The 52873-nt window shown below is 42.1% G+C and overlaps 2 protein-coding genes across 3 annotated transcripts; one reads left to right on the top strand and one right to left on the bottom strand.

Annotated features, from left to right (window-relative positions):
- Window positions 1–425: 425 nt before the first annotated feature.
- Window positions 426–37480, bottom strand: LOC134740942 (transcription-associated protein 1). 2 transcript variants are annotated; one of them, XM_063673599.1, is made up of 47 exons: window positions 37116–37480; window positions 36306–36611; window positions 34924–35118; window positions 33392–33558; window positions 32297–32532; window positions 31768–31972; window positions 31189–31380; window positions 30565–30835; window positions 29779–29997; window positions 27576–29375; window positions 27148–27346; window positions 26659–26894; window positions 25790–26030; window positions 24983–25184; window positions 24145–24478; window positions 23699–23860; window positions 23089–23340; window positions 22557–22756; window positions 22318–22388; window positions 22035–22240; window positions 21713–21883; window positions 21049–21240; window positions 20284–20430; window positions 19617–19865; window positions 19168–19416; window positions 18728–18841; window positions 16799–16980; window positions 16320–16558; window positions 15375–15606; window positions 14003–14189; window positions 13767–13897; window positions 13430–13580; window positions 12903–13046; window positions 11715–11985; window positions 10849–11060; window positions 10036–10251; window positions 8196–8684; window positions 7855–8019; window positions 7380–7511; window positions 6694–6861; window positions 6273–6459; window positions 5461–5686; window positions 4739–5179; window positions 4194–4302; window positions 3578–3812; window positions 1135–1274; window positions 426–962 (listed from the first exon to the last, which is right to left on the bottom strand). In XM_063673599.1, the coding sequence occupies exons 1-47, from the start codon at window positions 37260–37262 to the stop codon at window positions 663–665; spliced, it is 11520 nt and encodes a 3839-aa protein (XP_063529669.1). In that variant the 5' UTR covers window positions 37263–37480; the 3' UTR covers window positions 426–662. The 2 variants fall into 2 exon arrangements, with proteins under 2 accessions (XP_063529669.1, XP_063529670.1); XM_063673600.1 differs by having other exon boundaries at window positions 5461–5647.
- Window positions 37481–38631: 1151 nt separating this feature from the next.
- On the top strand, window positions 38632–45601 carry LOC134740550 (plexin-B). Its single transcript, XM_063673066.1, has one exon. The coding sequence runs from the start codon at window positions 38774–38776 to the stop codon at window positions 44462–44464; it is 5691 nt and encodes a 1896-aa protein (XP_063529136.1). The 5' UTR covers window positions 38632–38773; the 3' UTR covers window positions 44465–45601.
- Window positions 45602–52873: the final 7272 nt, after the last annotated feature.

Below are 52873 nucleotides of genomic sequence, written 5' to 3'. Positions count from 1 at the left end.
CTACTAATTCGTTGGTATTGCTTACTTCTAAATTAGACCCTTAAAATATGAAATTCATCCAAAAAGGCTTCAGTTAACCTGTCCGCTCCTAAGGGCCCAAATATGTGAAGTAAATAAAATTTCCAGATCTCCCATGACCTTGAAAACCTTAGGCTCCGTCAACTCCCACGGCTCAAATGTATACCCGCCTATATGTATACCTATATTTCCCACGGCTGAAATTTGTTGGGCACATATTTGGGCCTTGGGAGACAATGACAAAAATAGTTTTCGGGTCGTGGGATCGGACAGGTTAAACACAGAAACAAAAACCTTTTTATACTTGTATAAACATAATGACAATAAACAATAGCTACGCGAAAACGTAAGAGTTTTTTGAAATCCTGATAGAATCGTCACTTTACTGAATAAAAATAGCAAAAATGTTTAACACAAGTTTTTATATATCTAATAAATTGTACTTGTTTTTACCATAGACTTAAAAATAATGAAAGTGTAAAATCAACTGATTTTATTCAATCTACGGGGATTCATTCAGCCCGAAGGACCAAATTACGTTATCACAAAAGTTTATTGCCTAACACAAATAAAATAGCAAGATTGTGTATAACCAATTAATTTTACGCAATCCGGCTCGAAGGACCAACAATGTTTTTAGCTGTTTAGAGCCATGGATGCCAGGCCGGGTCCATACGGCAGAGGTTATCGTAACTGGCGGCGGCGGTGACCAGGGTGGCCACCTTGCTGTCCGGGCCATCAAACTGGGCCAAGAAGGTGAGACGGCCGGTTATGGCCGTCACGGCCTTGGTGACCATGTTGATGATGGTCTCGTTGTCCATTTCCATTGGTTTGTTTTCCGCGGAGGTGCCGGCGGCGGCGGCGAGGCCGGACTTGTCTTCCAAACGCTTCCTGTAGCCGGTGACCATCTCGTCCCGCAGGATCGTACGAAGAATCGATTGTATCTGAAAATTGTGATTAGGTTAGAACAGAACCTGTAGATAGATGCACATTAAAATTTGGTTGCCAAAGCAAAAAGGAATAAAATCGTCAAATTGTTATATATCAAAGACGTTTTGGCTCTATACGATTACAGTAACAGTAGGCTAATAGAAATAATAACCTAATAACAATTACCTTGAAGTTTGGCGTGACGAGGCAGCGCGCGACGGAGATGGCGGAGGCCGTCAGAGGCCCCGTGATGCCGATGGTGGTCAGCAGCTCCGAGATGTTGGGCGTCAGCCGGAACGGCACCGGCCGGTTCCCGTCTAGTTCGCCTGCGCAATAACCACTATTTAGATCTACGTTCATCATACTTGAGAAAAATGAATCTTATTAGGCGATGAGGAAAAATGAAGCAGGTGAAGCAAACCAAGCCAACTACATGCAACATAACGCGCAAAAATATAATTAAATTAGTTTATCAGAAGCTCCAAGTCAAATGAATAAAAAACATTACAAACCATAAACGTAAATTAGCCAATGCAGTCTAGTTTGGGTGCGTGTTATAACACCATTTACAAGCAAGTGTGGAAAGGTACTTGGGCAGTAAATTGACGTGTGAAATTGAAACGCATGCAATATTATTTATTAATTAAGCCAACCGTGCATTTTTTAGTTAATTGCAATAATAGATAACAATTTTACATGTGCTATATTTTATTGGAATGTGCGAATACCATACCACGAAGACACATTGCACCCCATATTCTGAATCAGATTAACTAATAATAGTACATTATGATACAAGTGTGCTAAGTTGGTCATTAGTGTCATTACACACGAGGCGATATTGTGCGCACGAGCTGTAAGCGAGCGCGCAATAATAAAGCCGATGTGTGTAATGACTAATGCACACGCGTTTCATACGACGTTTTTCAACACACTTGGGAGAAAAAAAAGAAACTTTCATATTAATCAAATTTAAATAGTTAAAACAGTTAGTATTGTGTGTTTCATCTGTCATACTCGTGCCGGCCGGCGCCCGCTCGCCCCGGCCGCGGGCGGCGCGGCGGGCGGGCCGGCCGGGCCGCGCACTGCGCAGGCGCGAGGAGCGCGCCGGTGCCCGCCAGTCCGACCAATTAAAGAAGGCTCCCTTTCCATGCATATTATTAGCAATCAGTTAGCTTCTTAACTCAGTCGGATAATATAATGAAAAAGCGCGAGTGGAATAATACACTGAAAGAGCACGCGTGTTTAATATCTAGGATTATGAGCCTAAAATCGGTGGAATAAAAACGTCGTTTTGAGCAAGTGTGTTGAAAACCACTTTATTAAACGTACACAATGTCAAAATGGAAAAGTAATGCCTTCAACTTCAACCCACCTGTACAGAATCCCAAATTTAACGCCATTAAGAATACACGACGGACTTGACTGGAGCTACAATTAACTACCCTCGTAAGACCCAGACTATTAATTAATTTAATGTAATTTAAACTATTTGAAATAGATTTCAAAACAGAAGAAAGTCCTAAGAAGATAAGTTCGAAGATATTTCCTACATTATTGGTTTCAAATCCAACTACATTTTTCTTGAGAGATTTAATCTTCCCTCTTATTCATGAATTTTAAACAAACTATCAGTATTTTTTTTTGCCTCACTAATAAACACAAACGTCAGAGTGACAAGTAAGGACGAGATAATTTTGCTGCTTGAGTGCTTTGTGCACGTTTATGTAATTTATGTTGCACTAGTTTATATTTTTTATTATGCTCTTCTATTGATATTACCTCATATTCATATTAGTGTAATTCCACGCTTGCCTAACTACGACAAACCTCCATGACATGATTCATAAGTAGCGGGGTGAGACAGACGTTAAATGTTAAACAAGCATAGAAAATAAACCTGACGTGCATATTAGTTCCTAGAAAAACAGCAAACAAATGAGCCCATTCCGGTCTTTAAACTTAACCCCTCGTATTCCTCCTGTCCTGTCACAGTTGATCATTGAAAAAGTGACCTTGAAACTTTAAACAATAGATTTAAATTTCCACTCACGGATCCGTGTCTCAGCATACGAGCAATACGAGGGGTTAAGCATCCATGCATATTCACAAGTACAGATAAATTCACCAAAATCTAGGGTAAACATGAAATAAAAGGACGACATCATTGGATTATAGTCCTGTCAACCCACATGTACAGACGGTACAGTGTACAGTTCGCACACGAACACCGTAAATTCGGGGGCTGAGGAAGCGAGGGTTAGTTTGACGCGCTGCTGGGCAACTCACAGAGGTTAGGGACGCAAGTGGGTTCATTTTGTATTCTAGGAATTCGCGCGGTACATAAGGTACACGCCCACTGTCACGTATTATTTAACTTATTCGATAAATTCATGCCAGTTTTGGTAAATAAATCTGCAAAGTAAGTGCCCAAACTTAAGTATCCACTTCTTATTCCACTAGCTGTATATATAAATTGATGTTTATGCGATTATTACACGGATACGGTTCCTCACGGTCCGGTCCGGCGTTCGAGCAAGACCTGGTGACCCGCTCGCACACCGAAGCTGCCTGCGGACCCGCGTCCGCGTCCAATGTAAAGCCCGCCTAAACCACTGCAAGCTCATACCTGTAGTGTCGTCGACGTCAAACTTGAAGTAGGAGACGTTGAGCAGCCCCGAGTCCTGGTGCACGTACATCATGTCTGGGTTGAGGCGCGTGAGGTGCAGCACGTACTCGGCGAAGCCGGCGAGCGACAGCTGAAGAGTGAGCATCTTCCTGAACGTCCAGTAGTCGGTGGGCGCGGCGAACGTCGCCGCCGCCCACTCGCGGAGCATGCCTTTTGGCACCATCGTAGATTGCACCTACAACAACATGAAACTAAATAAATTATTGATAAAAATTTGAACCAATGGAAATACGAATTGCTCGAGATGCCTGGATACCCCATTACCCCATTTCTAATTTTCTGAAACGGAATACTAATACTGCAACGTCCTAGTTGCCTCCGTTGTTGGAATCGGTGGTAAACCATCAGTTCTCGAGTCTAGTCAATCCGACAGCACAGTCGGTCGTCTACTGCCCTCGCCCTTGTCATAGTGTGTCGATGTCAATCCAGTCGCTCGATCAGCATACATGTTGTTTGCGTTTGCCCGCAGTGCAGCGCGCATTAGCCCCACCTAGATGGGAGTGAATCGAATACCCTCTGCAGTATGATGATGAAGCGTTAACGCGTGATCACGTACCTCCCGTAGAATGTCCCGCAGCACCTGGTGCGAGGCCTGCGAGCCGCGCGCCTGCACGGCGGCCAGCCGCTCGTAGTAGCGCGCCACCGGCGCGTCGTACTCCACGCCCCTACAACACAATACACGATCAAGAAAAACCCCCACGACGGCGGCAACTGTCTCTTCAAAGTTTCAATTACTGTAGCTACAGCTGAGAGAACTATAAAGGCGGGATTCCACCAGTGTGCGGCACCAGCATATTCAGTACAAAAATGCTTGTGCCGCACATTGGTGGAAACCCGCCTTTACGGGCACGCGTGAACATAAATGAAACGAACATAGTTTGCTACTTTTGCGCCCCATCTTTAGGGTTTCGTAGTTGAGCTGTGCTATTACTATTGTTTGCAAACGATTCGCCCTTTGTGGCTGTGGGCACTATTACTACGACATTAGGATCTTAAAAAATTATAACTATAAAATTATAAATCCGCAAGGATGAGGTCTACAACAATGAGATGAGAAGTCATCGCTATGGGTTAACTAAACATAAAAAAAAACTTAAATACCTATTGGCGCACTCGGTGCGGTAAATATCCAGCAGCGATATCGAGCTGGGATTGTCTTCTACGAGACGCATCTGCGGTGACACCGAAACGACACGCGGTACTGTGAAGTGCAGGAATCTTCTGGATGTTTCCTTCTGCTTGCCCAGGTAGTGGTTGAGCATGCGGAGGAGCTGGAGCACGCGCTCCTCGCGCCGTGCGTCGCCCAGACCGGAGTCGTTCACGACCAGGTACGGGTATATTTTGCCGTTGTGTCCGCGGATGTACAGTCTGCGCGCGGAGGTGTTGTGTTTCTGCACGATCTCGACTCGCGGCATGAAGCGCGCGATACGGACGTGGTAGTGGGAATGTTTGGGGAGCAGGAACTCGCCCGGCAGTTCCACCTCGGCCGTCTTGAGGCTGAAGTTGGATAGGAATCGGCATTTTTCTTCTATCAGGAATGACCTGAAAACATAAATTTGTTTTAGACATACGTTACTGCTCCAATATAATGTTACTCATTAAATTTTTCAATTTTTTCTAAGAAATTGTATCGCTAGTTACATCTGTGTTATCGGACACAATAACAGCACGGAACGGCTACACTTTTACATCGTGTTTGAGGTCAATTCTGAACGAAAGGCTTTCTGGTTCTGTGGTTTACGGCCGTCTACACAAAGTGACGCAATTCTACACTATTCTGCAACACTATACCCGTCGGCTACTGCAAAATCTGCCACACTCACTTGGGCAAAACTTTAGTCTTCGCCTCCAATATCTTGACCCACTTCCTCAGCTTCTGCATGAGGTTCTGCAGCTTCATGGCGTTGGGCTGCGTGAAGTCGAAGTCGCTGGTGAACTGCGCCTTCATCTTCTGGAACACGGGGTCCTGCACCGTGGCCTGCGCGCGCCGCGCCAGGCTCTCGGAGGCGGCTAAAGATAATGCACCACTTAAACTACTTGAAATATTTTCTGTCCACGTACAAAATATACTACTTGTATGAAAGACGCATTCGCTGATGCTAGATGATTTTATTCGTTTTAACATCCATACATATATTTAAATGGCCATCGCATTGCAGTGAGATATTTCTTTTAAATACTTTCGCGTGAATCAAGTCAATACTAGTGTTTTTAAAATGTCCACTTCAAAACTAGCAAAGTGAACGATCAAATAAATTGATTCGTTATATTGTCTTCGGTTACCGCGACAGTTACTTATGAAATAAAATTATGAAAACTGATTATATCGCGTATATTGAATTTATAATACATCCCGACGATTCGAACCCTTTACAGCGTTCGTGGTCAAGGGGTGACTGAGGATAAGCTACAAAGTGCAAAATACCCACATACAAAAATAATGAACCACCGTAAACTATAAACTAAGGCTGGCTGGTGGTTTATAGACGCGATATAATCCGTTTTCATAGTCTTATTTCATGAAATTGATTGTTTTTTGTTTTGTTTTCTTTACTACTTAAATGTTGTCTTTCGTTGTATTTCGTGCGTTGTTTTGTGTGTAATAAAGAATATGGCATATGATATAAATACTGACTGATGCCTATGCCTATGCAGATGCCGAAGGTGGAGACGACCTTCTTGATGAAGTTGAGCGTGTGCGGCGTGACGGTGGCGTCGGCCACGGCGGCGCGGTGGTGGAAGGCCACCACGTGGCACTTGGCCAGCCCCGCGCGCAGCTGCCGCAGCACCTCCTCGTACCAGTTCTCGCGGAACCACACCATCTGGGAACACGATACCATATTAGACATAAAAAAAATTAAATTGCGCACGCTGCTGTAATAGAATACTTATAGATTTGGGCGTAGAAGATGCTCTAGAGAAAGGAGTGCAGCTTAAAATTAAATATAGGGCCGAACTTGATCTGACCGGCCGGCCTTGAACTGGCCGGTCTCAGGAGGCGCCTGAACTGTAGCGGGTCGGTGTGACGCACATAATGCTACACTAGTAGTATATACCTGATCGACGATGCCCTCCAGCGAGGAGAGCACGGTGGGATGTATCTCGCGCTGCAGCTGCATGATCTTCGAGCAGCGCCACATGGGCAGCGTGGCCTTGATGGGGCCGGTCTCGCCCGTGGAGCCGCCGCTGGAAGATGATGCGCCTTGCTCTGCCGTCCTTCCAGGCTGTAACAATACAATTTACTTAATAGTACATCACTATAGTATAGGGGCTGAAAAAAATAGAGATTGCCACTGGCAGTGTTCTGCGAGGGAAAGGGGTTATCGTGTGATCTGTAAGTGTATTGTGTGGTCTTCGGCACCACTTCTCGCTAAAAACGCTAAAAGGGGGTTAATATGAGTCGCCAGAGGCATTAGGGAAGTTTGTGGGGACCGCAACACATTACGCATTAGCGATCTAAAGACGATGTTATTTGCATTTCAAGCCTCGTAACTATTTTTTTAAGCTTATTTTACTACAGTAATGAAATGGGCATCAGCACGAATGATAGTGGCAAAACAGGGGCTTCAGTGCGTTCAAAGCTGTATGGACAATTGCAGCTCGCGGTACGTTCCATGTCCATAGCCCCATACCGTACATAACCCAGTTTTTCTCTGAAATGTTTCCGGGTGGAACGCTACCACTAGTTAGTTAGCTAAATACTTACTAGTCAGTTGGTCTTTCAATCCTACTTGGTACTTACAACGGCAGACTGGTGTGGTAGATTCGAGGCCAAATTTTCCGCTGTTTTGTGCCTCTCGCGTTGTTCTATCTTCAATGTCAGGTACAGGGTCCGAATAGGGAAATATACAGCCTGCGGGTACAAGCGTCCAACCTGCACAAACATACAAATATTACAATAATGTTGAAGTACATACATATGAAATATAAGTTATATTTCAAGATAAGTTTCAACATCTGCTGAGGTAACTTTTGTTAGCAGCGCAATAGTTTAATGCATTCACTGCCAGCGCGAGCTGCGCGTTACGTTCGTAGCTGATTACATAGTTTATAGCGAAAAGCGCCTACGAACTGAGAACCCGCCTAGCGGGTCGCTGGCATTGAATTTGTTAAAGCCAATGCTTTAGATAACAGCCAGTGTACTTGGCCAGTATCTCGGTCAGACTGTTCTCGTCGTATCAACATCTGTAGGGCCTGAAGTTATACTGTATACTGACGTGGCTCAGCAGGTTGAGGATGACGTTGCCGTCGTACTGCACCAGGCAGGCGAGCAGCTGCGGGATCCACGGCAGCCACTGTACGGGCGGCACCCCCACTGAGTACTTGTCCAGAGCTTCGGCTAGGCTGTTCTTCTCGTCGTCGTAGCTAAGCATCCATAGGACCTGGAATTATACTGGTTTTTGAGTTCTTTCAAGCCAGCAAACACTCTTTGCATTCCGACTTCTGAATTTTTAACGCGATATCGAATCGTTATTGTCCAACCATCATCAATCAATCTAGACGTGAAACAGGCGAAAATATTTAAAAATCAAGCAATCAAATGATCCAAAAATATTACCTTAGCGCAGTATTTCCTCGACTTTGATTCATTCTGATGCCGACAAGCGTGCAAGAAGCACGTCATAGCAGACACTCCTACTTGGATCTGCCGCGGGTCTCTAATGAATATCTGCTCCAAGTAATCTCCCCACAACGCCCAAGCTTTCACCAACGTATCGTGCAGCTGTACTGCGGCCGCAAACGCTTTGTTAGCATCCTCAGAACGTCCTAACTGAGCCAACAGCAATCCTTTGAACGCGTAGAACTCAGCGGTCATTTCCTTCGTGAAATATTTAAAGTTAGTAGACTCGATCATGTCCAAGCCCTCTTGTAGTTCATCCTTGCCCTCGGTCCACGACATTTGTATGTGGCATTTGACTTGCTGCCTAATTTTCTGGAAGCAGTCGACTATCGGGACGCTCGGGATTGTGTAGATGCGGTGCAGCGAATCGAGACACACGCCGGATAGACTGTGCTTTCTTGCTATTTTTGCGAAGTGGATTATTGCCTAAAAAATAAAATAAGTTAGACAAAAAATATTCCTTGTAAAATTTTACCTTACAAAAATGAATGAATCAATCTAGTTTTTCGGACCAAGTTGTATTGATTATAAATATGGCCCGAATTTTCGGTGCGACTTTTGATAAGTCTTAGCAAAGATAGATATAACTCCGTAATAGATGGCTACAGCAGTCTAAGGAAAAAACGTGCCTCGAAAATCAAGAAAATTTGATTCTCGATCAGATGGCGCCACTACCTTTGGCCTACTCTCGGATAGATGGCGTTGACGGTTTCGTTTGTTATTTAACAATTAAACGCATATCAGTGAAAGATCATGGGTCAAAATCATATAAATATAATTTATGCAAATAAAAAAAAGACGAAGGTTTTAAGATCTCATCCACATGGAACCCAGTCTTACCCAGTAAGTGTAAGCGAAAACAAATATCGAAGGTTGAAAAATCGAATATTGTGAGTGTTGTGTGTCGACCCGGTGACATCCCTAGTGCGCAAAACGTTCAAGTTAAAAAACAAGACCAAGTGCGGGTAGTTCGAAAAACTCGCGCGCCTAGAAGATGTTGATGTCAACTTTAGCCAGTCTTTTCCGAGACCACGGGGACAACGCAGTCCTCGAAACGTCGGAGGTAAATTTAAAACTTATTTTACGCGATTAAGTCCCGTCGTTGTTGAAAAATAATATCGATATCGACGACCGGTCTGGCCTAGTGGGTAGTGACCCTGCCTATGAAGCCAATGGTCCTGGGTTCGAATCCCAGTAAGGGCGTTTATTTGTGTGATGAACACAGATATTTGTTCCTGAGTCATGGCTGGTACCTATTGGCGTTATTCATAAACGCGTTACTGGCCTGAATTAGCTATGAATCGTTTGTCTTTTCTGACATTTCGAATGTATTTGTAATAAAAGGATAAACCATAATTTAACTAAATCACGCCCGTAAAATTTTATGAATAAGGGGGTATGTATATAAGTACGTATTTATCTATATACGTATGTATATCGACGCCTAGTATCAATAGTATAACCTTTGCTTAGTTTGGGGCTAGGTCGATCTGAGTAAGATTGTCCCCAAATATTTATTTATATTGATAAAAATCGGTGCTCTCTCCCTTAAATATGTCAGTAGTCGTAGTCGCACGCAAAATGTGGGGGCCCTAGTTATAAAAGCAATTAAAATACTTATTAACCCCTCGAGTCTCAGGCAATATAGACAATGTCGAAAAAGTCCCAGGGTTTTTTGAATTTCATACATTTTGTATCATTCGCGTGTGCGATTTATCTTTGTCCGTGGGATTTGAAGGTAACTTTTTGTAGGCACAAACAAGAAATAAGTACAAACCTGTGCACTAGCATGTACGCCCAGCATGCTGTGATTGCTCGCATGGTCCGTTTGCGAGTCATAGTGGGAAGCTATGAACTGGTAATGGTGTTGTCGCCACGTAAAGATAGCGCCCCAATGGGACAGCGGGTCCGCGACGACAGGGAGACGGTTACGCCACGTCTTCACGATGGCTTTCATGTCGTGGAGGGACGTGGGCCGGCTGTGGACGAGACCCTGAGAACGGATATTCATCATTGAAAACCAACTCATATTAAAAACATTATTTTGCATTGCTGAACTGTGGAATTCTATGGCACTATGCATTCTTTATGTATTTTTATAGCAAGAGTTAATAGGCAGTTACGGACCTAATAAACTTTATCTTTAGGCCTGCACACTCAGGTAAAATTAGTCTCAATCGCTGATTAAAGCTCACCCGAACACTACGATCGTTGATATTAAGGACGCCAAAATTCCCTGCTACGTTTATCGCTCTTATGAAATATTCAAGTTTAAATACATATATAAAAAAAGACATTTATTGTCGCAAAAAACAGAAAACTTCAAAAAACAGCAATGGTCAAAGAAAAATAACGCACAATAAGCACAACAAGGTCTACGTACAAAAAAAGGGTACATATCTCGCCTACCTGCACATTAGTGCAAACGGCCCTAAGGCCTAAGATACACTTGTAAGTTTTACTTACGTAAGTAGGGACAAAGCTATTCGTTAGAATGAGATAACGATATTCATCTCTCATTCTGTAGTTTATACGTAAGTTTTAGTTACAAGTGTAATCCTGGCCTAAGAGTAATAGAGTAATAACTGACGGTGTGTATCTGCGCCGCCTCGCTGAGCTCCATGAGTTGCTGCGCGGCCCGCAGCAGCGGCAAGTGCGCGTGCGACACGACGCGCGGCAGGCGGCGCCACTCGCGCAGGCACTGCGCCGCCGCCGCCTCCGCGTGCCGCTCCACGCCGCTCAGCTGCTGCTCCACGCCCGCGCAGATGCAGAGGTAGCCGCGGTACAGGTTCACCAGCCAGGCTACCGAAATATACTCTAATATTATAAACATTTCAAATCGTATGTGCTGTTCACTTTAAAGGTGTGGCCACATCTGGGGACACTTTTGCTTTTTCCCACTAACTTATCGAAATAGCAAAACCGAGTGAAATGTATTTGCAGAACTGTCAAATGCCCACGGTAAAGGACACTATGCTAATTTGTACCGCAGTCCGTCGGCGTCGCCATGAAAACTACCACTACCGGAACCCATTTCACAAAAACCATCAGTAAAACGAGTGGAAGATCCTTTCCAATAAAAATAATTTCAAAACGACTTGCGCTAGTTTTAAAAGTCTCAAGCTTTCGTCACAGGGCGGACACGTCATACATCAAAAATCACTTGCGTTTCTATGTGTGAACGGCACGTCTGTACACGCATCGAGGCATGATGCGTGTAAGTTGCTTAAAATAGTACTGAGCGGCCGGCGAACGGCCGTCACTCTGCTGTCGCGGGGAGAGGTAATTCGAATCGGGGCGAGGCGGTGCGTGGCCGTTCTGTATGATAATACTATTACTTATTCTGTGCTTTCGTTAAACGCGCCCCCCCCCCCGAGGGTCATTATCATGGCACACGCGCGCGCACACACACACACACACACGGTACACACGTTATTGTTTGTCAGCTTTACTTACCCAATTCTTTCGGACAATTGTACTCTACTTCAGCAAGCGCATCTTTCATAGTCGTCCAGTTGGGATTCCTCCACGCGCTCTCCAGTATAAGGAATGGGTCACGGACGCTGCGAGTCAACCCCAGCTCCAAGAGAGAGTCCCACTGGTTTAACTCCTTGGCACATTTGATCCAATGTTGTGTCCATAGTGTGCATTCCTTGTGCATGTTGTATGAGGATGGGTTTGTTGCATACTCTTGTTTTAGCTTGCTCATCGCGGTGTCGTATGCGCCCTGTTAATTACAGATATTGTAATTTAACACATAAATACATACAAGAGCTTGGAAGTTCAGGTACTTTTAGATTCTCAACTGAAGTAACATGTTTCTTGTATTAATACTATTAATTTACCCACTCAATAACAAGCAACAAAACAATCTATGGTTGAAAACTACAAATCGAAGATACAATTAGGACTATAATGCCAAGATGATTTATAAACACATACTTGCGCCAGTTCGTAAAAGCCTTGTGCTGTTGGCGATGGCCAAGATGATCTCGCGGTACCGACCGTGCTTTTGCCTTAAACCAGACCACATGTCTTCTTCTTGCGGGAGCTCATACATATAGCTCAGGGAATCCAATATTTCCTATACGGAAACGAAACTTTATGAACACATACCTGCGCCAGTTCGTAAAAGCCTTGTTGCTCGTAGGCGATGGCCAAGTTGGTCTCGCGGTACCGAGCATGCTTCTGCCACAAACCGGACCACATGTCTTCCTCTTGCAGGAGCTCATACATGTCGCTCAGGGAATCCAATATTTCCTATACGGAAACGAAACTTTATGAACACATACCTGCGCCAGTTCGTAAAAGCCTTGTTGCTCGTAGGCGATGGCCAAGTTGGTCTCGCGGTACCGAGCATGCTTCTGCCACAAACCGGACCACATGTCTTCCTCTTGCAGGAGCTCATACATGTCGCTCAGGGAATCCAATATTTCCTATACGGAAACGAAACTTTATGAACACATACCTGCGCCAGTTCGTAAAAGCCTTGTTGCTCGTAGGCGATGGCCAAGTTGGTCTCGCGGTACCGAGCATGCTTCTGCCACAAACCGGACCACATGTCTTCTTCTTGCGGGAGCTCATACATATAGATCAGGGAATCCAATATTTCCTATACGGAAACGAAACTTTATGAACACATACCTGCGCCAGTTCGTAAAAGCCTTGTTGCTCGTAGGCGATGGCCAAGTTGGTCTCGCGGTACCGAGCGTGCTTCTGCCACAAACCGGACCACATGTCTTCCTCTTGCAGGAGCTCATACATGTCGCTCAGGGAATCCAATATTTCCTGCACGGCAACGACTCTTTATGCATTCTCATAGAAATATTTATTACGAAAAAATAGTAAATTCAGTAGCTTAAATTTGTGAAATTTTCTTAAATTTTTATTTATCTCTGTTGCAATATTTTTTTAACAATATTAGGGTTTTAGAGAAATAGAAAAATACCGACATAAAATTTGAATCTAGCTCAAATAGTTTTATGGACGCCTTGTTACTTACTTACTTACTCAATGGCGCAGCGACCCAAAATAAGTTTTGGCCTCCGACACGAGTAAACGCCAGTTGTCTCGTTGTCAGTTGTTGTGTTGTTGTAATGAACGCCTTGTTACCGGATATTTTATACAGAGAAATGAATTCTTCGAGTTGTGTTTGGCTTTAATATACTCACGGTAGGAGTAGTACTTTCAACCTCGTAGTCGTAGATTTCCAAGTGTTCCTTGGGTACGCGACCGGCAGCTTGGTCGATAGCCATTTGCTCCAGGTTGAGAGTCATACGATGCCATAAATTATGAGTCTTGCCAAGGTATTTCATCATGGGTCTGAAAACAAATTTAGTCACTGATTTCCTGTACCATATAAATATTTTTTCTCAAATAATCAAAGCAAGCAAAAAATCCATTAAACCCTTCAAAATGTTCGATATCTTTATATATTCATACCGGTTTTTGTTAAAAATGAAAAAAAAAAAAAACATTACAAGCTGGAGTAATTATTGAGTTACTCACGGTTTAATACTGACGGGTGGGTTGCACCTTGCAAGAGCTTCTATAAATGTGTTAAGTGCGCTTAGTGGCTGGTCCCTTTGAGTCACGTGGATGCCAGAGATTATGAATGGGACAACCTCATTAATTATTGTCTGAAATATAAAATATCAGGATTTAAAATAAAATGAGGATTTGAGTACAAAAATTGAATTATAAATAACAAGAAACATTTTCCATTTGAAAGTTGTGGGACTAACCGGCAGTTGAGTGGAGTCGAGTGCGCTCCACAACGCGGGGAAGAGCCGCAGCCAAGTGTGGTGCGCTAGCGCGTCATCCATGTGGCATAACTGCGCGCACGCTACCACCAGTTGCTCCGTGCGCACGCGCCGGGCAAGTTCGAGGAACTCGGACTGCTTGGCCACTATTTGGTTTAGGGAGCGTTGTCTGAAACAAATTACGAGTTTTAGCAGCGGTTAGTTCAATTGACTCGTGCATATCGTCAGGTGACAACCAAAACTCACTAATTACCACCACAAGTTCATATTCATAGTGAACCATATTAGTACTAAAATAAGGTCGATTTTTTAGGGTTCCGTACCCAAAGGGTAAAAATGGGACCCTATTCCTCCTATTACTTATGTCCGTCTGTCTGTCACCAGGCTGTATCTCATGAACCGTGATAGCTAGACAGTTGAAATTTTTGCAGATGATGTATTTTTGTTGCCGCTATAACAACAAATACTAAAAAGTACGGAACCCTGGGTGTGCGAGTCCGACTCGCACTTGGCCGGTTTTTTAATTATTTTTTAGTAATAGGGAATATTACGCGAAACTCTGCGTAAGGGGCGCCACTAACACAATCTAAGGGTCTATCGCGAAACACGAAAATCGAAATTTCGTTTATCTAACATCTCTGTCACTGTTGCATATTCGAGCGATAAAGAGGCAGATAGCGAAATTTCGGATTCGCGTTTCCCAGTAGGTCCTCTGTAAACAAACCGCGTTGATGCATCAATGTCATATTTTATTATCTCTGAAAACTTGTCAAAAACCTGTTAAAGGTACAGTATGAATAGGTTACTCTATGCCCTCTATGGTTTACTAAAAAGGCTGGGGCTGCACTCTGATGGCAGAACATTGCAGTAATATCCCCTATTAGTGAGTTTTGGTTGTCACCTGACGATATACAGAAGCTAGAGTTAGACCAAGCTAAGTTGGCAGCGATTTCGATAGCCCAGACGGTGAAAGTGTTATTTTAAACGTCAAACATCTATGAGATTATGACGTTTAAATAACACTTGCACCGTCTGAGCTATCAAAATCGCTGCCAACTTAGCTTGGTCTAACTCTATTCAATTAAATTTAGTGAGCCTAAAAGCCTTGAAACTCTACAGTGCTTTAATCCCACTTAGAACATCATATAGAGAATCAAACTGCGCTAGCATGATGAAAAAATCGCGCCGCATCTTATGGTCGCCGTAACACGCCGGTTGCGCTCATAATGTCAGTGACAGGACAAACGCAGTAACGGGCGAGGACTGACTGTTCATCCAAAACCGATGGAGAGCAACGGAATCTCGCCCAACACGATTCATATAAAATTGAACATTAGGTTGAACCTTGTCTTACCTGTTAGGAGCATTCTTAACATCCTCCTTCTGATTGGAGCTGGAGTCCAAGTCCATATCCAATACGTCCTCCTTGTCAGGATCTAACGAACTGTCTCCATAACCATCGCTCGATTCCTCTTTAATTGCGCTGAGGATCACGAACGATTTGCGTTCTTCGCTGTCTGCCCAGTTGACGACCGCCGATATGCTTGGCAGGAGGTATTTGGTGTTTGATAGGCGGATTTGGGTATCTAAAATAAGAGATTGGGAAAATTATGTGTTGTCGATTACGGATTACATTATGTAAAAAAATAAAAAAATGTTGCAGGTGGTCGGCACATAATACCCCGATATTTGCTAGTTACAATATATCACTTACTCTTTTGAAATTTGTATTTACAAGTTTACTTGGCAAACGAATTTGCCAAATTATTCATGACGAAATATTAGTTTGAACATTACACACACATTGAGAGAGACAACAAATACATATACAGTAGAATCCGCTTATAATGACATCGAAGGGAAGTGACAAATACGTCATACTAAGCGGATGTCATATAAAGCATAGTTGATTTCCTTCTTATTTTTGTTAATTGTTTCAAATGAATTTCAAATTCCTCTGTAAGTTAAGTTTTATTAACCTTGTACCTATAATCAACTTGTCACTGAGAACCAAAACTAAAACAACTTACACGCCACGCAAGCCCCAAACGTCCTCGCAGGGAAAGACGTAGGACGGCCACGAAAACCAGCGAGTGTGTTAGTATAACCGGACATAATTTCATGAAAATTGAAATTGTCACTATAATCGAAGTCATCTTAGATCTTACAAAGAATTTTATATGAAAACCAGACTACACACAAATAACGTCATAGTAAGCGGTTGGTCAGTATAAGCGGAGTCATAATATACCGATTCCACTGTACAACGATGTACAGAAACATGTTGGTAAGTACTCACTGGACACACAAGTAACAAGCAGCAGTTCTAGACATTGCTTGATCCAGAAGTGTTGGCCGATGTGCTCCCAGTTCTGCGAGCAGATGATATAGAGCAGGCGGTCGAAGACGCGGCGGCGGACGCTCTGGTCGTACACCTCGAAGAACTTGGCGCGGATGTGCGGCTGCGGGCAGCGCAGGCCCGCCAGGAAGGCCGGCTCTAGCTTCATGGAGAGCTCGGTCATTTTTAGCTGGTCGTCTCTAAAGATACAATTCATTGTAATCGAAATTAAACTATCGTGAGACATATTTAGGTAAAAGTATCGTTATCGTGTTAAGTATCGAATGGGGAGTTAAATATCAAATTTTAATTGATTATAGTATTAAAAAAAAACGTACTTGGAAAGTAAAATGCTCTAGAGCAGAAACGTATCACTTTCTGTACAGTCCATAGATAAACAATGGCCCACTTTCAGAGCATGAGAAATGAAAAAGACTTACCTGTACACATAGTTGATGAGGTCTAGGAAGTGCGCATTGAGCTCCAAGTCCTCGGGGAAGCGTTTCTCCACGTAGAGCATGAGCTTGGCGAGCAGGATGGACTTCTCGCGCAGCGACGGCGCCGCCGCCGGCGCAAGGCTCTTTACCCACTCCTCCACCATGCGGGTTATGGCCTTCATCACCTACGAGTACAACATAACAACTCATCTATCAATATTCAATCAACGAGGTCGACAGCTGGAGTAAAACAAACCGCTTGTACCTAAATGAATCTAAGTGCAAAGTAATAAGTTTTAGCCGGTCTCTAGATCCTATCCTCCAGACATATACTCTTACAAACATTCCCCTTGACCGAGTAACAGAAATAAAAGATCTAGGGTTAACACTCGACACTAAGCTAAACATGCACTCTCACATTATAAATATCTGCAAAAGTGCCTACAAAATTTTAGGGTTCATTATAAAAACGACTTCAGAGTTTCGTGACCCAAAAATTGCAATAATTCTATATAATGCCTATGTCCGTAGCAAGCTTGAGTACAGTTCCATCGCATGGGACCCTCGGGAAGCAAAGTATAACATCATGGTCGAGCGCGTCCAACGTAAATTTACTAGACATCTTTACAAAAGGTATTATGGATACTACCCGTACTTATTTCCGTCATCCTTTGTACTGGGAATGGTAGGGTTTGAGTCTCTCGAGCTAAGGCGTAAGCAAACGCTTGCCTTACACTACTGTCTACTTCTAAGAAATCAAATTGACAACCCATCTGTTCTGGAGCGTATGCGTATTTTTACCCCAGACAACTACATAGCTGCAGTAGGGCGTAGCGCACGTAGAGCCAGAAACCTTTTCGCATATCCAAATGTCACGGTCGGCCATATCGGCGGATGTTTGGGGCTTGCGTGGCGTGTAAGTTGTTTTAGTTTTGGTTCTCAGTGACAAGTTGATTATAGGTACAAGGTTAATAAAACTTAACTTACAGAGGAATTTGAAATTCATTTGAAACAATTAACAAAAATAAGAAGGAAATCAACTATGCTTTATATGACATCCGCTTAGTATGACGTATTTGTCACTTCCCTTCGATGTCATTATAAGCGGATTCTACTGTATATGTATTTGTTGTCTCTCTCAATGTGTGTGTAATGTTCAAACTAATATTTCGTCATGAATAATTTGGCAAATTCGTTTGCCAAGTAAACTTGTAAATACAAATTTCAAAAGAGTAAGTGATATATTGTAACTAGCAAATATCGGGGTATTATGTGCCGACCACCTGCAACATTTTTTTATTTTTTTACATAATGTAATCCGTAATCGACAACATATAATTTTCCCAATCTCTTATTTTAGATACCCAAATCCGCCTATCAAACACCAAATACCTCCTGCCAAGCATATCGGCGGTCGTCAACTATCACGGTTCAAACGCACCCACGTACCGAGCAATAGAATTACTAAATAACTTCTTAGCTTCAATCCAAAACGCAGACATATTCGCAGACAAGTGGCCGTCCTTACAAAGTAGTGTCAGGATTTTTTTAAACTCTACCTATGTAACTTTGTAGTATGTATGTTTAATTTAAGTTCCTAGAGATACTCGTAGTTCGAAAAATGTATACATGTTTATGATACTGACTATGTATTAACAGTATAAGTGTCTTGGCGTAGGTCGCTGTAAACTTATACTTGTGTTTGTTTGAATAAAGAATAAAGAATAAAGAATCTATTTCACCTATATCTATCAAATATTATATATATGATTTCATCGAGCGATCGCGAAGCTTCTATGTTTCAGCTTGGGCAAAAAAGCTTTCGTATGTCCGGCTGTTCTCCTTTACGGGCCGCATTCCTCAGCCGATTTAGGGAGCAGAATGGCGGAGCTTACGGCTCACAGTATCACTAGTTAAGTATAAAATAATCACCTTAGCATCAGTAGTTTTCTCGATAAGTCCGACCAGCACGCTTCCGATGAATGTTTTCCTCGTGTCGCCGGGCATCACAGAAACACGGGCTTTGAGTAAATCTAGCGCTAGTATCTGAAAGAAAATCATAGTGTGAAACAATGTTCGCTGTAACAATATTGCAATATATACTAAAATAACCTTATTACGCCCCGACCGTCCTATTCGGAGGGTCGCCTTATAATGTGGGGTATTGAGAGCATCCACCTGATCGAAACAGTTTTATTCCGACCATTCCACGATACCAAATGTGCAAACTGAATGGAATCTTGAGCGGGGCGACCTCGGGGGAGTAATGTAAAACCGGACGCGCCGCTCGACGGTCGGAGTCGCAGGAGTATACTGTACCGCACACTAGTACTACACTTGTTACGTTAAGCAATGGTATAATGAAGACTAACCAGCAAGTCGGAGGTGGAGGCATCCGGATTGGGCGCCACGTGGTCGCGCGCCATGCGCTGTAACACTCTCATAAGCGGCAGCAGCAGCCGGTCGATGTAGGCGGGGTTGGACGCGCAGCACGCCTTCAACATCATGAGCGGCCCGAGCAGCGCGCCCGCGCCGCCGCCCGCGGCTGACTTCTCGTATGTCGCGAGGCCTTCGAACGCGTATTTGCTGACACAGGAGTACAGGGTTTCCAGCTCTTCGTACTGGGGAGAAATAAGGTTTTATGCATGGAAAAATGGTCTTTATGAATTTACCTAATAAATATCATATTCTAATGGCGTCAAAAACTGTAGTGGCTAATACAAATAGGCGAGATTTTGGCCGGTTTTATGCAGGGGATTTGCAGTGATCGTCGTGTGCAGCCGCCGCAACGAGACCAATAGTTAATTATCAAAGAACTCACTTTTGAAGCTTGCGCTGCGCCCGTCGGCTCCGTTGGGAAGATGGCAGTCAGCTTAGCCAGTAAATTGTGCGTCAGTCGCACAATCTTGGCGTTTGTAGACGCCACACAAGCCGCCAGCCCGCGCTGCAGCGGTTTGAGGGCAGCTAAAGTTTGCTCTCGTCGGAGGACGCCCAGTAAGAACGCGAGGAGCTCGAGAGCGGTGCACGCGTTCGCGCAGGCCGCTGCGTTGCTGTCCGCTGTCGCAAACACCTGCATGTAAACAACAAGATCGGTAATAATCCCAGTGGATTCATCTAGACTTTAGAATCGATCGTCGGAAACTTAAAAATTACGAAAACAATCGAAATCATGTGACACTTTATTATTATTTTTATGGAAAAATATCACAAATGATCACGAGACGGAAGAAGTATTACCGCAGTATTTATATGGTTCACCAACAGTTTCAGTCCTAATAAAAGTACACGTGATCTTGTATTGGAAAAAGGGGAATCACCATATTTCATCAAGCTGGAAATAGAGAAAAACTAAGCAAAAGAAAATATAATCACATGATCGCTGGATGAACCCGCGTACGTATTTACTATTTAGATATCAAATATATTCGTGTTGAACATCGCGAAAGATGTGTACGATCAGGGATGTAGGCACATGCACATGCACATACCTTATCTAGCCATGCCAGTTTAGGCTCGCAGTGGTGCGGCCACACGTCGGGCTTGAGCGCGGCCTTGAGCAGCTGCACGCAGCGCCGCGACAGCTGCTCGCCCGGCGACCCGCCCGCCGCGCCCGCCGCCACGCTGCCTTCGTTCACCTGAACAAAATCTTATGGTTTATAAAACTTCCTTCAAATTTCACCCTTTGCCTACAAATGTTACAATTCTAGCTTCCTAATCGTGTTGTAATATGGATCGCATTACGTCGGATGGAATAACACAAGCTTCACGCGCAACAAAACGCGCGACAACGAGAGTCACACGCCACCTATATCCTCTTCGTTTGCAAGACCAGGGAACTATCATGTAGCGATCATCAGAGAGATTTCCGGTATCAACTGGGGCGCAACCCATAAAACTGATGTCCCTTTCGGTTAATCGGTCTCAGTTTGGATCACTCCTTACGACTATTTGAATTAGAGGCCTGTTCTGAACCGTCTCGAGCGCCTGACGCGTCTCTTGTCACAAACCTAGCAGGCCAGCCGCAGATGGTTGACGACACACATCCACGTGTTGGCGATTCAACGGCTTCGCTGCGTCTGACTAGGGCCGTGCGCTGGCCTGCGGGCTCGCCCAGCCCGTGTTCGACTGCCTTGTTACATCCTTCGTGATCAAACCTGACAGGCCAGCTAGAAGGTTGACGACCACATCCACATGTTGGCGGTTGAGCGGTTTCGTCGCGTTCGACTGCCTTGCTACATCCTTCGTGAACAAACCTGACAAGCCAGCCGCAGCAGCAGGTTGACGACCACGTCCACATGTTGGCGGTTGAGCGGTTTCGCCGCGTCAGGCTCGGGCCGCGCGCTGGCCTGCGGGCTCGCCCAGCCCGTGTTGAGCGCCTTGCGCGCCTCGCCCGCCATGTCCTCTGAGGATCCACGCTTTACCGCGCCGCTGGGTGATGTCGCCACCTGTTTACAAATAGTACAGATCAGAGAAATCTTTCGGGACGCTACAGTTACGTCTCACAGGCCATGTTATTAAAAATATATATAACTAGTAGTAAGTAGGTAAAGTTTACATTTTATCTCTATAATTGAAAATTATCTTGCACTGCTTTGCTGCTGCGCTAGAATCATTAGATCTAAAACGACATGACTGAGCGACGAAATCTCATGAAGGTCAACAAGACTTCCACGAAGAATCGTGTTAATTGAGCCCTCCAAATGGACCTTAGAGAAAGCCACCATTGAAAAAAAAGGTTACTAAGAACGGAAAATTAATGTATCACAACTATAAATCCCTCGAGTCCCCGGGATCTAAATAAGCCATCCAAGACACAAACCTGACATTATGAATTTAGAATTGAATTTTTATTGGCATTGCTGACCTAACATCGCGTCCATGTCCATTCTCAAGGGGTTTGAAGAATGTGTCACTCACCACATCATCGTGCGTGTGGTCGCGGATGCGCTGCAGTTCCCACTTGAGCGCCACCTCGGCCAGGTCGACGGCCAGTCGTCGGTGCTCTAGGGACGCGGTGGCGGATAGACCGAGCCGCTGCATCGCGCCCACCATGTGGACGACGAGCGCGTGACGGACGGGGTAGTACACCTGGTAAAACAACAAATTTTTTCAATCAAGGAATTTTCAAGTAAGAAGTGGGGAATGGACTAACCTCATGTCTGCGTATCATAAGGACCCTGACCGAATTTTTAGTCATCTTTTTGTTTATGTTTAAAACTGTTTCAATAGTAGTATTTACCTTATAATGTTTCACAACCAACTGAAGTATGTGGAACAGCTGCTGCACCGAATGTCCGTCTTCGACTATGATCTTCTTCGTCCAGTGCGTGAGCATTGTATTGCCGTCCTCCATACGCTGTGGCATCGCCGGAGTCAATATTTCAAGCGCCTGTCGAACTACTGATCTTGCTTCTACTGCGTGGGCTTTCAGTAGACTGTGGAACACTGAAATAATGTGACGAATTAGAAATAAACCCAAGAAAGTAATGAAACAATAAGAAGTAACAAATAATAACAAATACCTTGCAACACGATTCGCTTGTGTATAGCGAATTTGGCAATGATGTGACTGAGCAATAGATGCCCATGATACCTGTAATAAAAGAACAAATTAAAATAGATCACAACTGATTTTTTTTCGTATTGTGTTAATTAGCCTTTTATAGTTTGCGTAAGTGAAAAGCATGAAGCGATTTATTAGGTAATAGAACAAAATAAGTGAGAGATTCAGATGTAAATGTGATATGGCCGTTATCCGTACCGGGTCGCAGGGTCGACGTAGTTCTTGCCCAGCAGGCACGGCCAGGCGAAGGTCATCAGCCGCCGCAGCTTGTTGCCCTGCTTCTTGTTGTTGGCGTCGTGGATGTGAGCCGACGCCTGCTCTAACAGCAGGCAAGCGAACTGTAGCAGCGAGATGCGAACTGCGTCCGAACACGCGAACGGGTTCTCTGGGTCTATCACCTGAGGTATACAGACAATTTAACATGTTAAGTAGAAGAGAATTGTAATTTGCTGAATAGGATAGTATCCACTTAAAGGACACAAACTAGTCATGAACCATCATCTAACATACCCCAACCCTGTCTGTTATTCAAATAGGTCCTCAAATTTGCTGTGATATAATGAGTTAGGTATATGGAGAGAACAATCGATGGATGAATAGAATTACACACAGACGTTGACAGTTTCATCTATACTCATTTCTGCGGCGTATTTAAATATTTCTTCAAGAGTTAGAAATAGACTAATCCCTAATGCTTTTTTTGTATATATCGATATAAAACAGAACTTACATTATTGATGAACACCGAGACAACATTATCCGAGTTATCCTGATAGGGCGCCGGCGGCCCGCCGACAATCTTCTGTCCCTTCTCGAAGCTGACCGCGAAGCACGGTATGAGTATCATCTGCAGCACTTTGGCCTTGAGCTCTTGCGACATGGAGTCAGTCGAGAAGAGCTCGACGAAGTGGAAGAAGGCCAGGCGCTTCCAGTCGGCGGTGTAGTTCTGGGCGACGGTGTTCTCGAGGAAGTCACGGAGGAACTGTGTGGGAACAAGACATTTTTTGTAAGCCATTGACATCTTCACGGATTTCAGTGTGTTCTTGGATTAAAATTGTATTGTATTTTAGTCTCTAGAAGATACTTCGAGGGGTGGATGCTTAAAAAAAATGCGTGTAACCACGCATAAGCTCAAGGAAAAAAAATAAGGACACATATTTTTCTTTGAAGAAGACATAGAGAAACGAGTTTAATGGCTGCTACATTACAAGGCTAGTTAATAATGTATTTCACAACTGTCGCAATATGTATATGGCAGACACAAATTAAAGATGTGCTCTGCTATGAGCCCTATAGCGGATTTACAAGTTTGATTATCTTTAAAAGGATTTAAAGGTTACCTGGAAATCAGGAATAAAGCGATCGCACAACGCTCTCAGCAGTTGGAATAGCAAGTTGATTTTGTCCGGATGGTGGCAGAAATAATGCAGCAATATCTTCACGATCAACTTCGGCTCCTTCCAATGAGTGCAATCCACGTTTTCCACCTTCTTGTGGGTTTCCTAAAACACCATTAAAATTAATATTAATAGGACATTCTAGAAAAGCTCGAAATCACATTTATGTCTCATACATATATGTACTGGCAAAACTGATTAGAAATCTTCAACAACAGGTTGTGTAACTGACATACATCATCATATCAGCCTTTTATCGCCCACTGCCGAGCATAGGCCTCTCTTCAAGCACGCCAATTCATCATTCATCGTCTTCATATTCAATTCACATACGAATCCATAATAAAAACCAGTAGTGTAAAAAATGGAAGAAGCTTAATAAAACTTACATGATACTGGTCAGTGCACCAAATCCTCTTCAAAAGCTCAATCAAGTCATGCTGCGTTGACAACCACTGATCGTCATACTTGATCAACAAGGAAATAACTCTAATCGCCTGGAATTGCATCTCAGCCTTATCAGCTTGAGGAATGGTCGCGCTGGTAGCTCCAGTGTTGGCCGCTAGTAATTGCATGAGCCGAGTTTTCTTGGAGGTCTGGAGAGCTTCGCGGTAGGCGCTGCCGGCTTCGGGGTGCTTCACGAGGTAGATGAGGAAACGGCTCCATTGCTGGTCCTTTATGTTGTTGTCGCTCATCACTAGGTCGAGTGTTTCTTTAGGATATCTAGATGGAAAAATTGCATATAGATTATTAGTACATCTTAAGAGGTTCAAGACCAAGTGCGGAAAGAGAAGAGTCGTGGAATGTAAGGGAACCAATACGTTCTGTGACTCTTCTCTTTCCGCACAGTATCCCTGGTCCTATCTCCCACCCACTTACGAGCTCTGTGAGTGTGAGCTCTAAACCTCGCTCCACCATTATGAAAAATTTCAAAAAATTTAATCAACAAAAACAAATTTCACGAAAATTGGTTGTCAAATGCGATCTGTAGATGAGAACCAAAGAGTAAAGTAAGTATATATGAGAACATCTGGACGAAAGCATTTATGTCCAAGCTGAAGCTGAGACCTTCGTTCTCGCTCGGTCAATCAAAGACATTAATGATTTGCTCTAATAGCAATAGTCAGTCAGTATCATTTGGCCCTGTGAGTGTGAAGCCAATTCCCAAAGTTGAAAATAAAATCATTTCATCATTTGTCCAAAGCACTATTTTACAACTTTACTCACCTCAAAAGGAATTTGACAAGTGGTTCCCTAAAAGGCGAGCCGGCCTCGATCATGAGGGACTTCTCAGTGTGGAAGATGAGGCGGCACAGCACGTCGATGAAGCGCGGCGACGCGGCCGGGATTTGATGGAAGATGCCGATCAGGATTATGATCTTTTGCTCGTTTTCCATGTTCTTTGATACGCTTTGTAGGAAATTGCCGCCTGGAAACAAAAACTGTTGTAGAAACCTCGAAAAGATAAATATCACAATATCATATTTTTCGTTCCATTTGGAGTTGAAACTCTAGGTCCATGGGGTCCCAGCGCGCATAAGTTGTTTGCAGAAATCGCGAAGCGTCTGGTTGACGTAACTGGTGACCGAAGAGCTTTCTCGCACAACGTATCAGCATTGCGATACAGCCGGGAAATGCCGCCAGCATCCTTGGTACAATGCCTCAAGGGCCTATTTTAGATTTAAGCTAGTTATTTATTTCGTTTACATAGTACCACTGTATATGTCTTGTATGTAAATAAATGTTTTTAATATCACAACAACTATGTACTGAAATAGATGTCATATACAAAGAAAAAATTACCAAGTCAAAGTGGCCAAGCTTGGATTCGTACCGGCGTTTTGACCTTTCGCGGCAAACGAAATAACCCCTAGACCACAGGACCCCGGACCCCGGCGAAACCTGTAGGAATTTCTCGAGTACATGCAATCTTTGAGAGGCTAGGCGCCTTTAACCATGCTCTAAGGGCAAGTAACACGTGCTTGCACCTTTTGTTCGAATACCTTAAGCGAGAGATGATTTTGACATATTTACCTCTATTCGTTTGTATCGAATAATCCAACAACTTCTTCAACAACTGCAACAACTGTTCGCACAATTTTTCACTAAACGTAGACGGGAACAGCTGCGTCAAGTACGAGAGTCGCTTGGCGCCGTTGACGCTCAGATTGCGGTGGTCGCCCAGCGTCAGGAGCAGCGGTCTCATCACGGGGTGCACCATTTCCATGTCGATTTGGAAGCCGGAGAGGAATTTCTGCATACATTCGAAGCCAGCCTGAAAGTATAATACAAATACAATGGCATTATGGTTATTTTTTAAAGATGTTCCAATGACAAAGTTCTTGGGTTTTGGACATCTTAAAAAGTTTTAACTCTACACGTCATTATTATTTGTTACGACCTAAATGGATACTTACTTTTATCTACGAGTAACCTTCTTACTTCTTACTAACAACACAAAACAAAACGCGCACGGTCCCTAATATGGCTTAAATTTTGTTGGAGACGTTGAAGTAGAGAAGGTATTTAATATTGTCTTCGGTTACCGCGATAGTTACTCATGAAATAAAACTATGAAAACGGATTATATCGCGTATATTGAATTTATAATACATCCCGACGTTTCGAACTCTTTACAGCGTTCGTGGTCAACGGATGACTGACCCGTGAGTCACCCGTTGACCACGAACGCTGTAAAGAGTTCGAAACGTCGGTCGGGATGTATTATGAATTCAATAGACGCGATATAATCCGTTTTCATAGTTTTATTTCATTAGAGAAGGTATTGTTGTAGGCCTGCTAGAGAATGAAATATCATTCATAATACCACAAATTTGCGAACAATATGCTCTGCACCATTTTGATTGTTTTCGGATTGAGGAGCTAAAAGTGTGATCACTTACTTGTTGTAGCTCCTGGTCGTTTTTCTCCAACGACTTATAAAGCACTTGGAAGATCTTCTCGCGGCAGTGCTTCTCCTGTATGTAGTGGCAGGCGGCCAGCGCCCTCAGGGCGGAGGCGCGGAGGGGGACTAGGTTCACGCCCTTATAGCACGGCAGCTTGCCCAGCACCGCGTCCTCCGCCTCGCACAGGGAGAGCAGCTCGCGGAAGAATACTTTGTGCTCGTTTATGTTTAGGTCTGAAAATATATATTTAGAAATGATCGTTTTATAAGTAACATAAGTTTTACCGGAATAAAGTTGACACTTGGTCAAACGTAAATTTGGCAGATGTTCCAAGAAGATACAAGTTAGTGGGCGGCCCCTTTTCTTGAGATGATATTTGGGAGATCATGCGAAATTTTAAATGGGTCTTTTGTAGATCAATGGCATGAAAATAAAGATAAGATAGTCTTAAACAGTAGGTTATGTCATAATTAAAATTGAACTGACCTATAGTAAACAGCCTGGGCTTCAACGTAGTACAGAAGGTGGTGCCATCCATGAGGCCCATTTGAGCGTTCGCCGGCTGGTGCCGTAGTAGATGTTTCTTCGGAGGGATTATATCCGCAAGAACCTCGCGGTGCGGATCCATAACCTCTGTTACGGTCTTGCCTTGTAGCTCCGCTATCAACTCGAGGGATTTCATTGCCTGGAAATACAATATAATGAGAACTAGAAGAATAAAGCTAAAACTTAATGCGCAATAGTGTGCTAAAATTAGTTAGAACCGCTTTACGATGGACAGACATTATAAGTCGGCACACATAGAACTCCTCATATTTCGCATTGGAGGACAGAAAAACGAAATCATTTTCAGAGTAAGCCCGTTTCTTTAGGAAACAGAATACGTTTTTAGGAATTAAAGAGAGATAACTTACCTGTTGTCTGACTAGCAGATGTGGACTGGTAACTTGCAGTACCAATTCCTGCAGCACATCGTGCAAAGCGCGAGCCTTAGCCGCCGCCACCTCGCCCTCCGGCTCCACGCCCGACACCACGCACACCCGCACCAGACGCTCCAAGTTCATCGTCGCCATGTCAATAGCTCCTGAAGACACTTCCCCTGTCAGATCCATCATGACGAACAATACAGCTTTGAGGAACGTGAATACGTGCTTGTAAACCCATTCGGGCGCCATTTTCTCAAACATAAACTTCACGGCGATGCAGCCACCCAGTTTAGCGTACCATGCGCGCTCATAACATAACGCTGACATACGCTCAGCGAGATATTCCATCAAAGGCAGCCGGCATGCACGCTCTTTGCTTCCGAGCACGGTTGCGGCAGTCTCAATCATTAGCACGAGCGCTAAGTGTCCAGGCTTACACAGTTCTTTCTCCTCGTGGCCCATAACGACAGCTATAGCGTCGACGAGAACTAAAGCGTCGAGACCTTCTTTCGGATGACTGGTGCCTGCGAATGGCCCCGCTTCCTGAGCTATGGCTACTAGTGTGTAGTGACGCACAAGCGAAATCATAGTTGGCAAGACGTGGTGACGGAGCTCCTTGATCGCTGCGGCTACAAACATCCCCGTCAAGGCGGTACGGTGCGTGTTTCTCACTATGGAGTTGGTGCATTTGTAGTACGGTCCGTTTTGACTCTGAATCTTTCCCTCGAGGAACGCTGGATGATTAAACAGTTTCTGTAGGGTCGGTTTAGTGTCGTCCAGGTTGAGCGAAGCGGCGAGGTAGCACCTCAGCACTTCCCAACACTGGCGACGGTAGAAGGGATCAGTTGTACTCGATTTCAAAGCGGCAAAGGCTGTATCAATGACTTTGTCTACCTCGAAATCTATCGGTTTCGGTTGATCTTGGAAGTAAGCCTGTACTGCGGGTGGCGGCGCATCGGTCTCGCGGTACTCCAAGCGCTGCGGCTCGATCATCATCTTGCGGTTGCCGCCACCGAACTTGCCTAGAACTCTGAAGGCTATTCTGGCCACTTCATTGTTCTGCAGCGTCCTCCATAGTGCTTGCATCAAATCTGCACGGACCGGCTGAATATGCTCATATAAGAAGTCCGGCTGTAAATTGTCCACGCACAGCTCCAGCGTACGCAAACCCTGAGATATCAACGTGTGCGAACCGTTCAGTGCGGACACCAATGGATCCATCAACATTGGTAAATAAGGCAATAGGCTACTCAATCGAACGGGGACAGTTAAACACAATTCTACGAAAAGATCTTTCATATGTTGTTTGTGGAGACCACTCTGAAGGCGGTTGAGGCCTTCTAACAAATTGGGGAGTAGCGGAAGAAACTCTTGGTAGAGCAGGTCGTGACTGCCGCCGCCGATCGAGCGGAACAGGGCTCGCAAGAGCAAGAAGTAGTTGTAGGGCTCCTTCGCGGTCATGGCGTAATCCATTGCCTTATTGACAATACTATGCAGATGGGGTCGCAACATTTGTTCGTTCTCCGTCGGGAATAAGCTGACCGAGCCAAACACCAGCTTAAATAATCTCAGGTACAAGTTAGACCTTTCAATGTTGGTCCCCATTTCCTCCATCCGTTTGAGAAGGTACTCGACTAGTACCGTCGCGAATATCGGCGATGTCGCCGGGTTTGAAAGGAAAGTGTTTGCAATTATTTGCAACGTCATGTTTTTATTGATTCTCTCAACCATGTGGGAGATCGTCGCCGTAAATATTTCTTGGAACGTTTGCGGGTTCATCATTGAAAACTGAAAAAAAATCACAAATAAATTTGCTTTGTTACAAGAGATCCCAATAGGATTAAATAAACGCTGTGCGTTTTTGAATACGCAAGTTAAAAAAAATTAAATAAGTACTCCGTAAGGTTCTAAAAACGATTCATTTGGATCATTCACAAGTTAACTGTCAATTTGTGGCCACGATTTAAGAAACTATTCTCGGATTTCTAAAAATCGATTCGATCGATTTTGAAAGCAATTTCACTCATTAGAGCCCAAATACAGCAATATGAGTCGTTAATTATCCTTAAGTACAGCGGGTAATGGGTGCAAGTGAGTCAATTAACATTTAGATAAAGAGTTCGAAATGGCGGTCCTTTTCTGTAACGGATTTTTAGTTGCAGATGAGTGGTGTTTGTGTGTGAACACTCACCACCCCGCTGAAGTGCTCCAGCACCTCCTTCTCCTCCTTGGAGCGCACGTGCGGCTGCGCCGGGGGCTGCGCGGGCGCGCGCGGCGCCGCCAGCGTGTAGATGTCCAGCGACTGCAGCCCCCAGCGCACGAGGCGGATGAACACCAGCGTCTCGCGGGCTGTGAACTGCTTCTGGCCCGCTATTGTTGTTGATGCTGTGCCTTCGGTTGTTGTTGTGCTCTATAACAATATACTTAACTTCTAAACGTTTTGTAACTAAGTCAAAGATCAATTTTGAACCGTGTCGTCAATGTATGGAAATTGTACGAAAGTTTACATTTAAGATTGAATTTCTGTGTTGTCTTTGCGAGTAAAAATATAAATCGATGATAATGCGCTAGTTTGGTTATCTAGCTTTCAAAATCACATAACAATTTCAATTAAGTACGGTCAAAGAAAAAAATGTATTACGTCTTGTTCAAACGGTTCTTGTTCATATTTTGATTGTTTGATACTTTTAGTGTCGAATTGTAGAGAATAACAGCAAATAAAAAACATAATGTGGTGAAGAGTTGCCACACAGCTTCTTTGTGAACTTATTTACGTGTAATTTAATGCAATTAAACATTTATTGAACATATTATTTCCGCAGTGAGGTCTAAATATACAAAAACGCTAAAAGTGATACCAAATTTATGAAAAGTTTGAATGTCCCGAGGGATCAATTAAAAATCATGAGATCCCTCTCATGTCAATCAGGGATCAATGTTATGTATCTTATAAACGATATGAAACTATACTACTCACTTTACACGAAGCACATCCCCACGTAATAGTCTTCACGCCACACACCAAGGTTTTCACCAGCGTCCTATAGTCGCCCACATTCAGATTATTCATTTGTGAACTCGGAAAGCCTATCTTAGACTTTTCTTCAGGCTTCGATAGGCTGTCTAGGAAGTCTGGGGCAGGCTTTTCCTCTTCTACTTTGATTTCGGTAGAGGTTGAGGGTGCTGGCGTGGTGGGGGTGTTTGGTGTGGTGCCGGCGGCTCCGCCATTGGGCGGGCTCATTTGTTTGCTAAACAAAAAACAGTTTCTGTTGATGCACAATCTGTAGTGTAGCGTAATAATCTGTAGATGTACAACCTGGGATGTACATCGTACGAAATCTAGGAAATTTTTGTTAGACAAAAAGTTAGAGCAGTTGAAACTTTAATGTGATTAGGTAGGTTTAGTTAGGTAGGGTGTGGTAGATAAAGGCGTAGATTTAGATTTATTTACTTCACATAGTCAAGTCAAAAGAAGGTTTGCTACTTATTTCAATGAATTTCCGTAACCTATGAATGACTATTAAACTGACCACTTGTCTACTAAAATCAACTTTGTTACTTGTTGAAATAGCTGAAATAGCTCGAACCCTATATAACATACCACTTGGCCATGAGCGCAGGCAGCTGCAGCTTGGAGATCGTTTTGAACTTGAGCACGAAAACCTCGAGTATCCTCATGAGAAGCTGCCGGCCTTGAGGCTGCGCGCCGGCTCCGGGAGCCGCTTCGCTCTCCGAGCGCTGACGGATGCAGTCCACCAGGTTTAGGAGGAGCTTGCATGACATCGTTTGAATGCTGAAAGATACAGACGAGACTAGAAGTCATAAGTCATAGACAGATTAACCCCTTCTTTGCGGCCTATAAAAATTTACTAATCAAACCCGATATTTTAATCCCTAGGCACGTTTATGCGCCTAAGGACACGAATACTTACGGTCTTAATTTTCTATTTCTTAATTTTAATCGTCAAGGGAGTTATAGCATTAAAATCCCACAATTCCCAAAACCAAAAAAGACTCGAAAGCGTTACATACACCAACAGTTACAATAAACAAACAAAGTCAAACCAAAAACAATAAAAGTTGAGCTAACCACATCTTTTTATTAACTATCTGTTTTTGTGGCGATTCCCTGACTAGCTAAGTTCGTAAGTATGACCAAATAGTCCTGTATCTCACTCACCTAGTGGGCAGAGATTCGTCATGCACATTTTTAGAGAAGAGATGCGCGGCGATAGCCAAGTCAGTCAAAGGCAGGTGCTGTCTAACATGGTGCACCAAATCCGCAAGTGTAGAGTACGCTAAAGGACGGAGCGACTCGTGAACCGTCCAGCCGCCCCCAAGTAACACGTCCTCGTCAAACAAACGTTCCATATAGGGAACGAATTCTGAAAAGTTACCAGTATTTTTATCACGTGTTGATACTGCAAAGTCTATATTCTTTGTATACTTTGGGAAGCTTGAGGCAATGATTAGCCTAGTAGAAGCCTCACAAATCCACCAGTGCCTCAGTGAGCATATATTTTCAAATTTTGATTCCTAAAGCAAACCAATAGAATATGCTATGAGTCCCGCGCCTGCTCAATCATTTTGCACCGTCAAGAAAATAAATTTCAAAAGGGATTGAATTGCAAAAAATTAAGAAGCATACGGGAGCTATATGTATCTCTATCTATAGTATTAAGTATAGTATTAGTAGAGAGAATACTCACTCAGTCTCAAGTCTGTAGCTAGAATATGTCTAGTTGCTATCACCAACTCCTTCCTTAAATGCGCCACTTCAGGTGGGCACAGAGTCAACAGGCCTATAATGCCTTTCACCATAAGATTGGCATGATTAGCAATTGTGTCCTGGTAAATCCTAATTATGTAAGCTAGAAATGCTAGTGTTTTTATCTGTGCACCCATGAAGTCCACAAAAACTTCTTTGTTGAATGATGCAGATTGTCTAAAAAAAACAAAATATAGCAATTGTATTGTCACAAGCCTTACATATTCTATGTAATAGTAGATGAAGCTAAAGTAATAACTAAATAGGGACTATGCACATTGGAGGGTCTGCCATCTTGTGACCTGAATTCGGAAACTTAAACTTGACATTGGCACTTCGCGCCAAAGCAGGTGCTGCCAACTACAGTGCACGCACGCTCCATGGCGCGTTGTAGGTTCTGCCATCTCGTGGCCTAAATTGGAAACTTAAACTTGACATTTAAGGCCTGTGCGCACCGGGTACGTGTGCGTAGACGTGCACGTGCGCGTTGTAATATACAGTTCTTCGAGATACGACAAACCGCTTGCGAGACGTGAGCGTGCGCGTTGTAATATACAGTTCTTTGAGATACGACACACCGCTTGCGTGACGTGAGCGTTGTAATATACAGTTCTTTGAGATACGACACACCGCTTGCCTGACGTGTGCGTACGCGTTGTAATATACAGTTCTTTGAGATACGACACACCGCTTGCGTGACGTGAGCGTGCGCGTTGTAATATACAGTTCTTTGAGATACGACACACCGCTTGCGTGACGTGTGCGTGCGCGTTGTAATATACGGTTCTTTGACATACGACACACCGCTTGCGTGACGTGTACGTGCGCGTTGTAATATACAGTTCTTTGAGATACGACACACCGCTTGCGTGACGTGTGCGTGCGCGTTGTAATATACGGTTCTTTGACATACGACACACCGCTTGCGTGACGTGTACGTGCGCGTTGTAATATACAATTCTTTGAGATACGACACACCGCTCGCGTGACGTGTGACTCCAACAATGGTCAATATGGTGTATAAACAATAATATACCTGTGTGCAGCCGCAGGTTGTAAAGTGATAGTCTCCATAATGAGAGGTATGAAGTTGCTGACCTCCTGGTGCACATTCTGCTTGTACAGCTGATACATCAGCACCACTATGATGGGCAGCTCTTGGATTACTTTTAGTGACAACACAGACCTTGGTATGAGGTTGTACTGGAAATGTAAATATTGATCAGATCAAGCAACAGGTAGAAAGGGAAAGTTACTTGTGTATAAATAAATATGTTATTCTACTTTATAGCGGGGATCACAACCGGTTTTTTGCAAAAACTTCGAAATAACCATATACTTCGAATTATTTTTTACTCCAAATGTAGGACTCAGTTGTGTCTTTAGGTAACAACTTCGTTTAGATTGCCCAATTAAAAATGTAATAATTAACAAAGACTGAAAACATACCAGTATCCGATCCCTGCTTTATAGAATAAAAAAATTGTATAATTTTCTTAAAGATAACTGGTGTAACAAGTAAATGATTTTTTTTTATTAATTATGATTTTAAACTATGAAAATCGAAAGGGACAATTATTACAAATATACATTGCTTATTTTATTTTATTATTGCTGCCCCATGACTAACACTGGGTAGAAATCATCACTGGCCAAACAAAGTGATGATTTTTACCTAGTGTCGATTCGTAATTTGTATAGTAAATAATTAATTAATGTTCTTATATAAAAAGCATGTTTGTAGGGTTAATGTATTATAATTTTAAATTTTTATCCATTATTTTTATATTTTTTCATTTTTATTTTTATATTTTGTAACGTGATAAAATATGGGTTTTAAGACTTGAAATAAATGTTTTTTACCCATTAAAAAAAAATAGGAGGAGGTAGTAAACTCGTCAGAACCTTATGGTGTTATTGAATTTTGAATTCTTGTTATGTTGCAATCTAATATTTTCATATAGGATCATTGAAAAAATATATAAAACCACCAATTTACCATAATATAAGTAATAAGATATTTTGTGATATATTTACCAACCTAAGACATTTTACAGAACCATATGGCACTAACATTTAGAGCGTTTTCACATTGTTCGATCCGATATCGGATGTAGGATCCTACATCCGCGTAGTCAGGCCGCGGGGGCGCGCCCGGGCGGTCACGCACACTACAACAAGCATTATGCCTACAGGTACGCACACAAACAAACATTATCGGTCCGACAGCTGACGGGGGGCTCCCACATGACAGAATTTATCGGAAGCGCCTTTCCGATATCGGATGTCAGAAGGCGCCTATGACAAAAAACAGCTGCAGGAGAGTGCCATTGGCATTAAGCCCGACTTTTTTGCGTTATTTACCGTTTTTTAGTAATAATGATTTATTAAATGCATAAATAATACAGAGAAACACATATTATATCTTACATTTTACTTCAGACTGGACAACTTGAAAACGCTCTTGTAAAAAGTCAACAAATTTAAAGATAGCATTCCTTTATTTAGTTCTCTATGTAGGACATGCAACTTAGAATGTTAGTTAGTAAACTTATACTAGACACTTACTGTGACCACACTTCCATCAAGTAACTTTTTCTCTGTGTGTATAGGGGTAGTCGTATATGTCTCCTGCAGCAACTGCTCAATGTTCACCTCCGACAAGTCCTTCACTCTGATTGTAGGTTTTGGCTCAAATATTTTAGGCAAGTGGTTTGGCAAATCAGAGTATATACCTTTCACCCATTGCAGGAACTTGTGAATCTAGAATAATGAATACATGAAGAGTTGATGACATTGTATTTTGCATCTTTAGGTATAGAATATTTTTGTAGTTAAAAAAATGTCATCAAGACTTCATGATTATGGTTGTGGACAGAAAGGAAGCAAGGAGCTCTTCTCCTCTGTTTACAGGAACCTATATACAGAAAATTATTCCGAAATTAGTTGTAGTGCAATCAGTGCCGGCCCCAGTCCTTCATCCGGGTAGAGCGAAATCCCGCTGTCACGCCTCTCCAAGCGTATTTTGACTAGATCCGGCCCTGAGTGTAATACCTATAAAAGGCAAATGCATATCTCTGAGCAAAGATAGATATAACTCCGCAATAGATGGATACAGTCTAAGGAAAAAACGTGCCTCGAAAATCACGAAAAGTTTGATTCTCGATCAGATGGCGCCACTAGCTTTGGCCTACTCTCGTATAGAGGGCGTTGACGGTTTCGTTTGTTATTTATAATTTTAACGCATATCAGTGAAAGAACATGGGTCAAAATCATATAAAAATAATTAATGCAAATAAAAAAAACATTTATCCATGTTTAAATACATTTTAACATATTTTTATAAATCTTCATTTTTAGTTTTAAAGTAGTTGATAGATGGCAGTGAATTTACAGTGGTTACAAAATTTACTATGACAGTACCACTCTATCTTATTATATCCTCTTTGCTCTGAGTCTAAGTAAAATTGTGATTGCTTTATGTTAATGCTACATGTATCCTAAAAGACAGCAAAGTGTGTATGTATCAGTAACATTGCTCTGCGCTGGCTTCTGCAAAGTTTCGGCGCAATGTAAGTGAGATATTACACAATATTGTGTAACTACAGCCAAAACCCTTCACATCACTATTAACGAATTAACATCCACAACCACAATATGCTTTGTCTTTAAAGTCAGTTGTCATTATAAATGATTGTTTTATACCTTTTTTTTTTGGGTTCCGTACCCAAAGGGTAAGTACAGGTATAATACTAAGACTCCTCTGTCCTTCAGTCTGTCTGTCACCAGGCTGTAACTCATGAACCGTGATAGCTAGATAGTTGAAATTTTCACTCATGATGTATTTCTGTTGCCTCTATAACAACAAAAACTAAAAAGTACAGAACCCTCAGTGGGCGAGTCCGACTCGCACTTGTCCGGTTTTTTGATATTACATACTCATTACTCACATCAACTTCAGTATTGTATGGAGGCCTATACTGTTTATGGAGCTCCATAAATATTTTCAAGCACACCAACACATTCTCCTCATTCTCAATTTCCATCAGCTTCAGCATGAGTATCAGGATGTCATTCACATACTGCTTAAGTGTCTCACTTATGGGCAGACGGTGAATCATTTCTAGAATCAGCTTCCGAACTTGCTGAATGTTGTACTCGGCTATGAAGTGAGGTTCGCCTTCTCTTAATATCTTGAGGAATATGTTCAATGAGTGAGCGAGAAATTGCGGATATTGAGGAGAGCTCAGTATCACCTAAAATGAAATAGAAAAGATGAATATAATTATCATCATGCATCTTGTAGCTTAAAGACTTACAAATAATTAGAATCTTTTAAAATGTAAAGCCTGAAGCGATGAGCTTTTTATGAACTGTTCTAAATAAGATTTTTGAGATTTATACTTTATATTCAGGGAGATGAACTTAAACATGAAATAAATAATTTCAATTATGAATTGTAAGATATCAAATAATTTAACTATCAAAGGTTAACCTTTGGAGACCCGTCGGCTCCCTGGGTAGCCATATTTACTAGAATATGGGTCCGGGTCTCGAAAGGTTAATATCAACCTTAAATTTAAATTGACCCAATAGTCCTGTTGGCTACAAAGCACCAAACCTAATTTTTGAGACTACAAAGCTTAATCTTTTAAGAATTATGTCTGGAAGGCTTTTAAATTCTTAGGGTTCCAGCTACTCAAGTCTTCTGTGGCTCACACCTCTAAATAACACTAGTTGAAAGCCTTTACTAAATTCACCTCGAAATTTTCACTAAGCTCTTGCGCAGCTTTCAGCTTGATCTCATCCTTGGCGCCGGGGTCCGCCAACATGGTCACGTAGCTCCTGTACGTGTTCATTTGGGTATGCGGGTCCCCCGGACCTCCGGTAGACATTGAGGCCATCATGGTAAAGCTCACTAAAGACCAAATTGCAGTCCTCCTAAAAACTATTTGGTCGGCATGGCCTTTTCCACACTAACGCGGCTAAATTAGTTTTTTAACAGTCTACATCCTAAAGTATGCAGCTAACACTGAGTTAGCAATGATGGAAATTAATACGGAAACACAATTTATTTTATGTTTACCACTAAATTTTAATAAATAACGAATAATATAAACATAAACTCCACTCCACTTTTTTTAATGCTGTGCAGTGTGCACAGATAACATGGGATGCGATGTGCATGTAAAATGTAAACAACGTGGTAATATTAGGTAAGAATGCATTCTGCCAACGTAAGAATGAAATTTATAATAACAATTGTGATTAGCAATACTTTAATTTAATAACACAATAACATTATTTTAATAATTTACCTGATTTCATTGATTTGCGGTGATTAAAAAGACAGAAATCTTAAATTTAGATTATTCAAAATGTACAAAAAATGACAATATACCTTTAGGGCGCTCCAGACTACGCGGCGCGAAGCCGCGAACGCGAGTGTGGAGTCGATTTCGCTGATTAGCGAACTAGACTCCAGACCGAAGATTATAATCTCACTAGGACTCGCGTTCGCGGCTTCGCGCCGCGATTCACGCACGAGTGTGGAGAGCCTTTTCAAGTTTCACATTTTTCACTTATTCACGCAGGGTTTTTTGTTTATCTGTGACAGGTCTGCCTAGCACGGACATGCAGAATATTTTAAAACGTAACACACTACCGCACCGCACCAAGGTCACGGTGCGCGACACCCCATAAGTGAGAGCGAGAAAGAAATATCTCTTTCTCGCTCTCACTTATGGGTGCGGCGCACGTAGTGCAGTGCGGTAGTGTGTTATGTTATAATGCGTTTTTAGCTTGTAATCAATAATTATTATCATTAATTACTATAATTATCGATATATTTTTAAGGAAATGCATTACTTAGTATGAATACATCCAGTATTTGCTTTGCTTATATAGTTGGTCAAGCAAATCTTGTCAGTAGAAAAAGGCGCGAAATTCAAATTTTATATGGGACGATATTGCCAACAAACCACTGTGTGGTTTGGCAGAAGAAAATAGGTATTTAGTTGTAAGTAAGATCTTTGAATAAACGTTTATTTATTTATTTATTTATTTTTTTTTTTTTTTCGCGCCTAGATTTTTAAATTTGCCGCCTTTTTGTACTGACAAGATTTGCTTGATCAACTATATATAGTTCTAGTGTAAGACAAAGATAGTACGATTCTCTCTGTCTATGTATGAAATGAGACAGTCCTTTGACAAACTATATTATAGTATGGTAACATTGCACTATGCTATCTTGTTTATGCCAAATTCTATATATTGTTTATTCCATGTCATCGGCATCGATGGATGCTTTTACATTATTTTTGTAAGATAATAAAATGGGTTGAAGATGTAATGAAAACATCGTAGTGTTGGTGACAAAGTGCAATATATTTATGGGAAAGCAGCATAGAATGTAATCATGGCTGCTTTCAGGACAGTGTTAGTCATAACATTCTGGCTTTGGAGCACAATAGTATACGGATACGACTTCATATCACAATACCCTAATCAACAAAATGAGACATTCCAATTCTATCACCTCGCTATTGATAAAGTTAGTGGACAAGTGTATGCGGGATCCTTAAACGCGCTGCATCAGCTGAAATCCGATTTAAAACCAATACATGTAATCCGGACTGGGCCGAAACCCGATAATCCTATGTGCCATGCCAGCGGCTGTGATTCAGAAATAAAAACATTGCTAGTGGACAATGTGAATAAAATATTAGTGATCGACCAAGAATCTCGCTTACTGATTGCGTGTGGTTCCGTCGCGCAAGGTTCGTGTTACAAATACAAGCTGGGTGACATTTCCGCGGAGCCCGAGTTTCTTGCCGAGAGCGTAGCTGCTAACGATGCTGATGCCTCCACTTACGCCTTCATCGGGCCAGAGCGGTACATGTCCTGGGACCGATCCAACGTCCTCTACGTCGGCACGACATTCACCAGCATCGGCGACTACAGACATGACGTCCCAGCTATATCCAGCCGCGATCTCATGACTCTCCGCCTCGCCCAGTCTACTTTCTCCAAGCAGAGCTCCATTCAAATAGATGTAAAGTATAGGGACAATTTTTTGGTGCAATATGTGTATGGTTTTAATGCTAGTGATTATGCTTATTTTCTAATAATTCAAAAACATTCCCATCTCGCGGGCAATGAGGAGCTGGGATACGTGTCGCGGCTGGCCCGGACTTGCGTTAATGATGACAATTACAACAGTTACACTGAGGTGACCCTGGAGTGTAATGTTCGGGAAGAAAACAATGGTAAGATTGAAGATGTCAATTACAATTTAGTTCAAGATGCTAAAATCGCTAGGGCAGGGGCTACCCTGGCCACCCAGCTGGGCATTGAACCTGGAGACTCCATCCTCGTCACATCTTTTAGCCCATCTAAAAGTATCACCAATGAACCTGTAGCTAAGTCAGCAATTTGTGTATTTTCCTTGCAAGAGATAGAAATTAAGTTTAATGAGAATGTTCATATGTGTTTCAATGGTAGTACTAAATCGCGTAATATGGGATACATATCAGGTATGATATCAGATGGTAAATGTCCCAGTGTGGGATCTGTGGGCAACATACTTAATTTTTGTGAAGTAGGTCTTAAGATAAGTGGTTTGTATCCTATAAGAACTTCACCTGTAATTTACTGGAATGATACTCTTGTAACCTCTGTAACTATGTCAGTGACAGGGTTACACACTGTAGGGTTTTTGGGGACAAACAAAGGAAAGTTGAAAAAGGTTCTAATAGATGCAGATAGGGCAATACAATATGCTAGTGATGAGCTCCTGCCTGGGCAAAGGATACTGCCAGATACTACTCTATCACCATTTCAAAGATCTCTCTATGTATTAGCAAGAAACTCAATAGTCCAAATTCCTACAGAGAAGTGTACAGAACACAGTGACTGCTCTTCATGTCTTGAATCCAATGACCCTCATTGCGGCTGGTGCTCTTTAGAAAAACGGTGCACTGTGCAGAGCATGTGCCAAAAAGGTACACAGAGTGCACCCAGATGGCTATCCCGGTACACAGGTCAACAGTGCATTGACTTTGAACAAATTATGCCAGACAAGATATCCATGAATGAGGTGACTACAGTGCAGCTTGTCATTAGGACTTTGCCTGAACTACCTTTTGGTGATACATACAAATGTGTATTTGGTAATGCTCCTCCTATAGATGCTGCCGTGACAACAAGTGGCCTAGCTTGCCCTACCCCTGATCTTAAACATAGGCCTAAAATAATGCCCAATCAGGACCATGCATATGTGCCACTCTCAGTACATTCATCAGAAACAAACAAAGATTTTGTCTCGAGAAACTTTGCATTCTATGACTGCTCCAGGCATACAACTTGTCAGTCCTGTATATTGAGTGAATGGGCATGCAATTGGTGCATTTATGATAACAGATGCACACATGACACCTCTGTTTGCCAGAGGACTATCATTAGTGGAGAAAGTAACCCAACTAAATTACTTAACCATGGTATTGGACATTGTCCTCGAATTAGACAGCATAAGCACCAAATTCTACTGCCTAATAATGTACCTAAGGAGCTTGAACTTGAGGTTGAAAACTTACCCCATCTGCAGCCTGGCCACACTGGTTTCCAATGCATTGTTAGCATTGAGCAGGCTAACATGATTGTGCCTGCCAGAGTTGAATCTAATCATTTTATAGTTTGTGACAAAACAACGTATTCCTATGAGGAATATGTTGGAGAATATAATGTTAGCGTAAAAGTGGTATGGAATCACAAACATTACATAGACACCATAAATATCACTTTGTACAAGTGTGAAATTCTTGGTTCTCACAGGGAGCATGCCGATTGTTCCTTGTGCATAACTCGTAACTCCGTTTATCAATGCACATGGTGTGGAAATTCCTGTTCTTATAGTGAATCTTGTCTTGATAACCCAGTCACTGAATGTCCCAAACCCAGAATAGATATGATCAAACCTCTGAGTGGTCCTGTAGAAGGTGGAACCATAGTAACTATAGAAGGCAGCAATCTCGGTTTACGAGTTGAAGAAGTAACCGGAAAGATACGTATTGGCGAAGTACCATGCGAAATAGTCGATTTTGAAGTGTCGGTTAGCATCACATGTCGCACAGGACCATCTAATGGTTCTTCGGTGGCACCAGTGATTGTTGAAAATGACGCTGGTTACACTGAGTCCTCAGTTTTGTTTAGTTACAAGAACATTAAATTGCAAGGTATATATCCTGCCCTCGGACCTGTTTCTGGCGGAACGCAACTAGCGATTGGAGGGCAGCATTTAAACATAGGATCAGCGATTTCTGCATTCCTAGATGAACTGCCCTGCTCCGTAAATAAAACCCAAACATCCAATAGCAGGCTTATTTGCATAACTCCGAAGGCCAATATGCCGCGCGTGATTCATACGATCACCGTTGCTATCGACAATGCTAATCGAACGCTAATGGGCGACCTGTATAATTATACAGCAGACCCAACCATAATGGAGATTAAACCTTTAAAAAGCTTCGTGTCAGGGGGAAGAATGATAACAGTCCATGGTACTAATTTGAACACTATCCAAAAACCACTAATGAAACTCTATCATGCTAAAGAGTTAGAGCCGGTTAACTACACCGCTTGTGTTGTACTGAATTCCAATCAAATGGAGTGCCCCAGCCCTGCAATCAACAAAAAGTATAATGAGATTTTACAGGCAACTGCATCTCAAACAAGTACACCTCAGATAGCTATGAAAGTTGGTTTTGTAATGGACTATGTGGAAACAATGCACGATTTAGAGAAATATTTCAACCCTCCGCGAACTCATATGATTTTCGTGGAAGATCCTCACGTTTATCATTTTCCGAATAAAATAAAATCGTATAAAGGAGACCCTCTTGTCATAGAAGGAGAGAATCTAATACGAGCAAGTGATGAATCAGATGTGGTAGTTACTATTGGTTCTCAACCATGTAATGTTACCAGTCTCACTATGCAACAGCTTCTATGCACCCCGCCGGAAATTCAACCAATGAATACAGACGAAAACGGTGTGCAAAACACAGACATCAATTTGCCTATGGTTGTAGTAAAAATAGGGAAAAATTTAAGATTTCCGATTGGGTATCTTCATTATGAATTGCTACGTAATTACAATTTTCCACCCGAAGCAATAGCAGGCATTGCTGCCGGCACGTTCTTTTTAGTGCTTATTTTCATGATCGTCTTGGTTATGTATCGACGTAGAAGTACTAAAGCTGAAAGAGAATATAAGCGAATTCAAATACAGATGGATACATTAGAAAGTAACGTAAGACTAGAGTGCAAGTTGGCTTTTGCAGAATTACAGACTGATATGTCAGACTTGGCAGCTGATTTGGAACATTCAGGTATCCCAACATTGGATCATGTAAATTATGTAATGAAAGTATTTTTCCCAGGCGTTTCAGATCACCCAATTTTGAACGTTCAACGTCAATTTATTAATACACCGCGTACTAATTATGACGCAGCCATGGTTCAATTTGAACAGCTTTTGAATAATAAATGTTTCCTTCTGTCATTTATAGACACTTTGGAAGCACAAAAATCATTTAACATTCGGGATAAAGTTAATGTGGCTTCCTTATTAATGATTATTTTAATGGGAAAGATGGAATATGCTACCGACATACTCAAGTCGCTTCTACTGCGTCTTATTGACAAATCCGTCTGTAATAAACACCCCCAACTAATGCTCAGGAGGACGGAGAGTGTTGTCGAAAAAATGCTTACTAATTGGATGGCATTGTGTATGTATTATTACCTCAAAGATTATGCTGGTTCGTCACTTTTCTTACTGTTTAAAGCAATAAAACATCAAATCGAAAAGGGTGTGGTTGATGCCATTACGCATGAGGCTCGCTATTCTTTATCAGAGGAAAAACTTTTGAAAGAACAGATTGATTACCAAATCGTGACGCTGCATATTGTTCAGGATGATTTCGACGAAAAGGTCCAATGCAAGGTTTTAGATTGCGATAGTATTTCGCAAGTGAAATCAAAAATACTTGACGCGTTGTTTAAAAATACCCCGTTTTCAATGCGACCGTCCGTCCACGAAGTTGATCTAGAATGGCGTCATGGGAGAGGAGGGCACGTGACTCTCCAAGACGAAGATGTCACAACGAAAACAGTCAACAGTTGGCGTAAGCTTAACACATTGGCTCATTACGGTGTTAAGGAATCTGCGATCATGTCCTTAATATCTCGACAAAACGACAGTTTTAACACCCCTTATAAAATTCCGTGCAAAAATTGCACCGGTATTTACTGTACTAACTCCCACATTAGAGTTGACAACAATGACCTAGATCACAATGTACATTTCTACCACTTGGTGAGACCTATTGAATACCATAATATAATTAACAAAACATCCGAACACAGTCACAAGGCTATACCTGAGATCTTTTTGACGAGGCTTTTGTCGACGAAAGGAACCGTCCATAAGTTTGTCGACGATTTCTTCAGCACTATCTTAACAGTCAATGAAGTGTTGCCGCCGGCAGTCAAGTGGCTTTTTGATCTCTTTGATGAGGCAGCCAGGACTCATGGCATCATGAACCCAGAGGTTGTTCATGCTTGGAAATCGAACAGTTTGCCGCTCCGATTTTGGGTTAATCTTATCAAGAATCCCGATTTCATATTCGATATAAACAAAACGGCTACTGTAGACTCGTCTTTATCTGTTATAGCCCAGACGTTTATGGATGCCTGCTCGTTGACAGAGCACCGGCTTTGTAAAGATTCTCCGTCAAATAAACTTTTATTTGCGAAAGACCTTCCCACGTACAGAGATATGGTGATACAGTTTTATCAGGCAGTTTCCCAATTACCTCAAGTAACAGACCAGGAACTGAGCACCTCTATGCAACAGCTTTCAGTGCAACAATTAAACGAGTTTGATACGCTCTCGGCCTTGAAAGAGTTGTACATTTATGTCAGTAAATATAGAGAACAAATTATATTAGGACTAGAAATGGATCCACTTTGTAACAAAATGCACTTAGCTCATAAATTAGATAATGTAGCGTGCACAATGGAAGGTGACCCTACGTCTATATGCTGACTATATGATACCTTAAGTGATGATTTAATTGCATTTACATAATTTTATTTATACATAACTATTTTGTAAAAAAAGCTTTAATTTATTCTGAAAATACTCAGATCTAAAACAGATATGTAAAAAGACTGTAAAATATCAGTTTGATTAAATCTAGTTAGGAAGGTTTATATGAAAATATTTTTTTCAGTGGATAATATAAAAAACTTAAATTATATTAAGGATATCTATTACAATAATTCCTTCTCAAAGTTTTGTAATGTCAAAGTGTCACTTTTATTATTATTGGTGAATGTTACGCATTTACTCTCCCAGCGGCCATACTTTAGTGTCCATGCTATTTTTATAATTTAGGTATTGTCTAGATACTCAAAACAGTAACAATAAATTGCTCTCTATAGTAGAAATAAAGACCTTGATTCTTTTTTATAGATCTGGCACTGTACCTCGATCAATTTTTATATTAAAAACTGAGTGTGTATTTATCTCAAAATATTTGATGTATTATGCTTAGGTGTATCTGTAAAGAGAGTTAAGTTTTAAGTTAGGGAAATGTTGTGATATTTGTATTTGGAATATTGATAAAACATTCATCAGTTACCCCTTTGTCCTTTGTAGTTGGTAATATGAGTATTTAGTTGTGCTGGTAACCTCTTTTAAATTGAAACTAGATTGATAAAAGCAGTTCAGACAGTAAAATACGACTTGGATAATGAAATTGTGTCATCATTTGTCGCTATTTCAAGTATTAAATGTTCCTTATTTGATTGCGAGGATTTCAAGGTGTTAGGAACTTCGATGTCGTAAGGTGGATCAAGATGTATATTTGGAAATTAGGTACTTCATAAAATAAATACTGAACCTTACTACGACCCAGATGCCTAAAAATAAGCTCTCGATACCGACTTATCTAGAAACTAAAAATCCATCCAGCTTGATCTCATTTATTTTTTGCTCAATTAAATGTTTCATTTTTTGGGACACCTTTAAAGAAAACAAGCAGATGACGTAATTAAATAATAATATTCCATTTACAAAATATTTTAAGTTAGAAGTATTATCTAGATGTAACTTTTTAGGAGGATACCGTCTCTTAAAGTTTTGATATTATTGACCTAGAAATATACTTATTTATCAAAACTATTTACTGTCATTGAATCCAACCCTACCTTGCGACCCTTTATACGTATCAGCACCAAAAGCGGTCAAAGTGAAATGAAAAATGAAAATGAAATGAAAAAATATTTATTTAAGATAAGTAGGTACAATAAACTTATTAAGTAACCTATATTTACCGACTTATTCACTAATTTACTATGTAAGAAACTTATCTTAACATGCTATGCAAACTCGGTATCGGTGGTCCCCGCACTAGGCAAGCCTGTATTGCGGAGGCCAGTACTCGGTGTGGTAGAGATAGGGTAAGGTCGGTTGACACAACAGTCAAGTGAAAGAAAAAAAAAATAGTGTTTTGGAAAACATGTAGGAGAAAAACAAAAATTATAAAACAAATAGAAATAATTTATTATATTATTATTCTTTTTATTTATCTTTCATCTTAGGCTAGGTTTTTATAATATGGATATAAAAGTAAAATACAAAAACACTTACAAAACATTACAAAAAAATATATAAACACATTATAAAAAACCTAACCTAGGGTACCGCCGGCAGCGGGGCAAGGCCCAAGCTACCGGTGGTCAGGGCCGCAGAGAGAGGAACCGGCGGACTATCCGCGCCGTGTCCAAGATCACCGCCTTCTGCATCTGACCCTTGATCCAACCACCCAGCGAGAGTCTCTCTAGGTGTTGGTCGAGACTCTTCGCAATGAGACCGTTCGCTGACACGACTATAGGAACAATGATCGTCGAGTCAACATTCCACATGGCGGTTATCTCGTGAGACAGGTCTAGGTACTTGCTGGACTTGTCCTTCTCGGCCTTCACGAGATTCTCATCATGGGGGATGGTGACGTCGACGAGCACAGCCCGGCGCTGCGTTCGATCTATCAGCACGATGTCAGGCTTATTGGCTACAATAGTCCTGTCAGTGATGATAGACCGATCCCAATAGAGCGTGGCACGACCATTCTCGAGAACTGGCACAGGTAAATACTTGTAGTACGGTACTTCGCGGTCCACAAGGCCATATAGAAGAGCAAGCTGCTGGTGAATAATCCTGGCTACGAGATTATGTCTGTGCAAGTACTCGCCGTTAGCAAGATGAGAACAACCGGAAATGATATGCCTGAGTGACTCTCCGGGACGGCGGCATGCCCGACAAATGTCGACCGTACCGTCCTTCAGGATATATTTCCGATAGTTGTTCGTCATCATAACTTCGTCCGCAATTGCACAGGCAAAACCCTCGGTTTCTCCGAAGAGGTCCCCGAATCGTAACCAGTTCACCGACGCGAGCAGGTCTACATCGGGTCCCGTGAGGGCCTTGTAGAACCGCCCGTGTAGCTGCTTATCCTTCCATACCGCCCTGCGGTCCGCAGTACTTTGTACCACAGGTTTGTGCCAGTTCTCGTTTGCCAAGGAGAGCGGCGTGAGTTTCCTGTCTACTGCCACCACGTCACAATGTATCCCACACTCGTTGTTAAGGAAATAATTCCTGAGATTGCACACCTCGCGGTTGTGGAGATCTTTGGCGTTTAGGAAGCCTCGGCCTCCACACTTCCGTGGGATGTACAATCTCATAACTGACGAGCGTGGGTGTAACATACGGTGTGTGGTGAGCAGTAGCCGGACCCTCCGATCCAGGGCATCCAGCTCGGTCTGAGTCCACCTTAGTATGCCAAAGGAGTATATGAGTAGGGGCATTACCCAGGCGTTGAAGGCGCGCACTTTGTTGCCTCCTGACAAAAGACTGTTAAGGACTTTTGTGAGCCGACTGAAAAAGCGCTCCTTCACCGTCCGTCTAATACCCTCATCCTCAATACCCAACGACTGTGACATACCAAGGTATTTATAGGTTTCTGATTCAGAGATAGATCTAAAAGACATAGTCTCAGAAAGTTGTAAATTTGTTGAATTTACAACCTTCCCCCGCTGTACATGCATAACCGCACACTTATCGACACCAAACTCCATTCTGATGGCGGTACTGAAAACTTCTGTGGTTTTCAGTAGCACCATCAAGTCTTGGTTATTTGGCGCAAATAGTTTGAGGTCATCCATGTACAGAAGGTGAGAAATGACTTCACCCTCTCTCCGAAGCCGGCAACCTAACCCTGAATCCTTCAGCAGGGTGCTGAGGGGATTCAGAGCTAGGCAGAACCACAGGGGACTCAGACTGTCACCCTGAAATATTCCTCGCTCGATCCTTATAAAGTCCTGCGGGCCAGGGCGGTCATCCCCACCACCTGGTTGACGAAGAACTGTGATCCACTGCCTCATACATGCGCTTAGGAAAGATATTAAAGCTGCATCAAGTTTATACAGCTACAATACCCTTCTCAGCCATGAGTGAGGCACCGAATTATAGGCCTTCTTATAGTCAATCCAGGCAGCCGAGAGGGCCCCCCTGTTCCGCCGAACTTGTTGACATATGGTCATGTCTATGAGGAGGAGCTCTTTAGTACCACGGGACCCAACCCTACATCCATTTTGAGCGGAGGCCAAAATATTGTTTGCGACAATATGCGCGTTGATTTTTGCTCTCAAAATGGATGTAAGGAGCTTGTAGAGTGTAGGCAAGCACGTGATGGGTCTGTAGTTCTTCGCTTCCGTGGTACTACCGGACTTGTAGAGCAGGAAGGTGACACCAGTTGTTAAGGAAGGTGGGAGAGAACCAAGCTCGAGGGCTAGTTATATTATTATTATTATTAATTAAATGTGGGCTACGAAATACTTACGGCAAAATACTAAACATGTTACTATTAACTTTTAACTACAAACAAAAGGTTAAAGAAGCATAGGGGAATTAAAATTAAAGTAGATAATTAATAACCAAGTTCCAATTTAGTAAAATTACTTTAGTAACTCCTCCGTTTCGTCGTACGACAATCCGGTCAGCCAGTTTTTCAAAAGCCGTTTCGCCTCATAAACTGAGCTGCCCTTAATTTGACACTTTTTCACGACTCTGTAAATAAAACTTGAGATATATGGGTCAAAACGACTAGCAAAAACGCTCTATACTTCTGGCGTTTGTGTACGATACACTCTTTTTTGGAGCATAAGTGCATAGTCATTAGAAGTCAATAAAGATTTGTGTTTTCGTAGTACTATTTTAAAAATAAAAAGTTGACGCACTGTGAGTACCTTAGCATCATTATATAGACATACTGTTGGGTATCTGAATAGTCTCTTTAGCATTGTTTTGAGCACTGCGCGTTGTGCCCTTTCGACATCGATAAGCACAGTCTTTGCAGCACTACCCCAACAAGTGTTGCAGTATGTTAAGATGGACTGACACAACGCGTAATAAACAGTTTTAAGTGTTAGAATATTAGCTGCATTTCGGAGAAGTCGCATAATGTAACAGATTTTCCTTACTCGCCCAGATAAGGCGGAGATGTGATTTTTAAAGTTAAGGTTGCTGTCGATTAACACTCCTAAGTATTTCAGGCAGGCTGTTCTAGATATGGAGCACAAGAGCAATTAACACAATGATTTCTGCAGGTGTGTACTTTTAAGTCTTGTTCGGTGGGTGGTGAGGAAGAAAGAGTTTTGTAAAAGCATAGGTATTTAGTTTTGTCAGTGTTGAGAGTTAAGAGGTTTTTTTGCATCCAGTCGGCGACCTGTGCCATTCCCAATTCTGCGTTCGTGAAGGCGTCTGTCCAGGTAGGTCCACAGAAGATAATTGCAGTGTCGTCAGCGTAACACAAAACTTCCGCGTTTGTTAGGGGAAGCTTATGCAGATCATTCATATACAGTATGAAAAGGGTGGGCCCGAGAATACTACCTTGTGGTACTCCGAAGCGTACATCTTGGTAACTGCTGGATTCTTGGCCTATCTGTATTCTCTGTTTTCTACCCGTCAAGTAGCTCCTGAACCACTCCAGTGGTAAGCCTCTGATACCGTACTTGAATAACTGGTTGAGTAGTAATGGCACGGACACAGTATCGAAGGTCTTTGCCAGGGCAAGAAATACTCCAACGCAACCCTCTTTTTTATCTAGACATTTCGCCACGGACATGGTAAGCAACCTGACAGCGTCTTCTGTTGACTTTCCCTTTCTGAACCCCAACTGACGGGCAGAAAGAAGATTGTGAGATTCAAGGTGACTAAGCGCTTGTTGACGATTTTCTCAAGTATTTTTGAGAATGCACACAGGGGCGAGATAGGTCGGTAGTTCTCGGGATTGTCTCTTTTGCCACATTAAAATATAGGGCACACAGACGCTATCTTCCACTCATCAGGAAATTGTCCTGTTGATAGACTTAGGTTGCAAATTGATGTGAAAGGCTCAATTATGGTATCCTTGATGGTTTTAATTAATTTATTATTTAAACCATCTATTCCAGGTGCTTTATCGTTGTCAAGTTGCATTATTAAGGTCTCAACTTCACTGGGATCAGTTGGGGTCATGAAAAAGGACTGAGGTACTGGCGTGAGCGACGGGTTATTTTCAGTTGCAAGTTTCTTCAGATATGTTCATTTTCGTTAGGATGTTGTCGGCAAGTCTTTGACCTACATTTGAAAAATATAAATTACATGTCTCTAAGGATTCTTTATGACTAGCCGTACCTGGTATTGATAGCAGCTCGGTCGGATGTGCCTTTGTAGAAGAGAGGTGACAGATGTTGCGCACAGCTTTCCAGAGCTTTTTTGGATTTCCTTGACTGTCTCGCAGTTCTTTCTCTTCGTGCTGATGAAGTGGTCAAACCCACATTTATAATCTTAGAAGGGATCCTAAATCGATCTCGTGGGAAAACATATAAGGGGTACACTACATAATTCCGAAAAATGTTAGGCCGAATTTCAGAATGCCAAATTTTATTATTCCGATTTTTAAATGCTCGACCTATCAAAATTCCGACTGTCGTAATTACAAATGGTAAAAATCACGAAGATTCATATTTCCGAAAAGCCGAATTTTGTAAATTCCGAACCACATAATTCCGATTATAACAATTCCGATGGTGACAAACACCGAATTTAACAATTACGATTTTTGTAAACACGAATTCCGAATTGCCATTATTACGAAATTTTAAATTCCGAACCACACAATTCCGATTATAACAATTCCGACAGTTAAAAACGCCGAATTTAACATTTACGATTTTTGAAATCACGAATTCCGAATTGCCATTATTCCGAATGAGGGCTATCACTTTTTTGCTCACCAGTTGGCGCCTCTGTTGATGGTGGTCTTCTTCTTCTTTTAAAATTATGGCTTCAGCCCAGTGGGACTATTTCGCCAGTATCAAGGTATTGAGAGGTTTACAAACGACAAAAATTGTACGGTTGTACAAGACAGTGTACGGTGATTTGTTAGCTCTTGTAAATCGATAGCTAGACTTTACAAGAAGCACGTGGACTACCGGCCGTTGACTCCAAGATGGTGGTTAAACGCGCTTCAAAATTAATTCTCCATTCACTGCACACTACCACATTAGTTTACTGTATAATAAGCTATCGATATTACACTTTAAACAATATTAATAAGCAAAAAACAAAGTAATTAATCACGATGCTAACTATCAAGATGGCGCTCGAACCGGAAGTCCGATGGTGGTCCAAAAGACTAAAGAACAGCTGTCAGTCATTGATGTGACATTTGACATTTCGAACTATGGAAAAGACCACCATCTACACTAGCGCCCCTAGCGGCGAATTCATATTTCATACGCGTTAGCCCTCATTGACGTTATTCCTATTTTAAATATCCCAAGTTTTAAATTAGAATCACATATTTTTGAGCCATTTGTCTGGATCGATATTTTTGCCTTCGACTGTACTACAAAATATATATTTGAATTAAAAAGAAAATGACGTGAAAAAAAATCCACATCATTTTGTCACACCCATTTTCTGTAGGCAGGTCCCTTCTGTGAGGGGTTGCAGTTCAAACCTAAACCTACTTCTCTAAAAAGAATTCTTTCTTTTCTGGCAACAGTTCGTTTTCTTGGGGTCGCAGTTCTAACCTAACCTTATCGACTTCTGGCAACATTTAGTTTTTCGGGGGTCGCAGTTGTAACCAAACCTAACCCACTTCTGGCAACAGTTCGTTTACTTGGGGGTCACAGTTCTAACTTAAATTAACCCACTTCTGGCAAGAATTCGTTTACTTTGGGGTCGCAGTTATAACCTTTTTTTTTCGTCAGAAAATGCTTTTACGCATACCCTACCTAACCTATCCCACTTTTCTAACCTAACCTAACCCACTTTTCTGGCGACAGTTCGTTTTCTTGAGGGTAGCAGTTCTAACCTAACCCACTTTTCTGGCAACAGTTCGTTATCTTGAGGGTCGCAGTTCTGCCAAATTTATTTATGCCGAATTTTTATGCCAAAAATATTTTATGCCGAATTTAACGTGATGTGGCACGACAGGCACCCGTAATAATTAATAAAACGCGAGTCTTCATTTCAATATCACGAATTTCATTTTTCACCTCAGCAGCTCGAACAAGCCTACTTTCGTCACTCCCTGGAGTGAGGAAAGTGCGACTTTCCTCACTCCAGAGAGTGAAACAATGTAGCTTTTTAATTTAGTGAAGGCCATGAACTTCATACTTTTATTACATTTTTTTTTATGGTATGGTACGGTACGGTCCGGTCCGGTCCGGTCCGGTCCGGTCTCGTATCGTATCTTATCGTATCGTACATATTATAATACTTTTTTTTTCTGTTTATTCTGTGTAATTCGAAATACATACCTTTAATATGTTCTCACTACTGAGGTGAAAAATTATGTGTGCAACACGAGAGCAAAGTTATTTTACATCTCGTGTTTTTGAGTCCCTCGCTACGCTCAAGATTCTACCTTAGAATCACTCGCTTCGCTCGTGATTCAATTATAGAATCTTTCGCTTTCTCGGGACTGAAAATAAACACTCGCAAGAAAAACCAACTTTCCTCTCTTGTTGCACAAATAACTATTTCCGACCTTACAAAAGACCGAATTACTGAAACGTGTCTTTATTTGAATATCACGAATTTCATTTTTCCGACCTTACAAAAGAGCGAATTTCTGAATTCCGAATTATTTTATTTCCGATCGGACAATGGTTTTTCGGAAAAGTGTTAAAACGGAACTTTAAGCTTTCGGTCAAATGACAATCAGATTTTAAATTTTCGGAAATAGCACATTCGTGATTTTCTTCCATCGTTATTAAAAATCGTTATTTTGATATTTCAGACTTATCATAAATCGGGATTATGAAAATCGTGCTTATAAAATTCGGAAAAACATATAACATATTCGGAATATCTGGGTGTTCCCAGATATGGGTAGCTAGA

This window comes from Cydia strobilella, chromosome 4, assembly GCF_947568885.1.
Source record: "Cydia strobilella chromosome 4, ilCydStro3.1, whole genome shotgun sequence".
Taxonomy (NCBI): Eukaryota; Metazoa; Arthropoda; class Insecta; order Lepidoptera; family Tortricidae; genus Cydia; species Cydia strobilella.
Note: the sequence above shows the minus strand (reverse complement) of the source record. Positions and strands in the feature narration are given on the sequence as shown.

Coding starts and splice junctions, on each gene's coding strand:
- LOC134740942 (XM_063673599.1), bottom strand. CDS start 37,262: ATGATGGCCTCAATGTCTACCGGAGGTCCGGGGGACCCGCATACCCAA. Junction 33,559..34,923: donor TTGATGGAAGTGTGGTCACA/GTAAGTGTCTAG, acceptor TTACATTTCCAG/TACAACCTCATACCAAGGTC. Junction 25,185..25,789: donor TTCGATACAAACGAATAGAG/GTAAATATGTCA, acceptor TTTTGTTTCCAG/GCGGCAATTTCCTACAAAGC.
- LOC134740550 (XM_063673066.1), top strand. CDS start 38,774: ATGGCTGCTTTCAGGACAGTGTTAGTCATAACATTCTGGCTTTGGAGC.